Source organism: Gobio gobio (genome assembly GCF_949357685.1).
Source record: "Gobio gobio genome assembly, chromosome: 15".
NCBI classification, from domain to species: domain Eukaryota; kingdom Metazoa; phylum Chordata; class Actinopteri; order Cypriniformes; family Gobionidae; genus Gobio; species Gobio gobio.
This window is the reverse complement of record NC_137108.1, coordinates 17,557,901-17,618,848: the sequence shown is the minus strand read 5'-3', so window position 1 is coordinate 17,618,848 and position 60,948 is coordinate 17,557,901. Positions and strand designations below refer to the sequence as shown.

At 40.4% G+C, this 60,948-nt stretch overlaps 3 protein-coding genes across 3 annotated transcripts; 2 read left to right on the top strand and 1 right to left on the bottom strand.

The window, feature by feature from the left end:
* Positions 1 to 10,266: 10,266 nt before the first annotated feature.
* LOC307138467 (angiopoietin-1-like) lies at positions 10,267 to 35,215 on the top strand. The gene is made up of 9 exons (XM_079836782.1): positions 10,267 to 11,002; positions 24,249 to 24,401; positions 24,598 to 24,719; positions 24,809 to 25,041; positions 26,043 to 26,170; positions 27,859 to 27,960; positions 29,075 to 29,241; positions 33,282 to 33,412; positions 34,340 to 35,215. Exons 1-9 carry the CDS (start codon positions 10,679 to 10,681, stop codon positions 34,498 to 34,500), a joined length of 1,521 nt encoding a protein of 506 aa, XP_079692908.1. The 5' UTR covers positions 10,267 to 10,678; the 3' UTR covers positions 34,501 to 35,215.
* Positions 35,216 to 42,224: 7,009 nt separating this feature from the next.
* LOC307139194 (paraneoplastic antigen Ma1 homolog) lies at positions 42,225 to 43,067 on the bottom strand (the record flags this gene model as incomplete). Its single annotated transcript, XM_079838084.1, has 1 exon — positions 42,225 to 43,067. The coding sequence occupies one exon, from the start codon at positions 43,065 to 43,067 to the stop codon at positions 42,225 to 42,227; it is 843 nt and encodes a 280-aa protein (XP_079694210.1).
* Positions 43,068 to 47,855: 4,788 nt separating this feature from the next.
* LOC307139028 (zymogen granule membrane protein 16-like) lies at positions 47,856 to 49,534 on the top strand. Its single transcript, XM_079837805.1, has 4 exons — positions 47,856 to 47,912; positions 48,315 to 48,408; positions 48,673 to 48,799; positions 48,995 to 49,534. The coding sequence occupies exons 2-4, from the start codon at positions 48,354 to 48,356 to the stop codon at positions 49,302 to 49,304; spliced, it is 492 nt and encodes a 163-aa protein (XP_079693931.1). The 5' UTR covers positions 47,856 to 47,912; positions 48,315 to 48,353; the 3' UTR covers positions 49,305 to 49,534.
* Positions 49,535 to 60,948: the final 11,414 nt, after the last annotated feature.

The window sequence follows — 60,948 nt, the reverse complement described above, 5'->3', positions numbered from 1 at the left end:
ACCGTCATGTAAATGATGCTCCTGGGATTGTGGTAAGTGATGCAGCTGGAATGATGGAGTGAATGATGGAGTTTCCATCTATTCATCCATGACCCAAACTGCTCATGTTTAAAAACCTTTAGAGTTTATGTAAAATATAACAAGAAGAGGAAAGTTCACCCAAACCAACCAAATTCTGTCATCCTCATTTTTCCTCTTCCATGAAAAGGACGTTTAGCAGAATGCTGATGCTGCTTTTTTTCTCACACAATTTCATGATGAGCTGTCAAGCTCCAAAAAAAGTACTCCAAATAACTCAGTATGTCACTATATTCCACGTGTTCTAAAGCAAAAATACATTTATGAGCTGGAAGAGGCTTACATTTTAGTTGATATTCATTAAAAACAACAACAGCTCTCAAGTCTCATTTACACTTCGACATATTCAAACGTGGCATGTTGCAACTGTGTAAAAAAAGTACACTTTGGCATACTTTTAAAAACAGTTTTAGTACAGAAATAATATTAAAATATATACTTAAAGACCCCCTGTGGTGAAAATCAAGTTTTTAATGTTGTGGTGTTTTTAATATGCTATTAGACAAACCATGTGCAAAGTCATAAGTCAACTCCAGGTATTTTCTTAAAACTCCAGTGAACCAAAGACAGTCTCAAATACACTGTGTTTCTGACGTCACAAACTACTTTGTAATCAATCACATCAATGTGTACATTTAGCAATATAGTGGGTAAATTATGTATATTACAATGTTATGATGAACTGTATGCCTTTCTCTACTGATGGTCAAAGGATTTCTAAGGATGCTGATTTTTAGAAGGCAGACTGAGATGGCAAATGGGAACATGGTTTGTGTAACATTAGCAACACATTATTAGCTGTTTAGTCAAGCAAAAGGCTAATCATATTAATTATATGAATTATGTGTCTTTACGTTGTAAAGAGCGGTACCATTGTGCAGCGTTTACTACAGTAATTTGAGTAAAGTTGACCAAGTGGATCTCTGAGCTGGTGTGAGTGGAGACGGGGCTAATTTGCATATTAATGGATCCGCATATACTAAATGAAACGAGTGTAGAGTTACATTCAAGCTATTTTAAGGCATGAACCATTTTTTTCCACAGGAGAAAAAATTTAATATGTAATTTTGACGATCAAAGATTAAATTGCAAATAAAGTGAAAGCCATATCATTCAAATTTCTGTTAAATACAATTAGCTGATCTTCAGAGTGCTATTTTGACCCACATGAGTAGGAAGTACATTTTTATATGTAATTTCATAACTTCTATTGTCTATAAAAAATGTAATGTAATTTCTACTGAAACTTGTATGCCATATTTAAATATATTTGTAATAACACATCTGAAATGATGACGTTGCAATTTAGTACATTTAAAATATATTAACTTCAGCTAATATCAAATAACACACTAGAGTTAAACTTCTAATCAAGCACTTTACATCTGTTTTGTATGTGTGTACCAAAGCACATGTCCTTTTAAAGTTAAGAAATGGGTTTCATGTTCATCAAAAGGTTGTCTATCAGCTCTGTATAATATTCAGTGTGTTAGAAGGAAATGTGTTTGCTTGATGTAAAAACTTGTGTTTTGAGGATTTTGATTTATGATCAGACTTGGTGTAGATGTAAAGAGGCCTGGTGTAACAGTCCATTATGTAATACTTATAAAAAAAATCTGATGGATCCTATACAGCCAAGCTACGCCAGAAGCTGCAAGATCAGCTCTGTGTGTGAACAACAAATTAAAGAAAAATGTGGGGTAAAGAAAAGGCTAAAAGAGAAAAGAGTGAATTGCAGCAAACTATGAATACAAATGAACACTTTAGGAACGGCCGCAAGTGATGGATAGCTCACTATTTCCGGAGGTTTGATGATTGCATTACAGTAATGCATAATTTCCAGGCCAGGCAGAAACATGGCCTGGGCACCTCAGACATTGTATAAAAACTTTTGTGAGCATTGAAATATATGCCATGCTTTTATGAATTCATGATATGTTTACCTCCCAGCCTGGCTTTGCTGAGACAAGCTGTATTTTCTGAATGCAGATGTTTAGTATTTACATTTCAAAACACTTCCAGGAGTGTATGATTCACATTGTAGGCTACCACGCTCAATGTACATGCAACATCTTTCATGCGCAATTATGTTCTTCTCTAAACAATCTCTAAACAAGAACAGTCCGATGTTTCTGTCGGTATGAAACGTCTGTTACCTGTATTTCACCCTGTAGAATGTAAAGTTGAAGCTGCCTTGCACAGACTGTCTGTTTCATTCAGCCAGTCTCCTTCTGGGCTGATGAGTGGGCGGCATGCTGTGGATTTTCCGCTTCTGTTGTTGATGCTGCAGATCCTATCAGTCTCTGGAACGGGAAACATTATTCCAGTGTTTCATTGAGCAAAAATGCATAAATATTTATGGTGTGTTTCTTGCAAATCCCTTAATATCCAAATATGGCAAATCAAGTATTCATCATAGTTTGGTATCGCATCATCACTTCTGTATGACTAAAAAGGTTTGTGTGCCAACAGTAACTGATTTCCCCAGCCACAAGGTTATTTTCTTTCTCTGAAGACACGCTTCGGGACCCTTTGAAACAATTAAAGAGAGAAATGGCATTGGGTGAAATGGTGTAGAAACCTTAGAATAAAGTGTTTGAACATTGTAGATGATATTAAAAATGGTGTGCATGTGCAATCAAGGCCGTAACCTCCATATAGCTACATTGATTCAATATTCAAGTTTATTGATCCACCAATATAGGTTTTCAATGGCAGATTCTTTAACATCCCATGGAAAGATTGAAGGTATTTTTTATTACAATGCATGCTGTTGATTTGTGCTTGTACACTGTCACCATCCACACAAGTGGGCTCTTCTAAAAAAAACCTCCTACTGAGAGTACAAGGATTTTCTTTTCATTTCAAAACATTTCATGCATGGGATGCAGGTTGATTGACTTGAATAGCATATGCCATGAATGTTTCCTTAAATATAAAAAGGCTTTATTAAAAAAAAAAAAACACGGATGAATTGTACAGCCAAATCAAGCTGGAGGCAGGTGAATAATGGCCCTGTCACCATGTTACTTTCGTTTTTCGGAAACATCTTCTCGTGTTACCCTCCATTCCCTTCAACCGCCTGTCAGCTTCATGCAAATAATCTCTCAGACCTTTCGCGGGAGGCTTTTTATATGTAAATCTACTCTGAATCATCTGCCTTTTCCTTTGTAAACATGTTTTATTTGTTGATTCATCAGTTTATAAAGATCCCTGTATAGAATCGTCTCATTATGCGGTAGTGTGAAACACTGCATGTTGTGGTTATTTGAGATATGCTGCAATGGACTTTTGAGGGAACTGATTTCCAAGACGGAGTAAATTAGAGCAGCGTTTGATTTTAATCCAGCTTAGGGCGACACCTAGTGAATGAGTTAGTCAACAACAGGTCATTTTTACATGAAAAAGAGTGAGCCTAAATGTTTGCAAGATTGCAGATCTTAGGCTACATTATATTGTTTAATAAATTAATACATTTGAATATACATTGAGACATTTTTTTTAACACTACACAGTGTTTAACAGGTTTGAACACACTGACACACATCAAACATTGCTACAAATACTTGATTTAGCCTACTTTATGTTTATGGTTGTAATGAGCACATGAAGACAGGTAAAGAGTCTTTTAATAATAATCTTCAAGAGGGAACATGCAGGACAACAGAATAACAACCACATTATACAAAGACTACACAGAAAAAACTGGAAACTGAGGGTATGTTTATACAACTAAAAACAGATGACAATGTTGTCAAAATTATGCCTGTTCACACATCTTCAAAAATGACTAAAAAAAGCTGTATTATGCATGCCAGGCCAGTAGTTTGAGATGTTGCTTGGTCAAGAAACACCCCACGAACATTCTTATTGATTCTTATTAAAGTTACTTATGTTATTCAGTGAAGAGAAATGAATTATTCTCTCACTTTTTTTTGTTGAAAAATAAACTTTAAGACCAAATGCACAGACCTAATACACTGACAAGCATTCGATTACTTTCCCAGGTATCTATGATCACCAAAGACATAACTGAATGCCTTTAAGTTAAAAAGTTCCCAAGACGGACATTTTGACATATTTTTTGCGTGTATTTGTCCGTTTAAGTGCACACCCGAAGCCCAAAGTAGCATGTGCTTGTCCTTGGTCGCATGGACAGAAAGCTGCCTTTTGAACAGCGTCTATTTCACAGCTCAATAAGCTTTTACATGTGATGTTACATGATTCAACTGATTTGGATATTACTTATGGTGACAGTGCACCATTTTAAAGGAAAAGAACTGAAAGCGGCATCATGTTTTCATAATCATTGGAAGCCACACCAAAAACTAAACTAAAACAGCCCTAAATCATTCCTGAGAGCAAGAGCCCTGAAACCTGGTGGTTTGGGGGCCATACTCAACTTGCATACTTTGTGCATAGGGAGAACTGGCACTGCCCAGACCGCAGGACTAAGGCCCATGGTGGAGTCAAAGGAGGGAGAAGCCATGGTGGAGATTTAGCAGGTTTAACCCTTACAGGTCTGCACAGTTTTGGGGCCCTTCAGAACATTTGTGCCTTTTTCAGTAGCTTATAAACATACCAATAGCAAAAATGTCATTAAACTGTATTCAGCACAAACTGGACCATAATATGTGAGCAACATGTATGTACATGCTTGTATTTTTGAGAGAATAACGTTTATGCGTGGCTTTTGAAAAAACTAAACATTAAAGACATTGAAATAAGGCCAAAAAACACACAATAGATATGTATCCACAAGACTTTTGACTAGTGGGTGTTGTTGCCTAGAGTTTTTGCTTCAAACTGATGTCAGAATCATTGTGCCTACTCATTTACATAAAACAATATATTGATTTAAGTTTTGTAAGATACTTTTTCTTTACAAAGCCCATATGCGAAGAGGTGTGAACAATCATGAATAATGCTGTGATTTACACCTGAGGAGACAAAGAACCGCATAATGAATGAGCCTTTGAGTCAGGTATGACTGAGAGGGGAACTCTTTACAAAATCTACAAAATAAATATATTTTTTGTAGTTTATTTAGAACATAGTTAACAGTATAAAGTGAGAGCCAAAGGCACATTACAAAGGTCTACTATATTTTAAATTATCAAAAGATTTGACATTTGATGATTTTTAATGTTTTTGAAGAAGTCTCATGCTAAAAAAAACAGTAATATTGTGACATTGAACACTATCCAGTATTCAGTAAATACAAATAACTGAATAATTGGTAATGATGAATGTTATAAGGAGAATATTTAGGGTTTAAACAACATAATGCAATGCAATTATGATTTCAAAGAGTATAGTATTTATTAAAATACTATTTATTCAATACAGGCAATTAGCTGATGAAACATTAATTAAAATTAAGATACAATTTATACAAAACAAAATTCACTTTGAAATTTGAAAGAAAGGCTTTCAAAACAAAATTTAATGAAGTGGTCAAAATCATGTCTGACCCACTCCATGTCTTCTGACATATTACGCATCTTGTGATGTGTCCTATCTTACACATGCTGTTCCCTTTTCATGATCAACATAGAAGAAATTAAAAAATAACATTAGGCTACAAAATGAAACAAAATACGTTTTAATGGCTACAAGATGTATTGTACACAAAATGTTTGACTGGTAGCCTACTGTATTTATAGCATCTGAGCAGAAATTTGCGAACAAAAACTTTATTGATGTGACACTAGGCTATTTTAAAGTAAACACTTCATAATCTGTCCAAAACAGGCCAAAGAAATCTTGTCTAAAACAGTCTTATGTCTATGACATTTTATGTTGTCAGCAGGATTCACATTTAAACAGACTTAATATTCACAGACACTAACAGAATAAAATTACCCCACAATCCTCAAATAAACAGCTTTTCTTCTGAAATAAATTATTCCAGGATTATTCCTCACCTCGTCGTAAACGATGTAAAGTACATGCACTAAACTAGATGTGTTTATTCGAGTTGATGTGGGCGGGGATATACTCGCATGGGTCGCGCCAGTATTTGACTTTCAAAAGAATGCGCACTCTGTTGGCGTGGCCACATTAGTGGATAACGAGACACTCACGAACCACTGACATGAATGTTTGAATGTTTGTTTTCGATTTTACATGATTTAAAACCTGACATTTCAACGTTTCTTTAGACATATGTATCATGTTTGTGTGACAAGTATTCACTAAGTTACAGTTCATTTTCTGAAGAGTATCAGATTGGACTTCATAGACAGAGAGGCTGCATATTGTGCATCATGTTTGTTTTCTTTTCTTTTGCAAAAAGCACAACATTTAGTTTTTATTGTGAGTGTACACAAATAAAAGTAGAAACTTAACAGATTATAATGATGTATAACACTTGCCCAAATTACTAAAATTGGTGGAGTATTTTGAGTCTCTTTCGCAAGACCAGAAGACCAGAAGAGGTGGAGTAATGAAGCACAGCTGAAGGCCCGGGAGTCCATGGCACAGACAGAGCCATGACTAACCATTGCAAAGCCGGAGGGATGAGGGAGCCTGGTTAAGGCGCAAGGCCGATGGTCCCACGTGGAGCCAAGGTGGACCTGACTGGTCGACAAGCCAAACATGCTCAGCGGCTGGAGGTGGAGCCAGAGGATCCTCTTGGGCCAATGATTGCCTCAATGTTTATCTCTGGCTCTTGCATCGTGAAACGTTCGGGCTCTCTGTCTGCAGTGGACTCTGGTGTTTGCACCGTGCAGTGTGGGAGGCTGTGTAGTATGTGTTTAAGGGTTAGTAAATTAATACATTGACATAAAACAGTTTCTTGCTCAAAGTGGTTAGAACAGAACTTGATGCTGACATTTCTACAAATACTCACTTTTTATTTATTTACATTATATTGTTACAAAATCATTATACTGTAAAATTGAAATTTTAAGGCTGTATAATGATACAAAGCAAGAAAACAAGATAATATACAATAATGCAGAAAACAGAACTTGTCCTTGAAGAGTTCACTTGAAATTATGATAATGTCATTATGACTCACAATAATATGTTTTGCCACCTTAAATATATTTTTTATATAAACAAAAAAGGGCAAAATGCTATTTGTTGTTTTTTTATTTTCAAAAAAAGACATCATTGTGATATTGACAGAAAATGAAAAACAAAAAAAATAAAGTATGTGAGTTTAAGAGTATAAGAGTTATATACTCGAAATATAAGTATAAGAGACATCACAATGCACGTATAGGGGGACACATGGCAAACAAATCATGCATGTACAAACAAAATGTATATAATGTATGTAAATGTATATAATTTGTTGGTTGCTGTATGTTAGAAATGCAGGAATTAGCTCTTTTAGATTGCACACAAATCTTAGTTAAAAAGCTCTGTAGTTTACCGTGCTATTCATTAGATTTTCATGACAAGCGAGTAAAATAGTAATGTTCTTTATATCTCTGATAGAGGGCAGTGTAGATTACATGTGTGACAGCTGACAACAACATAAGAATTGGTTTGCATTATCTGCATACTGATGTTTTTCTGCGTACTGTTTTTCAGTGGAATATTATTTTAAAACGTTTAAAAATATTAACCAATATTTGGCACAAGGTTCAAATATGGAGATTGCACAATCTGAAATTCTAGAGAGACTTAACAGTGGGCCAGTAGCTATTATTTTCTTAACCTGATTTAAAACACATATGATAGACATCTGAAAAACACTTCATGTCACATTTAGATAAAAAGGGATATCCTTTACACAACATTTAATCAATAGCCGAGATATTATTTTCATGTCTAATCTTAAAGGGATAATTCACCCCAAAATGAACAGTTTGTCATCACTTACCCTCAAGTTGTTCCAAACCTGTATACGTTTCTTTATTCTGTTGAACACAACAAGACAACCAGACAGTTGACAGTAGCAATTGACTTCCATAGTATTTTTTTTACTACTAAGGAAGTCAATGGCTACCAGCAACTGTTTGATTTCCAAAATTTTGGGGTGAACTATGCCTTTAAGGAAGTTATATCTACTTGTCATAGTCTTTCAGATTTAGGGCCCTATCATACACCCGACACAAGTGTTTTTTGTTTGTTTCAGCCCGACACAGTTATCAATTTCACGTCCAGTGCCACATTGTTTAAATAGCAAATGAACTGAAAACGAGGTGTGTCCAGGTGCATTGTTGGAGTGTTGCTATTTTGAGGTAACTGAAAACAACTGCATCATTGACCAACAAAAACCTGGTCTAAAGTCAATAGCGCAGTATTTTTCTTGTTATTTAAAGGGCGCGTTAGTAATATGCGGCTATAGGCGGGTGCACAACATGCGTACACTCTGCTTGATACACACAGGGACGCGCAACAGCACGCATAGATTGTTAAATATTCCTCTCTGGTGAAGCGTTCAGTCTTTCCACTCGCAAATTCTGCCATGTAAATAGTGAATCCGCCATTGTCTAAGCGCAACTGGCTTTTAAAGGGAATGGGAGATGAGACTCTGATTGGTTTATTGCACGTTACGCCCATTACACACCCATGACTCATTAAGAGAATAGGTACAACCCTTTTGGACCATGTGCCTGACGCACTGACCGTTTTTTTCATCGTTAAACTAGCAAAAGTGGATTTGGACACGCCAAGGTTTAGGTTTTTTCCACCTATATTTGAAGACAATGTGACCATATTTCAGAAATGTACGTTCGTATGCTGATGTTGTTGTACTCTTTTTTTAATGCAAAAAAAAAGTATAGGCACATTTCCTATGAGCAAACATCTGTAGTGTTACCGAACAGAATGACTATTAAAATTCTTCAGTCCTTTAGACTTTCCATTTTTTCCAGGAAACTAGATCATAGTGTTTTGACAGTTATTATAACACAGATAGAAGATGTAGGCCTGTCAAATGGCCTCTGAGACAGGATGAAGTGCAGACAACAGACTGTCCTCTGTGACCATCAGGAAGAAGTATAAAGCATTAAAAAAGCGTATCCCTCCGAGTTAAGCTAATTTGACAGCTAACCCAGAAAACTCCATCTGACCCTGAGAATTCAGGGGATTGAATGAAAAGAAAGCAGGGAATAGCTCATAGTAGTTTAGTATGGTTGTGGTTTGCTATTGGTGGATCTCATGTGAGTGACAGGTTGCCCTGATGTGTACGGATAATTTATTACAAATACTGTAATATTCGGTAACACTTTATTTTACAGTGTCCTTGTTACATATGTTTCATGTACTTACCATAGTAATAACAGTAAATTATGCATAATTATACGCAACTAACCCCCAACCAAACCCTAATATTACCCTAACCCTATACATGTACATGTAGTTACTAAATATTACTCAGTACTTAAATATATAATTACACTGTTACAATGACACCATAAAATAAAGGCTAACCCAAGATTCAATAAGTGAAGTTATTAAACGTAATTTCGGGAGGAGTACGCCCATCTAATCTTTCAATTAATACCAAGGTATAAAACCAGCAGTTGTTAGTTCTTGCAGCATACCTCCTCCCCTGCTCCTCCTTTTTGTACAATGTTGCCTGTTATAGGGGGGCAATCGGAGCTCGGGTAGATTATCCTCTCCGAGCCCCTCTAAAGTAGACAGCAAGCCAAATCTGTTTACCACCTTCACCAAGATTATTTGGGCACACAAAATAAAAAAAACATGGTGACTTTAAATGCTTGCACATAAATACCTTGACAAAAAAACAAGGACACACTTCACATTTGCCCTCATGGCAGTGAGTAAATCGACTGAAATTGTAAGTAAAACTAATGAACAATATGTATTTAATATGTAATTATCTTGAGGACAGGTATTTCACATTTTTGATGCCATAGGCGAAGGACCCCTGTCTAAACTTTACAGGCAACCATATATTTTGATTATCCTTGAGTATTGATATATATAAAGTATGGTATACCTAAACCACACACACACACACACACACACACACACACACACACACACACACACACACACACACACACACACACACACACACACACACACACACACACACACACACACACACACACACACACACACACACACACACACACACACACACACACACACACGCGCGCGCGCGCTCTCTCTCTCACTCACTCACATTCTTTCACAGTCTGCCAGCAGTTTACTCTTACAACACTCAGACTCCTTTAAAACACACACGCACACACACACACACACACACACACACACACACACACACACACACACACACACACACACACACACACACACACACACACACACACACACACACACACACACACACACACACACACACACACACACACACAGAGCGGCCATCTGTAGATACTTTTCTAAACACACAGTCTACAAAACCCACTGTTAACGCTCACACACACATACCTGTGGAGACAGAGGTGGCAATCACTTGTTCTATGGTACTGGAGCCGGACAGAGGACTGGTGTCTTTATGGTCAACTCATTCACAGGAATGATAGTGTCTGGAAAAATTTTCTTCTTTGTATGCTAAGATGGACCTTTCCTAAATGCATTTATTTAGAGATGATCGTTCACTTAATCCATAAAAGGAGATTTGGCAGTCTCTACCTGCTTTGCCATAAAGATGAAGATCACTGTTCTTCTGCATCTGACTCTATTGCTGGTGAGGACATCAAGCCTTGAAGATTCACCTGTGGACAAATTAACAGATGTTTCTGGTGGCAGAAGTCAACATCTAAACTCTGTTCAGCATGGAGAATGTAGTTACAACTTCATACTGCCAGAACCTGAGGAGAGCAGGACTGGTTGCTGGTCAGAAGAACATGATGATAATTATGAAGGTAACAGTGTCCAGAAAGAATATCCACAGGGGAAGCAAAGCCACTTAAACCAGCGGATCCAACACCTGGAGCTTGCAATGGAAAATTACACCCACTGGATTCAAAAGGTAGGTCAACATGTAATTTAATGTACTGTTGTTGACCAAAGCACTGCGAGTGGAGAGTGAACGGATCACACACACACTCTTAAAAAAAAACATTCATTATTAGCATCTATTGTTTCATGAAGAACCTTTTATGTAATCTTTCGGTCAGTGGGAAAACCTGGAAAGATAAGGATAAAACTCTTATAACAATAACCAAATCCTGAAGATGACTGGTGTCAGACAATACAAATAGATATCCATTTCATTTAGGCACATTTAATGCACCAATAAATTGTGGAATATTGTGGAATGAGTTTATCTTAGCTACATATGAGTTCATTGTAAAGTGGGTTTTAATCGCAGAGCTCACATAAATAAGAATGAAGCACTTTAGACTCAGTTCCAGATCCATAATTTCTGTGCCTGTTCAGTCTCTCAGTATCAGGCATTACTTTGGGGAACAGCTTTACAGTCAATGATTTGATTAGCCTCATTTTATGCTCTTCATGTTACCGTCTATTGCAACACACACCCATGAAAATTATTTACTGTACAAAAGTAATATTGGTTATTGGTTAACAGCAAATTCCCTTACTCTATATAGTAAAAAATGTGTGTGGGGGGGAGGGAATTCAAGTAATTTTACAGTAAAATGTTGTTAAATGTACAGTTTTATGTAAAAAGAACAAGTAATCTTATAATTTCAGTGTAAAAAATAATTGAATTTATTTGGTAGATTAACATTATTTATGTCAATGTAATATATATGTTATGATATTTTATGATAATTTAAGTTCAATCTGTACAATTTATAATGTTTCTACCGTATTTTTTTTTTACTGTGAAGTTCTGGCAAGCACAGCAGCTAGTTTTATTTTTTTACTGTTAATGTCAAATATACAGTGTATTTCATGCGTTGGTGGATTCACATGAATTTGTTTAATCTCATTCATAAATTTTTTCATACATACTATCTGTATCAATAAAGCACACAGAGGAGTAAGGAAGCAAAAACATTCTTTATTATAACTTCAATAATGGGAATATGCAGGATAATCTCACGAAATATAACTCACAACCAAACATTAATGATACCAGACAAAGGAACAGAATGAAACTTAGAACATAAATACACAGTGAACGAGTTCAAGATGAACAGAAACAGGTGTGTGGAAACTAATTAACAGACGTGGAAACTAGGAACTCAGGCAGGCAACACAGAAGCTGCGTCCCAATTCAGAGGCTGCATCCTTCGAAGAACTTGGAAAGAGCACTGTTAAATGGGACCGTCTAACCTACAGGGGATTGTTCTTGTTGCCTAGCATTTGTGACAGCTGCTGTTGACAAGCGGCAGTAATGTTTGTACTGGACTTTTTAAACAAACTAGGGTTCACAAATTGTCTAAATATGTTCACCATGGTCCATTTCTGTATATAATAAAGAGCATAAACGATATATAATTGCATCTTCTTAAGATATAAGTCAACATTTGAACCACTTTAAAGTTTATTTTTATTTTTACATTTGTAACATTAGATATTTGAGTAAGTTGAAACCCAATAATTATGTTTAAAAGTATAATTTGGCAATTTCTCTCAAAAAAATCCTGCCGTCATTGGCATGAAATTAATTCTGGGGTAGGCAAGGCTGCGAAGGATCCATCTGTTGTATCCTTCAGGGAGGAGCCAGGGAGGAACTAGGAGCAGGAGTAGCCAGGCGGGGACCCAAAGCGCATCCAGGACAATGGTCACGGTGGAGTTGAGGGAGGGAGGAGCCATAGTGGAGACTTGGCTGACGACTCTAGGGGAATGCCTGACAGAGATGAGGCTGATGGAAGTGGAGCCCTTGGCACAGAAGAAGAACCAGCAAAACAGGGCAACACCGATGATCCTGGAGGCACAGGCAGAGCCGCAGTGTTGAGCGTCCGAGGTGAAGCTAGGGTGCCAGAGGACTGAGGTGGAGTCAGTATGACTGAGAACCAAGGTGAAGCCGGAGCTCGATGGAGCTGAACGACAAGTGTAGCAGAGGTCCCGTAAGTCTATGGTGCAGGCAGAGTAACTGACCAAGGTGAAGCTGGAAGTACGAGGGAGTCTGGTGGAGCAGTAAGTATGAGGGTCCCAGGTGGAGCCGACAGGTTGACAGGCCGAGTTAGAATTATGGGATCAACAGCTGGAGGCAGAGTCAGGGGATCCTCTTGAGGAGACTTTGAGCTGGACGACTTTGACACAGGAGACTTTGAGCTGGACGTAACCAGTGGTGGCACTGGAGACTTTGAGATGAGTGGGACCAGCGGGGACAGAAGTATCAGGAAAATATCCTAAAAATTTGCAGAGGCAAGCTGCAGCTCACCCTAAATGGTGGGAATGTGGGTAGGGCTTTCCTCAATGCCCTTGTGTTCCACAAGTACTTCCATGGCATCATACGATGTAGCCGGCTCACACACCTGGTCAGACCATCCATTGGGCTCTGGCTCTGGGACGATCCTTGGTTCAGTCCTGACTGCTGGCTCTGTGATCGTGGCAGGCTCTAGCTCTCCATCTGCGGTGGGCTCTAGCGTCATGTCCGTGATGGCTGGTTGGGTGCTGGGTCTGGAGTGGGGCTGATGATGTCCTCCACTGGAAAGATGGTGAAATCAGATCCGTTGTTCACCAGCACCCACTCAACAAACAAGGCAAAATCATCTATAGACCTTTCCCTTGAATTGGCATGGCAAATTCAAAAAATCTCTGGTGTGGTCTTCCAGGGAATAGTCTTTCTGCTCGAGGTAGAGCAGTTAGATGGTGGGTTTAGGTACATATGTGAGGGGGGAGAGGGGGAAAAAGAAAGAAAAAAGCAGCAAAATTCCTTTCTGCGCTCCGGTATTCTGTCATGAGTGGCTGTAATAAAGTGCACGAAGAAGGATTAGAGAAACAAAAACAGTCTTTAATGATAAGTCCAAAAAGTGAACATGCAGGAGAATCTCACAAAATATAACAACCAAACATTGACGATACTGAACAAATGAACATAATGAAACTCAGAGCTTAAATACATGGGGCTAGTAATCATGGTGAAGAGAAACAGGTGTGTGGAAACTAATTAACAGCCAGGGAAACTAGGAACTCAGGCAGGCAAAACAGGGTTAGAACACAGTAAAAAAGAAACCAAACACATTACAATATTTCAATTTGCCATAAATGCATTGCCATACATTTACTTTCCATAGACATAATGATTTTTAATACTGTACAAAATGCACTGTACAAAATAATCTCTTAACCCTAACAATATCCGTAAACCCCATCACAGAAAACGTTCAAAATATGTTAACTGTTACAAACAGAGGTGACACGGAGAGCAGATGGCAGATGTAAACAGGGTTTATTAGACAGAACCAGGAAGTGAGCAGATGTGGTGAGTATGAGAAGTGGAAGTCCAGTAGAATGGTGATGACAATGGGTAATACTATACGGTCTTGATTGTAGGTCGACAGGACAATGGAGACAGGGAGCCAGGAGACGAGACGAGGAGACACTCAGGAGTCTTGGGAGAACAGGTAGGTAATTCAGGTGATTCCGTGGAAGCAAGCATCAGCGTGAGCATGTGCAAACGATAGCGCACAGTGACTGAGTGCGTGCGTGAGGCTTAAGTGCAGGTGGTGATTGCAGTGATGATGACGTGCAGGTGTGTGATCAGTACTCGGGGGACTGTGATCGTTGTGTCTGGGAGAGGGTGGAGCCTGGCATGCTTATGAACTTAACAGGACACCCCCCCCTCCACGGCATCTCCTGAGGGCCAAGGACCCCGATGCTGTGGTGGTCGACCTCTACTCGAGACGCCTGTCTGTCTGGGCGAGAAGCATGGAAGGTTTCAAGTAGGTTCGGGTCTAGGATGTCGTGCCTGGGTACCCATGATCGCTCCTCTGGGCTGTACCCCTCCCAGTCGACTAGGTATTGGAGTAGACCACCACGACGCCGGGAGTCCAAGATCTCCTGGACCTGGTATGCCGCGCCGTCGTCTAGGAGAAGCGGAGGAGGGGGCTTCGGGGTAACGCCACGCTCTGGGGAAACAGAACCAGTGGGGTGATGTGGTTTCAGGCGTGACACATGGAATGTGGGGTGAATCCGGTACTGAGGTGGGAGTTGGAGTTTATACGTGACGGGGTTGATCTGCTGCAGGATGGTGAAGGGGCCAACGAATCTGGGACTCAACTTCTTGCACTGCAGATGCAGTCTGATGTCCTGGGTCGACAGCCAGACCTTCTGCCCAACCTGGAATGTAGGAGCTTCTGAGCGGCGAAGGTCGGCTGTCATCCTGTGTCTGCGAAGGGCCCGCTGAAGTTAATGTTAGGCTGAGTCCCAGACCCTCTTGCTCTCCCGGAACCAGTAATCAACCACAGGGACATCAGAGGGTTCCCCCTGACCATGGGAAGAGGGGAGGTTGATAGCCGAGCACGCACTGAAACGGGGTAAGACCGGTGGTAGGCTGACGGAGTGAGTTCTGTGCATACTCCGCCAATCCTAGGAACTGGTTCCAGGTGTCCTGGTGGCCGTGACAGAAGGTAGGAGGAAACGGCCAATCTCCTGGATCTTACGTTCCGTCTGCCCGTTCGTTTGGGGATGGTATCCTGACGAGAGGCTGACGGTCACATCTAGGTGGGAGAAAAAGGCCTTCCATACCTTGGAGATGAACTGGGGACCGCTGTCCGATACTATGTCTACGGGGATACCATAATAGCGGAAGATGTGATTGAACATCAACTCGGCAGTTTCCAGGGCAGTGGGTAATCCAATTTACAATTGTACCTGCGTCCTCGTAGTGGTGGACCGGTTCTCCAAGTCCTGCCGTCTCCTCCCACTACGAGGACGCAGGTACAATTGTCTGAGACTGGGAGATCCGTGATAAAATCCACCCCTAGGTGTGACCAAGGGCGGTTGGGAACGGGCAGAGGATGGAGCTTTCCAGCTGGCAGGTGACGTGGACTTTTTGACATGGCACATTCCCTACATCCCTGCACGTACCTTCTGACATCTGCTGACATATGGGGCCACCAGAAGCATTGACGTAGCAGTGAGAGGGTTTCATTGATCCCAGGGTGACCAGTGCCCAGTGACGTGGGGGAGGAGTGGATGATAGGGGTGCGTCGTGCTCGAGGGATGAATTGCAAGCCCGAAGGACAACCCGGCGGCACGTTGGTGGAGGCATTGGCAGAGGGCAGGGTCTCCTCCGACCAGGAGATAGGACCAAGGAATAACTGGGTAGGGATGATGGGCTCAGTCTCTTCTGACTTCTCCTCAGGGCTGTGGATGTGGGAAAGGGCGTCCGCCTTGATGTTCTTGGCGCCTGGTCGATAGGAGATGTTGAAGTTAAACCGTGTAAAGAATAGAGCCCATCTAGCTTGGCGTGGATTAAGACGTTTTGCCTCTCGGAGATACCCCAGGTTCTTGTGGTCAGTAAGTACTAGTAAGGGGTGTTTGACGCCCTCTAGCCAGTGCCTCCACTCCTCCAGTACGAGCTTGATGGCGAGGAGTTCGCGGTTCCCGATGTCGTAGTTCACCTCCGCCGGGTTGAGCTTGCGGGAGAAGAAGGCACATGGGTGGAGACGACTGGGGTTCCCCTGCTGCTGAGAAAGGACCGCTCCCACTTCGGTGGTGGAGGCGACGACGACGGGCAGATCTGGGTCTGGGTGGACTAGGAGGGGAGTTGTGAAGGTGGTCTTCAGGGTCTGGAAGGCTTCGGTTGCAGATGGGGTCCAGGACAGAGACTTGGGCTTGTTGCGTAGAAGACTGGTGAGTGGACTGGCGATGGAACTGTACAGATGGATGAAGCGACGATAGAAGTTGGCAAAGCCAAGGAATCTTTGGAATTCTTTGACTGTGGAGGGGCTTGGCCAGGATCGGATGGCTTCCACCTTGCCCTCGTCCATCCAGATGCCACTGCGGTCGATGTTGATGCCGAGAAACTGCACTGAGGGCTGATGGAATGAACATTTCTCGGCTTTGAGGTAGAGCTGGAAGTTCCTCAGGCGTTGGAGGACCTCCGCAACGTGATGGCGATGTTCGGCCAGGCTCCGGGAGTAGATCAGGATGTCGTCGATGTAGACCAGCACAAACTTGTGGAGACACTCCCGGAGCACCTCGTGGATGAAATCCTGGAATACGGAGGGGGCGTTGGCGAGTCCATAGAGCATCACCAGGTATTCGTAGTGGCCGGTGGGCGTGACAAAGGCGGTCTTCCACTCGTCCCCCTCACGTATTCGGATGAGGTTGTACGCGCTGCGGAGGTCCAACTTCGTGAACACAGTGGCACCACGGAGATGTTCCAGGGCAGCTGGGACGAGAGGAAGGGGATATCTGAACTTAACTGTTATGTTGTTGAGTGCTCGGTAGTCGATGCAGGGCCGCAAGCCTCCGTCCTTCTTTGCCACAAAGAAAAAACTCGAAGTAGCAGGGGAAGTAGATGGACAGATGTAACCTTGCTCCAGTGCCTCCTTGATGTAATCCTCCATTGCCTTCTCCTCCGGGACTGAGAGGGGATAGATTTTACCTTTGGGCACTGGTTCACCTGGCAGCAGATCGATGGCACAGTCCCATGGCCGATGGGGAGGCAGCTTGGAAGCCCGTTGGGGACAGAAGACATCACTAAAGGGGGCTTAGCAGGAGGGAACATCCACCGAACGTCTCTCTACTGGACTCTCGATGGACGTGGCGCAGACAGGGAGATCTTGGGAATGAGGAGAGGGACGTATCGGTGGAGATGGGAAGCAGTCCAGGAAACAGCTGCCGCCCCACTTCAGGACTTCTCCTGTATTCCAGGAGATGACTGGGTTATGCTGCTCTAACCATGGGCGCCCTAAGATGATGTCAGCGGTGGATTCCTCCAGAACCAGCAGATGTAGCCGCTCCATGTGGAGGATTCCCACTTGCACTCTGATGGGGCCCACGGAGCGACTAACCTGCCTCCGACTGAGGGGTTTCCCGGTTATCGACTGGATCTGGTAGATGGTCGGAGTAGCAGTCGTGTGGAGCTTGAGCTGGCGGCAGAGGGTGCCCGAGAATGAAGTTCCCGGCTGACCCAGAGTCGAGGAGGGCAGTAACTGGAAGGGAGATACCAGCAGCAGTAAGGTTTACAGTAGTGGTGAGTGGCTTCATCGTATTAAGTGAAGGAATGATTGCACTCACCATGGGACGCGGAGGACGGACTGGGCATTCTGAGATGTAATGCCCAGGAAGACCACAGCATAAACAGAGATTTTGGGTCAGCCGCCTCTGCCGCTCAGCCGCTGTCAGACGGGAATTTTCCAGTTGCATAGCTTCGTGGGCAGGTTCTGGAGGGCTGACACCATCTGGTCGGTGGAGGAAAGAAGAAAATGACGGCTGGCCCTGGTGTTCTTCGATACAAGACTGCATATGAGTGGCGAAGCGAATGGAGAGTTGGATGAAACGTTCAAGCCCGATGGTGTCCTCGTATGCGGGGAGATGCAGCCGCATCCAAGGATCCAGACCCTGTCGGTAGGTTGTGATCAGGGATTGCTCGTTCCACCCACTGGCAGCAGTGAGGGTCCGAAACTGGAGGGCATACTCATTGACAGAAAATGTACCTTGTTTCAGGTGGTAGAGTTGTTCACCGATCGACGAATCCCAAGACGGTTTTCCAAAGACCTCCTTAAAGTGTGTGAAGACTGTCGTTGGACCACAGAGATTCCGCCTATTGGAGCGCTTTACCAGATAGCTGCGAGGTGATGAACGCCACTTTGGCGCGATCATGTGGGTACAGGTGCGGCTGCATCTCCAGGACCAGCGAACATTGAAGCAGGAATCCGTTGCAATCCTCCGCCGAACCAGAGAAGGGTGCCGGTCTGGCCATGGGACTGGCGCACCCGGGGGGCGAAGAAGCAGTGGTGTTGTTCCCGGAAGTGCTCGCTGGTGAAGGTGCAGGTGTGCTGTTGGGAAGAGCTCGCCAAACAGCGTCGACGAGCTCCTTGAAGGGATCCGGGGTGCTCATCCTGGTGCTGTGCGGTGTTGGTCCGGTATTCTGTTACAAACAGAGGTGACACGGAGAGCAGATGGCAGATGTAAACAGGGTTTATTAGACAGAACCAGGAAATGAGCAGATGTGGTGAGTATCAGAAGTGGAAGTCTGATACTGATGTGGAAGTAGAATGGTGATGACAATGGGTAATACTATACGTTCTTGATTGTAGGTCGACAGGACAATGGAGCGATGGAGACAGGGAGCCAGGAGACGAGACGAGGAGACACTCAGGAGACTTGGGAGAACAGGTAGGTAATTCAGGTGAGTCCGTGGAAGCAAGCATTAGCGTGAGCATGTGTAAACGATAACCCGACAGTGACTGAGTGCGTGCGTGAGGCTTCAGTGCAGGTGGTGATTGCAGTGATGATGACGTGCAGGTGTGTGTGATCAGTACTCGGGGGACTGTGATCGTTGTGTCTGGGAGAGGGTGGAGCCTGGCGTGCTTGTGACATTAACTTGTTAACTAAAAATTAAAAAAAATCTAAACAAACGAACAAACCATCATTTAGTATGATTTATAAACCAAAAAATGTCTCCATCAAAAATGCCAGGTATTACTATCTTTGTAAATAGGGAATACGCAAAACCACATACACAAATTTCAGCATATTTCAAATCTTACAATGATGTAATTACGTGGGTCAAAAAAGCACTCTCAAGTTAAATTAATTGCATTAATATAATTTTAAACTATAATACATTTTCATTTATTTGTAAATTAAATGAAAATAAGTGTCCAAAAACATTTCGCCTACATTCAGTTCACAACTAAGTATATTCTTTTAAAGTATATTATTTCCACAATAAGTACTTAGAATTTACAATTTATTCTTTAGCGTTTGAAAACCTGTAACTATTTTTGTGTAGATCTGCTTTGTACTCTGTACAGCACTTTGGATCAATCCATATTGTGTACAGCACTTTGGATCAATCCATATTGTGTTTAAATTATAAATAAATGTTGTTGTTGTTGTTGTACAAGGGATTACAATACGTATTGATTACAAGAGCTTGCAATGACCAATGAGACCAATGAGAATGTGCTTCTCATCTTTGTATGCACAACTGGACTGCTGTATTCCCTCTTGATTTCAAACGGACACGGCTCTTTCCTCACCTTCAAAATTGATTTTATGCATTCCTAAGTGCTTCGTCTGAGCTTTCTCTAGTGAGTAGGCAACCCAGTTGGAAGGGTTGTGTGTTTCTTAACTGACGGGGGAGACATGATCTGTCACTAAGAAAACACACTCTGTCCCCAATTCCCAAACTTCAAATCCCAGTGAGTCAAACCAGCTAGCAGTGAGTGCTATGTGAGCTTTCAGCCATCCCTTAGGGAGCATGTTCTATGTAAAATCAGAGGACTGAAGATTGAAAAACCACAGCAAATGCCCAATTTTATAACAAAAATGGACATAGTTCTCTTCAGATTAATGACTGATTATTAATGAAAAAAAATTAAATAAACATTCATACTTCCAATGTATGTGTATACTATAAAAAAAAGTTGCTGCCATAAATTTTTAAGTACAATCAACTTGGATATTTAAGTCATTTCAACTTGAATTGCATTAAACTGACTTTAAAAAATGAGTTGAATCTTGTATAACTTATCAAACTTAACTTATAAGTTGTAACATTTATTAACTTAGTTTTATGAGTTAAAGCAATGTAAAAACATATGTTAATAAAATTTAATATTCAATATAACATTGATCATATAATTTATTTCTAACATATTTTCGGTCTGAAAAAATCCAAAACCAAATCCACCTGACATGCAATAGGTTTTTTTCTTTTGGGATTCTTCAATCAATGTACATAATTGCAGTTTGATGCGTTTTGTTCTGGTTGTCTCTTAATTTTTAGTAGTTGATTTTTATTAAACTAAGAGATTTTTTTTCCCATTCTTTTTGTTATATGATGATTGCATTAAAACTTAATTTTTGGATACATTAATTTAGTTTTTGATTCTTTTCAAATGCCCTTTATTTCTAAATTTTAGTGTTTTACCTTTGTCTGAAACCTAGACTTTTAACCATAATCCATGAAAACCCACTATAAAAGTATGAATTAGTGTTAATTAGTATTAATTATTGTTTAATAATCTAAACCATTTCAAAATTTGCATAAAATATTATAAATAAATAAATACATTTAAAACAAAACGGTCTTTAAGTCATGGCATCATTTCAAACAAAACCAATTTAAATTCAAATTTAATTTCTCAGCATTATTGCACTTGTTTTTCTAAGGAGACAACAGCATTGAAGAGCATGTTTGAGATGAAATATAAGATATAAATATGACTTGTTATATTTTTATCCCAGTGTCAATTTACACCAAGTGCAAATAGACTGCCTTATTGGCAGAGGCTATTTACACTAACTCTACCCACCATTTCTGATTAAGCATGACAACATTACAAAAACTGCCTTTTACTGAACCCATTCTTCTCCCTTTTAACCATTACATATCAGCTTGGAGTTGCGAAGCAAATATTCTAAAAGTGGAAATAAAGTGCGTAATGGGCATTTAATAGTAGGAATAAAGTGTTTAATGGGTGGGGTTAAGAGTAAGCATAGTACAAGTAAAGTAAACACTAATGCTTCTGAGTCTGCATCTTGACCCATTGAAAAGTCTTCTTGTCCTCATCGTTTGCTCTGAAAGAAGATTGTGACCTGTTTAATCTCTGCCTGTGGCTATTTGGTCCATAGAACAATCTTACTAGGATGCAGTGCACTAGATAAACACATCCTGTTACAACACTTCAGCTGAGTGTTATACACTCCAGGCCCAGAGGACATACAGCTATCACTTCAATGCAGTGAGTATTTATACATCTTGGACTCCATCTCACTGAGAGCAGCTGAAAATATCTCTTCCTGTAAACACTGTATAAAGTGCTGATAAGGAACCCAGAGATTGTGCCAGTACTGTAGCTGTACTCTGTGGGATGTGCTCAAATTATCTTTGTGATGGAAGACTAAGAATAAGCAGAAGTGTCATAATATCATTACATTTGTAAATATGTTCAATAATCTTTGACTGTATGAACTGAACTATGATGAATCAATGATGTGTAAAAGAGTGATCACTTTTAAAGTCTATTTTAAAATCTTTTAAAAACCTAATCTAAACACACGTGTAACAGTGCTGTGTTAAGAAGATGAAGGTACAGTATAAACAGGGATCTCTGCAGCAGCATTTAATCCAACAAATGAGAAAATCAGACAAGAGAACACCACCAACACAAGCTAAACAGCTTTGCATAACCAAAGGCAATAACCGACCATGAACTGATGCAAGTGAGGGGTATAAATACATAGGGTGACAATTAACTAAACAAGACACAGGTGAAGAACCAAATGAGGGCATAGCCTACTAAAAAACCATGGAAACAAAGGAAACAGGAAATAAACAGGGAACAGGAAAACAGAAATCAAAAGCTGTGTCAAAGCTTCAGAGGCTGAATCCTTTGAAGGACGCAGACTTCAAAAGCCACGCCCTCGAAGTCTGCAAAGGACGAACCAATGCTGCGTCCAAATTTGTATACTATCCATCCTAAATACTTAGATACTTAAAATAGATACTTTGTTCACCATGGTCCATTTATGTACACAATAAAAATCTATATAATTGAGAGCCCTATTTTAACGATCTGAGCACATGGTCTGAAGCGCATGCCGCAGGTGCACTTAGGGGGAATTTTGCTAGTTTAACGATGGAAAAAATGGTAGACACGCCAGGCGCATGGTCTAAAAGGGTTGTACCTAGTCTCTTAATGAGTCATGGGTGTGTTTTTGGCCAAATCTACTACAATAAACCATTTAGAGTCTCATCTCCCTTTCCCTTTAAAAGCCAGTTGCGCTTGCACCATGGTAGATTGCTGTTTACATGGCGGAATTTGCGAGCGGAAAGACTGAATGCTTCTCAGAGAGGTATTTTAAGTTATTTTTAATATTTTAAAATGTTTGTGTGCTGTTGAGTGTCCCTGTGTGTGTAATAAGCAGAGGGAACGCACATTGTGCACCCGCCTAAAGGTGCATATTACTAATACGCCCTTTAAATAACACAAAAAATACTGTGTTAATGGCGCAGTCGATTTCAGTTGCCTCAAAATAGCATCGCGCCAACAATGCGCCTGAGCACACCTCATTTTCAGACCAGCATGCCCATGGACGAACACAACAGATGGGCGCGAGTGCATTTGCTGTTTAAACAACATGGCGCTGGACGTGAAAATGATAACTGCGTCAGGCTAAACTAGCAAAAAACACTTGCGTCGCGCCTGCCATTGCATTGCGCTGGGTGTATGATAGGGCCCTGAATCTTGGTAAGATGTAAGTGAACATTTGAACAGCTTTAAAGTCTTTATCTATTTTTGTATATATCGTTAGATATTTCAGTAAGATGAAACCAAATAATTACGTTTTTCGCAATTTGTCTTGGGATAGGTTAGGCTGTGAAGGATCCACTTGTTCTATCCTTCGCGGCCCAGGGAAAGAAGGATGCATTTGTAGGCCCAATTCAAAGGAGCCTTCAAATTGTGATAGCTGTGATGCATTCTGCCTTCGATTTAAGCATTCGAAGCATGCAGCCTCTGAATTCTCAGATCAAAAATGATTCAACTTAGCCATGATAACATGTGAAAATGTCTTAGAAGTGTATTCATGTTGGTTTCATTTGGTTTTTGAAAAGCCTTACCATTTTCCAATTTATTAACTCACAACTGCACACAGCTTAGTTTTCATGTATGAGGTTGCCAGAGCTAACAAACCCATCTATATTTTATCACCAACATGGGATTGCAAATAGACTTTGTCTCGCAGCTGTTTTGTTATTTTAACTGGAGTTTACAGATAAATATTCATTCTTCAATGGAGTATTTATCCCCATTCCCTCTCAAAAAGGAGGTAGTGGGCCTCAAATTTAAAAAAATATTTCACAAAAAGACATTACTAATGATACTCTGGGTGTTTGAGGATTTATGATTAGGATTCCTCATTGTTTTTTCTATTTGGTTCCCAGACTTTAAACTGAAAAAAATTGACAGTAAAATATAATAAATACAGTCTTATTCAGAGTGTATAGCTGCTCAAGACTAAGCTGATTCAATATCATACAGTTGCAATCTCCACAAAAGTACAGCTGCAAGTATTTAGATATATTGTATGTGACCATATGTATAAGACCACAATGAATAATGTATGCTCCTATTCATTCTTTCTCTTTGCCTATGTGTGTTTGCATATAGATTGAGGTCTTTGTAAAGGAGAGTCTGACAAAAGACACAACACACCTGCGGAATAGTGTTCTACATGAAATGACAGCCATGCTGGATCTTGGCAGCAAACTGCTTTCCCAGTCCACCCAACACATCAGGAGACTAATAGACATGGAGACACAGGTGTGAATGCATATCCAAAATGTCCAAAAACATTCCTCATAAAATGCTAATATTGGCTTATAAGTATTCTTGGAAAACCACAAGCTTATAATAAGAAACACCCTATTTTACAGTGCGTTGATGGCACTGTTTGAAACTGAAACGTCTCTAATTTGTCATTAAAACACAACAAATACTGTATGTCATTATATAACAGGTTTTCAATCAGACTTCTAGACTTGAGATTCAGTCACTGGAAAACTCTCTGTCCTCCAATAAACTTGAGAACAAACTGATCTGGCAAACCACTGAGATCAACCAAATATGGGACAAAACAGGGTATCTTTCACTGACACTTTTCAACTTTTTGGTTTTCTGGTAATTGTAGGAGACAACTCTGTCCTAATCATTTTTGTGTCTGTGTTCAGTACACTAGAGCAGCGTATGCATAACATGGAGGCACGTCACCATGCAGAACTGGGTTGGATAAAGGGTGAGCGGACAGAGCTTCAGAGACTCCTGGCATCCCAAAGCTCTTCAATACAGAGCCTGGAGCTCAATCTAGAGCAGGTCGTCACAAACAACAGCGCCCTCTACCGAGAACAACTACAAATGCATAGTACCATCAAAGATCTGTTTAAACTGTACTACAAGAACAAAGGTACACACGTTGGAGAAGTTAAGTTTTTACAGAGTATTATATCTATTATACAGAGTACTGCACATGACATTCAGGGGAAATAAACAAGATATCATGGCCATTAATTAAGAATATGTTCCCTCATTTTAATTTAGCTACATTGTGGCCACGTGGCCAAAGGAGCTAAAAGTAGGGAACAAATTAGTACAACATGGCTAAGATTGAACTAAAACAAGGGAATGAATTAGTACAACATGGCCACAAATTAATAAATCCTGTGAATGAATTATTAGTTCATGGCCACAATATCTATTTTTATTTTCTGCATGTCATGTGCAAGGTTCCATGCTATCATTTAAAGATATTCTACCAAATATGCTACCAAATGAATGTATACTCATGTACGTACGTTAACATCTTTAAAAATCTGGCTTGTCAATAGTTAATTTCCACTGTGTCATTGTCATTTTTCATTTACTATCTATTGGACTTTTATATAGACCACCATACCCTGATCAGATATCAGCATCGGCACCATTGAAAAACTAGTATGAATTAACCCCTAATCCATAGCGTTTTTTAAGAGTCACATCTCATAATTAATTTCTTGAAATTTTTCTGCTTTTACATCATGTAGACTTCAAATCTGACTGGCCGACATCAGGGTTCTTGCAGACCATAAATAACCTCTTTTGCTGCCAAGTTTTACTTGGATCTGAAACACTGTGTGAAAAGTCACAGAGTCGCACACTTCTCACGTCCCTCTTTCAACCTCCACGTACTGATATAGGAGGCTTAGCACTTAAAGCAAAACATATATTAGAGATGGGTTCATTCACTTAAGACTTTTAGGATTCAGTTGGTACACTGAACTGAGCAAACATCATATTTTTATATCCAAAAGACTATGGCGACAAGTATTTGTGGTTAGTTAGCTCGCCTATTTATAAATCCTTTTGTTTTCTCTCTCTGCAAAATTTTAACACAGTCTTTACTTTTTTATCCATGCTTGTTTGAAGCAGCGAGTCCAAATGTTTTCAAACAAATGGATGATCAGATAAAATACAGAGACTGTGCTGAACTCTTCCGGGCTGGATTTAACACGAGTGGAATTTACACCATCTACATTAGCATGCAAGACATGCATAAGGTCAGTCTCAACAGGATCTGATAACACAGCTACAGTTGTCAGGCCAATAGTGTTGCATTTATCATGTGTTATGGTGGATGTGTACCTATATATCACACTTTATAAACTGCTATTTTTTTTTGTTTTAAAATAACTTCTCCTACCTTAATGTGTAGAGACACCTAAATAAGCCATTTGCTGTTGTCATTCCATTTAGAATCTGAACACTTTTTCTGTGGTACAGTTCGCGAATTGGTGGCGAATTCATATGAATCTCATTCATACATTTTCGCAGGATCTGCTTGCACCATGAGTGTTAAGTTTAGGATTTAGGGCTTGACCACCATGCTTTAAAAAAAAAACTATATTGTTTGAATTCATACGAAATCACCAACTCCTAAAATCACTTTTCTTATGAGTTTAGGTTTGGCATTTAATAGAAACATGTACATATAATATTTTTGATTGACCAATGACAGGTGGGGGCGTTTTGTGCAACTTGTTTTTAATGTAGTTTTAAAGTGTAAGTGGTTACACTTTATTTCAAGGTGCCCATGTTACAGTGCAATTATACAAGAGTAATATGAATTTGCATTACATAATTAGGGTCAGGCTTAGGGTTTGGTTTAGGGTTAGTTGCTTGTAATTGTGCATAATTTACTGTTATTAGTATAGTAAGTACAAGATGTATAACAAGGACACTGTAAGATAAAGTGCTGCCAGTATGTTTTAGTTTGCTATATTTCTTAAATTTAAAAGCATTTTTTTTCAGTATACAGTATGACAAGTTATGGCAAGTTTTAATGGTTACACTTTACTTTAAGGTGTCCTTGTTACAGTGTAATTAAACATTTAAGTAATGAGTAATATTAATTAATTACATGTACTTACTATAGGGTTAGGGTTAGGATTCAGGTTTGGTTTAGGGTTAGTTGCATGTAAATATGCATAATTTATAGTTATTATATAGTAACTACATGTAACATAAAGTGTTACCGTTTTAATTAATAGGCCATATAGACACAGTAATGTCTGTTGAGTTCACTTTTGAAATGTAGAACATACACAAAATAATACATGGGTGACACACTAAATAAAGTCATGGCCGTGCACATAAACCAGAAATGTTGTGCTTGTTTTTTTCTGGAGTAATCAGCCTACAGTATATCTGTGCCAGAGTACTTTACTGTATTGGGTATTGACTAGCTCAGGAAGGGCAAAAGCTGGAAATACTCTTGGCTGAACTCTCAGAGTAACAGCTGGGTGACTGCTGCACTCCAGAACTTACACTGCCTGCACTGGCCTCGTAACTTATTTCTGAGTTCTAGTTCTGTCAGTGGCATGCCCATTATTACATTTGACCTGGTCAGTGCTAATATTAGTGAAAGAGTGATGTTCTATATAAAAAGAGAAAATCTACCAGCGAAAATCCACATTTAAGTTCATTCAAAATTGTCTGTAGTAGTAATTTCAATGCATTTTTGACCACTTAAAATCGCAATTACTTATGAAGTAAATCATCACAAGTCATTGAGTGGTTTTAAAATGATTTGTTTACATTGTAAGTGCACAAATGATCATTTTCCACTAAAAGCACAATCTTCCTTCCTTAATAAGCGCTGTTGAAAATTATGGAGATTAAATCTCTGAATTTAAGGAGTATAATGCCAGAAGCCGCAATCTTATCCTGTTAATTCTCCTCCTACTAGGTTTATTGCAACATGGAAAGTGCTGGTGGGGGCTGGACCATCATACAGTCGAGGAAAGATGGAACGCTGGACTTCCACAAGACCTGGAAAGAGTATAAGATGGTAAAATGCAGACCTAAGGAGTGAAACAAATCATTTATTAAGAAACATCTGAAATGGCAATACATATTCTAGGATTCGATGTTTATTACTCCACTGAATGAAATTACGAACAAGGTCTTATTAAAGATATAAAGGAATATTATTTTTTTAACAAAGCAAGCCAGCAGTGCAGTTCAGCATGTACAAAGGGTATTGAAAGGACAAATCACTAGTTTGGTTTGTACTTATTAGCAGTGCTGATCGAGGCCTGGCATAACTCCCAGAAGTGACAGGTCTGGCACACGCAAAGATTGATTTGGCTCATCAAGAGGACATGACTTGCCTGTAGTATGGACAAGCCAATTTTCACTATTCTGATCCTGTTATGGGTAATATCCCTGTTATACAGTGCAGCAGCCATCACAAAACAAATCCTATTAAGTCTTTTTGAAATATATATATATATTTTTTTTTTGTCAAACACCAACTAAATATTCTAAGAATTATGAAACTGAGTAACTACAGAGCACCGCACATGACATGCGGGAAGAAAAAACAAAACAAGATATTGTGGACACAAATTAAGAATTTGTATGAAGAAAGTTATGGAGAATTTGTTAAACACCAAGTAAATGTTCTATTGAGTACCGGTAACATTGTTTTGAATGTCCCCACAAGGGTTGTAACACATGAAATTACCTAAACCGTTGGGACCAGCCAACACTTTTTTTTTAAACTCATAAATTATAATATGACAGAAATATATATTTTTCTTAATTTCAATCTTGGTATGGTTTAGGATTTGAATAAGTGGTTGGACTTCCGTTTCAGTTATGATTTCTTATGATATAATTTCATACGTATTGTGATGCCAACCCACCAATTGGCCAATCACCATTAACCATGCCCATTATACACTGCACCTACATCTCATCAAAATAAAGCACTTTGGTTTCAGTTGTAGTCCTTTGTGAATGTGCCATACTGAGTTTGTACCAAACTTGGATTCCTGGGTTTTGATTTTACAAATTGATACAGATTATCCATCATTTTTCTGAATTGTATAATATTTTTCTGAATTGTCGTGATAGTGTGTTTAAACCATCAAACAAATGTGTGTGTTTGTGTATTTCAGGGCTTTGGGAGTCTGACTGGAGAACATTGGTTGGGAAATGATTTGGTGTTCCAGTTGACCAATCAGAGGCCGTATACTCTTAGACTGGAGTTGAGAGACTGGGATGGCAAACTGGCCTTCTCCCAGTACGACAAGTTTTACCTTGGTAGTGAGAAGCAAAACTACAGGTAGAGAGATACATTTATTAAAACTCAAAGTCATGATGAACTCTAATGCATGCTAGAGAGCTCCCATTGTTCTTTTTGCAGATAATATTGCAACTCCATACCAAATGCATAGATTTGCAACACTCAACCCAACATTGTTTGATGGTATATGTGTTGTAAAAACAGTCAAACGCTAGACATAAGGCAAAGGAATGTGTATCCAGACGCATTTTTAAAAGTTGTGGACCGTTTACAAAAGACTCGTTTTCACAATTTTTCTACATCAGTCAGACATCTTCATGTATCGTTTTTTAGCAGCTCAACATGACCACCTTTTTGAAGATACTTTTTGAGTCACCTTCTATTCTATTGATTGTGCTCCACTGAACTATTTTAGTTTAACCCATAAACTTGACATGGTTTTTAACTTGACATACTGTCTTATAATGGTGCTGTTTGTGGTCAATTTGTGCATTAGGTATCATGAACTAACAAATTACTGAGACTGACAGCATTTAATAAATTAATAGCATAACATAATAAACTAGAATGTACATTTCCGGAAGAAAATGTGAGTGGGGCTTGCAGTGGCAAAACTGGGCAGATGCTACAGTGTTGTGCACGATTGCAAGAGAGCCAACCACCATGTCTGTACAATTTTGTGGAGCTGAAATATGTCTTCTTTATTTTGCAATATGAATGGTAGGGTGCTCTAAACTGTTGCTAGGGTGTGGCTACACAGTTACAATGGTGATATTTACAGGCTGGTTTCTCAAGAGCCAACCGCCATGTCTGTACAATGTTCTGGTGCTGAGATACGGCTTATTCATGTGTTTGTATGGTTGCTAAGGTACTCTAAATGGTTGCTAGGGAGAGATTATACAGTTTATGGGATTATATTTAAAGACTATTTGCCAGTCAAAAAAGCCAAACTCTGTGTTTCTTCAATATTCTAGTACAGACTTGAAATATTTTAGTAAAATATATATTACAATTATAGATTATAAATTAACATTAGCTAAGCATTAACCAATCATTGTTCATGGTTTGTTCATGATACCATAATGTTAATGATTTTAACCCTATTGTAAAGTGTAACAATAAACAAACAAACAAACAATAAATAAAGAAACAGGATGCAGTAATGCTTTCTATTATTGTCACAATCCCCAGTGTTTCTTTTGTTCTTTGTCTAGTGTTGTCCAATGTGAATGTAGTGTGTGTGTGTGTGCTTGTTTTAGTTGGTGTTGTTTAGATTAACTTGTTCTGGCCTGGATCTACTTCTATTGTCTTGTTTAAATAAACCTTCAGCTGCATTTGAATTCAATGTCCTGTTTTTACTAAAACAGCCACCATTACAAAAGAATACCAGACCAAATATGGATCCAGCAGTGAGACTTGTCCGACGTTGCCAAGGAACTCAAGGACCACATCAAGCTCCTGTGGCCGTGGAGCTTGGCCCACCATGGATTCCAGCGCTCCCAAGTCTTGTGGTCTCAAGTCCAGTGTTTTCAGTGCTTTCAAGTCTATTAGTCCCAGTGCTTCCAAGTTCAGTGGTCCCAAGTCCTGAGTCTCTAGCCATCAGGGCCACCTTGCCAGAGTCTCCAGGCGTCATGACCACCCTGCCAGAGTCTCTACCCGTCATGGCCACCATACCAGACTAATACAAAGGCTGTCTAGAGGCGTTTGGGGCTGGCATCCAAGGCAGCGGACCCTCCAATGATATCAGTCGATGTGGCAATTAAAATGTTACCTGTGGTCCCAATGCACCCTAGTCCGGTGGTCCCAAGGCCGGGGGTCTCAGAGGTCTTCCCACCTTTATCTGCACTTCCTGTGATGGCAGTTGCCATCTTGTGTTTTTGGGCCGAACACACTTCTCCTGTTCCCCCCAGAAGCGGTGGCGACTGCTACAGAGCATCCCAAGGCAGCGGTGTCCATTTCCAAGCTCCCTGTCTGCCCTGACACGACCAGAGAGGTTTTCCATGAACTCTCTTTGTGCCCTGACATGACCACTGAGGTCGTCCCTGAACTTATGAATGCTCTGTCATGGCCACAGAGGCCATTTCTAACCTCTCTGTGTTATCTTTAGCCATGTTTCCACCGCAGGAACTTTCCCCAGGAACTAGGAACTTTGGGGTGGTACTCGGTACTCAAATGCAGGGACCAGGGTCTAAATGAAGTTCCTTTTTGCTCCGCTGAGATGGTCTTCATTCCCGTCAGCTCTGTCTTGGCCACCTACCCTGCCTGCTCCACCCTGGTACTCCACTATAGCTGCTCTGCCTTGGCTCCCCAATCTGCCCCAGTTTCCAGTCATGCTTCCACGGTCTCTGTCACGATCCCAACCTGTTTTCCTGTCTTATGTGGACTTCCTGTTCCTGTTCTGCACCATGTTTTGTAGTCAGTTGTAGTTTTTCTTGTTGATTAGTTCTCTTATTGTTCCCATGTGTTTGATTTGCCAATCACCGCTTGTGTATAAACTCCAGTGTTTCTCTTGTTCTTTGTCTGGTGTTGTCCAATGTGGATGTACTGTGTGTGTGTGTGTGTGTGTGTGTGTGTGTGTGTGTGGACTGGTAATCCCTACGTTATGGGGACAAAATGTCCCCACAAAAATGGCAATATCCGAAATCCTCTTCCTTGTGGGGACATTTGCTGGTCCCCATGAGGAAAACATCTTATAAATCAGACTAATGTGGCGTTCGCGAAGGTGGACGCGTGTACATTTTCAGTTTACTCGCGCGAATCGCGCGTGACATTCACTGCACAACAGACGCGAATTCGCGTCATGGGCAGGGCTTCCGCCAGCAGCTCGTCTCGTTGAGAAATGGCTGACATGGGCTGTGTTTACATGTCTTTTTTTTGTTAAAATCTACTGTTAATGTGTGACAAAACGTAGTTTTAAGACTTTTTCAGTCGATAATGTAGTTGTTTAAAGCTCAAATCTGTGGTTTATTTATATAAAGAGTGCCTATTTGAACATTTTATCTGCCGTTGTCGGAGTTGTGAGCTTCAGCGGACAGCGGCGCTCAGCGCACGTCAAAGCCGGCGAGGGCAACCTTTCCTCGGCCAGTCCTTCTGCCATCTGCCGCTGGCTCTGATGTCTCTGTGGTGTGTCTCGAGCTATTATTCGTCTTGTAACGGCCGATCTTTGGTCTCATGGATCTATAATTTGTTCCCTGGCAAATCGTTTAGGCTGAGGGCAAAGATAAGTTTCATTACTTTATATTTTTAGGCTATAACTGTACGTTGCAGTTGTAACATTAGCCTACTAGCACTGACTTTGAATGTTTGACTGCATTGTTTGCTTTATTTCATGTATAGCTTGTTATACATTACTTATACTTTTGTATTATTGATCAAACATAAACTTGCATTTAACAAAAAGAGACTGGGTTGTGTTTCATGTCATTTAATGTTATCACAGTGATAATCATATTGTCTGAACCAGATATTAATATACAGATTTTCTCCTCATTGTTGTCACTACTAGAGCAAGCTCCTGATTGGTTAACGTGGCGCGAAATATCCGCCAAAGTTCAGATTTTTCAACTTGAGCGATTCCCGCGAATCACGCGTTCAAAACGCTCAATTCGCGTCCTTCACGCCGCCTCAATCGCGCGAATCGCGCAGCAGAATGCCATTTCGCGTCTCTGCATTGACTTAACATGTAAATCACTCGCGCGAATCGCACAAACCGCGTCCGGTGTGAACGCACCATTAGTGATGTTTTTGGAAAATGTAAAAATGCAGAATGTCTCCTGTGATGGGTAGGTTTAGGGGCAGGGGCAGTGTAGGGGGATAGAATATACAGTTTATACAGTATAAAAACCATTATGCCTATGGAAAGTCCCCATAAAACATGAAAACCCAACATGTGTGTGTGTGCGCGTGTTTGTTTTAGTTCTTTTTGTTTAGATTATTTTGTTTTGACCTGAATTTACTTCTATTGTCTTTTTTAAATCAACCTTCAGCTGCATTTGGATCCAATGTGCTGGGGGGTTTTTTACAGGCACTAACGGCCACTAACAATTAGACTCTCTTATTCTCTATCTGTCTTATGTTAGGTTATTCCTGAAGAGCTACAGTGGTACAGCTGGCAGGCAGAGCAGTTTGGTGATAAATGGTGCCGACTTTAGCACAAAAGACATGGATAACGACAACTGCATCTGCAAGTGTGCACTCATGCTCACAGGCGGTAAGTAGCACAAAAGCAGTGGTGTAGGGAGCATCTATGGAGCAAACAGTACTTGCCAGAAAGAGCTGCAACTCTTTTAATGTTGCTGTAATCCTCTTGGCAGCCTCCCTAACCAGTTTTCTTTGTCTTCTCATTAATTTTGGAGGAACACCCTGTTCTTTAGAATCCCTGCCGTGCCATATTTTCTCCACCTGTTGATGATTGTGTTAACTGTGTCCCATGGTATTTCTAATGCTTTTGACATTTTTTTAACCCTCACCTGAGCAACCCCTTTCAACAATGAGATCCTGTTGATGCTTTGCAAACTCTTTGTGGTCCATAGCTCCTGTAGTGCCATTTAACCAAGAAGAGGTCAGAAAACCTTACGAGAACAGCTGATATTTATTTGGAGTTAATGAGCCACAGATGTGCACTCTTTCACATGATGTTTGGTTAATTCTGAACACAGTTCAGTATACAATACAATTATAAAAGGGTGTGCACACTTATGCAGTTAGGTTATTTTAAGGTTTTATTTTAATCTTTTTTTCTCTAAAATGTGTCACTAGTTTTCAGTGCCATTGCACAGGTTGAGATTTTTACATTAAAAGTGCAAAAGTTCTGATAGGATTTATATTTGTTTAATTTTTACATCGCAAAAAACAAACAAACAAAAAACAGCTGTTTTAACAGGGGTTATTAGAATATTAGAATATAGACTTCTTTGTCCCCCTATCCTAGTTTTAATCTTGCAGATGGAAACATACATCCGTGTCCGAATTCTTTGAAGTGCTCTAAAACCTAAAAGTAGCAAGACTCATAGGCCTACTGCCAAGCAGGTTTGACCTGTAAGAAATAATGTGAATGTCTGAAGATCACTCAATCCATCCATCCATCCATCCATCCATCCATCCATGACATGTCTCTAATTTCTTTGTTCTTCTGAAGGCTGGTGGTTTGATGCTTGTGGCCCATCAAACCTCAACGGCAGGTACTACACCTCTGGACTAAATTCTGGCAAACTTGATGGCATCAAGTGGCACTACTTCAAAGGCCCCAACTACTCTTTACGTGCCACCACCATGATGATCCGCCCATTAAACTTTTGAGAAAATAATCATATGTCATCATTACATCTCAGATTTCTTCAGGTGTTTTCCTACATTGAATGAGCTTATATGCTGTGTAACCAGTTAAATATTTTAATCTCGTCTGTGCTGGAAATCAAACTGACAACTCCTCTTTGTTTCTCGTTTTTCCTCATTTTTTACATTGTGTTCTTTGTCTCTGTTGGTTGCTAGAACTATCCACTGTGAACATGACTTAACAGTGTCATCAACTTTTAGCAAATGTATTAATTGGTTTCTAAAGTACATTTTTATTATGCCACAATCAGACAAGAAAAAAGCACAAGCATTACTGAAAGAAAAACAATCTATGGAATATGCATGATAATATTTATTTATTATTGCATGGCTTTGTGGTAAATGTTGTTTCTGGAATAATTTCTGAGGTTGAATTGTATAGCCTTGATGGCCGTTGTTTAATATAAAATTAGAAAAAAGAAATTGCATAATATTTTTACATGTCTAACAAAAGAAAATGTTACATTTTGTGTATGGGTAAGTGGGAAAAAATACCTGTATGTTGCATTGCTAGAAGCAGAATATTACAGGATGATCTGTGTGCAGTAAAAGTTGCTGTAAAGTTGTTGTGAAACATCAGATCTTGCTGCGAAAGATCTGATGTATCATTTGTATCTTTCAATTCCAGAATTACAAATTACAAATATGATTTGAATAAATGTGTAACGGCCATCTGTTTAATACTGTTCATGAAATTAATGTTGATGTGCCTTTAAGACGGGTTCTTCTATGGCGTACGTTAAGGCCCTGTTTAAAACTTTTAAGATGCGTTTTGGTCTATTGGATCACTAGTGGACGACCCTAAATACAGGTGTAAATGGGGTCTAAAAAGTTTTGAGCTCGTCCAATTTCGACCAATTTCAATCACTTCCAGAGGTAGTCAAAATGCATTTGACCGCGTTGTAAATGCTGAGTGTAAATGTTCATGTGGTAAATGTGTTCAAACAGCCACTAAAGACCTCCCACTCTCCTCCTACTGACCAAACGAATAAACATTATGGGAATCACGCTAACCAGACGGGATTTAAACTTTCACGGCTGAAGACCCAAGTTTGGTTTGAAGAATAAAAACATACCAGGCACAGTGTTCTCTCACCATTCCTGATTTCTAATGCACTCACCGAGTTAGGCATGGTCTTGTGACAGTCAGAGAAGAAACAAAAGCTGCTTATATATAAAAGCTTATTTTGTTATATATTCATTATGTAGCGCCCCCTAGCGTGTCTAGCTAGTAGTGTGGAGTGCGCTCCCCGAATTCCTGTTTATTGAGAAATTAATGCTCTAAATGTAATTCTCTAATTATTACCTACTTGTAACCGTTTACCTAAATAACTACTTTTAATTGAATGAAAAGTGGCAATACAATGTCTTTATTGCTAAATTAGAGGATAACACTAATTGTAGGGAATTATTTCAAGTGCTCGGTTAATCAAATGTCAACACTATAGTTACAGTAATATTTCACCCCTTTTAAATGACTATCAATACTTTTAGTCAATATGAATCACTTTACAGGTCACTTATCTAAATCAGAATTATCAAACACTTTAACTTTCAATCAGGATACTGTAAACTTATATATTACCTTGCCTTAAGTATTAAAATCCTCCAATATCATAAACACAATGTAATACAAAGCTACCACAGAAATACGTTTGAACTATTTACTTTAAGAAAAATAGTATGTACATATATACAGATCAAATATACAACAGTACATTCAAATGAAACACAATCCAGTTCCCAAAATTTAAACTAAGCCGGCAAATATGAATAAATGGCCACTCAATGAAATAAAATAAATACCCCTGAGACAGTCAGATGAGGATACGTTGCAGGCCTGTAATGTTGCTTGCGAGCGGTGAGACCAGAAACACAATGGCCGTTTCGCGCCGTGGCGCAGAAAACAAAACTCACTGCGGCTGTACTGCTGATCAGAGCGTCGTCATTCACGCCTCGGCAACGCGATGCTTGTGACTGAGGGCGCCGTCTGACAGCTAGCTAGGCAATAGCTGTGGAGATGAGTGCTTCTCCAGGCGATGCACAAAAGGGCAACCGAGCAGGCTACACACTCGCAATGTCCTTGTAACTAAGTCGTGCTGACAAGCCGTTCACTCTTCCTCCTCGTGAAAAACTCTAACCGAGTGCTTCACAACAAAACACTATTACACTGGAAACTTAGTGAAATGTCCGTAACTCACACTTAGTGTAGATTACCAGTACATTTACTATCCCACACGCATTAATTTGGTGTTTTACCAAGTTATAAACGTGTCTGTCCCCGCGTGGTTCTCACTCATGTCTCGCTCGTGTCTCTCTCATCTCGTTCTTTCCACAACATCCCCTCGTTCCTCTGTGACCTCTCACACTCACTCCTGATTGGATCTTTCCTCCGGGTACATGAATTTTAACTAACTTAATTTTTTAACCCACATAAACATTATTTAAACATTTTTTAACATTATGAAATGTACATTTTAAATAAAATAAACAAAAATAAAAATAGTGTTTCTTAGCAAATACCCAAAATTACTATAGGGCTACATCCTCCCCTCACTAAATGTCTAAATGTCCTCATAAGACATAAAACATAATCCCCACCTTCAACCATGAACTTAATGAACTTTTTTTTTCTGTTTTCTTATTTTTAGAACTATGAGCTCCTAATTATTAACTAAGTGGAAACCTAGTGTTTCCCTAGTTTAATAATTACTCCCCTATGAACTATGGTAAGAGGGTGCTCACTGGCCTTTCCAGGTTCATCATAGGTAAATCTCAACACTCGTTTTATTTGTCTTTTCTCAGTTAGTCTTGGTCTACTTTCTCTATTAACTTTTGTTTTAGAGCTCAGTTTTTCTTTAGATGTGTAGACAGAATTTCTTCCAGCATCCAGGTCTGTTTCCGAATCATAAGGATCTGAATCTGTCACTGCTTGAACTTCTTCGTCATCTATGTTAGACTCTAGCTCTCCAGCTAAATGCACAGGATTTGGTTCTTTGGCGTCTTCATACTGTGAACGCACTGAGACTCCATCGGACTCTTTTCTCCTCTTTAGTAGACGTTCCATATACTCCAGGTATGGTGTACTGGTATGATCACACTCCACCTCAGATGAGGAATCCGTCATCTCTGGGACTTCTCTTTTACTCATGATCAGTTGTTTTTGTCTTGTTCGGGTTGAACGCGTTCTGGGTCTCACAGGGATTTCTTCACAGGCTTGCTCCACTGGAATCCTCACCAATTGTCCAATAGGTAAGATGTGGTCACGATGGAGGGTTCTTACTCCGCCTCTGCCTCCCTCAGGTCTCACATGGAATACAGGTAAGTTTGGCATCTTTCCCACCACTACATGGGGTATGGAACTCCATCGGCTTTCCAGTTTGTGTTTCCCTTTGAGTCCTAGATTCTTTAGAAGAACACGGTCTCCTTCCTGTATGTTCTGATAACTGACCTTTTGATCATAGGCTCTCTTGTTCCTCAAGTGAGTCTTGTCAGCAGCTTGACTTGCCAGTTGATAGGCTCTCTGCAGATCACGTTTCAGGCTTTCAACGTACTGGAAATGGTTCCTCTCCTCAGTTCCATCTTTTGACGTTTCAAAGCACAGGTCTACAGGTAGTCTAGCTTCCCTACCAAACATTAAGTAGTAAGGAGAGTATCCCGTCGCATCACTTTTTGTGCTATTGTACGCGTGCACCAATGAGGCAACATGCTGACTCCAGGATCTCTTCTTCTCTTGGCTTAACGTAGCCAGCATAGAAAGCAGCGTACGGTTAAACCGCTCCGGCTGGGGGTCCCCTTGTGGGTGATACGGAGTCGTTCGTGATTTCTGTATGCCCAAGGTTGTCAGCAGTTCTCTTATCAGTCTCGACTCAAAATCTCTTCCCTGATCAAAATGAATCCTAATAGGCAGGCCATAGTGAACGAAATACTTTTCGACTAGGATCTTCGCTACTGTCAGGGCTTTCTGATTCTTTGCAGGAAAAGCTTGTGCATATCGGGTATAGTGATCGTCACAACCAGGATGTTGCTAATGCCTCTGGAATCAGGTTCCATCGACAAAAAGTCAATACACACAAGGTCCATAGGACCACTGCTGGTGATTTGGTGTAGAGAAGCAGCTTTCTTGGCAGGTGTTTTACGCGTGATGCACAGTCCGCAATTCCGCACATATCCCTCTGTATCATGAGCCATTTTGGGCCAGTAGAATCTTGCTCTTAGGAGTTGAGTTACCCTCTCCACTCCTAAGTGGCCCATGTCGTCATGAAGAGAGTGCAACACCACTTCTCTGAACTCAGCAGGCAGCACCAGCTGTAGTGCCTCCTCTGCAGCTTTCTTGCTTGCTCTGTACAGAAGTCCATCTCTTATCACAAGTCTGCCAACTTCCCTCTTCATCAGTAGCATCTCTGGGTCTAAGTCTTTGTTGCTAGGCCAGACTCCCTTTTTCAATGCCTCAATCACGCGTCTGATCACATCATCCCCCTTCTGGGCAGTCATCAAGTCCGCTTTTGATAGTTGCTCCAGTGAGCTGAGGTGTAATTGAGATGGAAAGGCATACACTTCCGGAATACAGGCTGGCGAAGCTCCTAATTGTTCCACATATCTGGGAGACGAATTTGGGGATAGATCCACTTCCACCCGCCGACATATGGACTTCACTACATTCTGAGACATGCCATCCCAGTCCCCGTATTCGGGTAAGTTGCGAGACAGCAAGTCAGCGTCAATGTTTGCCTTCCCAGGCCTATACTTTATGTCGAAGTCATAGGTGGCCAGGGCTGCAAGCCAACGATGACCTGTCGCATTCAGTTTGGCTGTGGTAAGCACGTAAGTCAACGGGTTATTGTCGGTGCGTACGGTGAACTTGGCTCCATAGAGGTAGTCGTGAAATTTATCAACGACAGCCCATTTCAACGCAAGGAACTCTAGCTGATGTACAGGGTATCTCTGTTCAGGAGAGCTCAACTTTCTGCTGGCAAACGCCACTGGCCTTAACCCTTCTGGATGTTCCTGGTAGAGTACGGCACCGAGCCCTTTGAAACTTGCGTCTGTGTGTAAGACATATGGCTTATTGGCATCAGCAAATGCCAGTACAGGCGCGTTGAGCAGACACTGAATGATACGCTGGAATGCGTCTGTGCAGGACTGATCCCATCGATCACTGAATTGTTCTGAGTCCTTAAAATACGTCTTGATCTTGTCTGGGGCTTGCTTCCTACCATGCTGAGTGGGTGCATAGCCCTTTGTCAGTTCTGTGAGGGGCCTAACGATCGCAGAGTAGTTTGCTATAAAGCGGCGATAATACCCACAGAAACCTAAAAAAGACCGCAGTGACTTAAGGTCTGTGGGCTTAGGCCACCTGGCGACTGCCTCTAGCTTTTCAGGGTCAGTGGCAACACCATCAGCGGACACTATGTGACCTACATACTTAACCCTGGGTTGACAAAATTGGCACTTGTCAAGGGAGAGTTTTAGCCCTACCTCTTCCAGCCTATCTAACACTCGCAGGAGGCGTTCCTCGTGTTCTTCTAATGAACGTCCAAAGACTATGAGATCATCCAAATAGACTAACACCTGAAGGAGATTCATATCGCCGACAGCTTTCTCCATTAGTCTTTGGAACGTTGCAGGCGCTCCTGTTATGCCTTGGGGCATCCTTTCAAATTGGAAAAATCCAAGGGGACAAATAAAGGCGGTTTTTTCTTTGTCCTCCTCTGCCATGGCGATCTGATAGTAGCCGCTACGTAAATCAAGGACAGAAAACCATTTGCTCCCAGCTAAGCAATCTAACGCATCGTCTATGCGATGAGTCGTGTACTGGTCTGGAACTGTACGCCTATTAAGGGTCCTATAGTCAATGCACATTCTAATACGCCCAGTTTTCTTTCTGGCTATCACAATTGGTGATTCATACTGGCTACGTGACTCCTTAATTATACCAGCCTTTAACAACTCTTGCAAGTGCTGACGAACATCGTCGATATCTGCTGGAGCTAAACGCCTTGAACGTTCTCTAAATGGCTTTGCATCAGTCATCCTGATATGGTGCTCCACATCCTTTGCCAGGCCGACATCCCATTCATGCAATGAGAATACATTTGCTCGCTCACATAACTTTTGACGGAGTCGTGTTTTCCATTGCGGTGGTATGGGCGAGTTGCCAAACTGAATGAGTTGAGGGTCTAACTCTGTTGGTACAGTCACAGCCTCGGTTTTGACTTTCAGAGATGGAATGACTGGATCAGCGTGACACAGCTGGCCTACTACAGTTCCAACTGGGATGACGGTGTCTTTCATGGACTCATTTTGGATAAGGACTGTGAGGTGATCATCCATTGCAATACCATGCAAGACCATAGGCTGCAACAGTACTCCGGATGGTAATGGAGCGGTGGGTGATGCCTCAACCATCAACATGTCTTTACCCAGAGGCCTCTTCGCCACCACTTCACAGATGGCCCAGCATTCACCACCAGGAGGTAAGGTTAGTGAGCCTGGACCCATCCACTTTACACATGCAACTTCATCCTCTTCACCCTCAGTGGTTGGTTGGTCTGTGTGAACAATGGAATTCTTTGCCTTTATGTCAAGGGTCTGGGCAATGTCCACTCCTGTGGTCTCTCGGCAGAGCATGGACAGTCTCTGGAACAGGTTTGCATTTGTGCCAAGGATCACAGGGGTCTTTTCAGGACTTTGAGGACTTGGGCAGATAAGAGCAAGGACGGAAAGTGTCTCGGTTGCACCTGTGACCTTCTCTGAAAATTCCATCTCCACTACGACATATCCCAGGTAGGGGTAACTGGTGTCGCTTAAACCCCATATTGCCAACCCTGACACCGGCTGGATTGGGACATCAGGTAAGTGGTGTTTGTACCAGGTCTCAAATATGATGGTGATTTGAGAGCCGCTATCAAGAAGTGCATCACAGTGCTGGCCATTTATCTTCACTGGAATGATTGAACAGGGACCGATCAATCCTTGAGGAATGCCTCTTTCAAGGGTGGTTACTTCACTTTTCTTTGCTGAGCACACTGTGGGACTACCGCCTGATGCTTGAGAAGATGTATCACCCTGTTTAGCTTTCTTTAGAGCGTGTATCAGCTTTTGAATCACTTTGGCTTGATTCTCTGCATTCTGGCATTTGGCAGAGTAATGGCCGTTTTCACCACAGCGATAACAAAAGTTCCCATCTGAGTTGTTAGATGGTTGCTTTCTATTATCATTATGGCTTGTCTTGATGGCTCTACTCGAAGAACTGAAGTAGGGGATTCAGAGACTTTAAGCTTATGGCCTGCCATTTGCTTTTGCAGGTTTTTCACTTGTTTTCTTAAAACAGCTACTTCACTATCGCCACCTGTCTCTGGGGTGGGCATCTTTGTCATTGACACAGGTCTTTTGCTGTCTGCTACCACCTGGCTAGGCAAAGTACTCAGGGCAGTGTACATTGACTTGAGTTCTTGGATTTCTGTTCTCAAACGCTCAACCTCATCCTGCCTACAGTCTGTAGCCGGGTTTGTGTGAACTCTCTGGACAGAGGTGTTCAGCTTCATCCTTGATGACTCGTACTCTTCTTCACTTCTGATCTCACTCAGCAGTTCCAAGAATGATGGAGGGTTTTCCTTCCTTTCCCTGAGTTTGAACTGGACAAGCATCATATCAGAGTGGACAGCACCTCTCAGCAGCTGCTCCACTCAAGCACGGTCAGCACGGCCAGTAGGGAGACCTCCGCGGCGAACTACCTTGGTCAACGACAACTCTACGCGCCTCAGAAAGTCAGACAACTTTTTCTTTGGCTGCTGCTGTAGCAATCTAAAGGCAAAATACAGGTCTTCGCCTGTCTCGGCAGACCCAAAAGCACTCTCAATGGCTTCTAAGCACAGAGCAGGACTAACCTCTGGATCAGTAGTCCGCACAGCCTTTACAACAGCTAATGCAGGACCTTTCAGACTTTCCATGATACGTCGTCGTTTCTCCTTAGTGGAACACTCACTCTCCTCGACCATCAGGCGTGCATGTTCTAACCAATGCTCAAGAGACTCTTCTCCAACTGGAGTTGGCAACGTACCAGAGAACACTCTCAGGCGACGGTAACTGCTGTTCTCACCTGATGGTTTCCCCATCTTATCCAACAAATCACCTACCGCACGAATAATAGACTCTGCCGAGCCACCCTCTGGCGGTTCTTCCAACAAACTCTTTAACGGGCTCGGAGGAGCAGGACTTTCCGAAACAGCAACAATCGTCCATTTTTTCGTCTTGCCCTCTGGCACCAGTTCAGGAGGGACTTTGGTGGGGTCCACTGTCTCTTTACACTCACATAGCACTCTGTGACTATCCAGCTTCAGACTAACTGTCCTTCCTCTCACTCGCACTCGCCCTAAGGCTTTGATAGCTTCTAGGGCTTCTTCAATCTGGGCATTAGCAACGTCTTCTGGAATCAGTACCATGAGGGAATGGGCATCATCCAACTCTTCTCTTCTGCACCAGTCTTTGAGCTCTTGAACTAATTCTGCAGCGCTACACTTAGCCTCCATTTTCTTCTAGGTTTTTATCTTAAATAAGCTATTTGACTTACTCTCTTTGAGAAACTACCAAAAATTTAACGTCTACTGCTAACGACTATTAGCATCGGATTACAAATGAATTGCATTAATTATCCCGGACGAGCCCCCATTTTATGTAGCGCCCCCCAGCGTGTCTAGCTAGTAGTGTGGAGTGCGCTCCCCGAATTCCTGTTTATTGAGAAATTAATGTTCTAAATGTAATTCTCTAATTATTACCTACTTGTAACCGTTTACCTAAATAACTACTTTTAATTGAATGAAAAGTGGCAATACAATGTCTTTATTGCTAAATTAGAGGATAACACTAATTGTAGGGAATTATTTCAAGTGCTCGGTTAATCAAATGTCAACACTATAGTTACAGTAATATTTCACCCCTTTTAAATGACTATCAATACTTTTAGTCAATATGAATCACTTTACAGGTCACTTATCTAAATCAGAATTATCAAACACTTTAACTTTCAATCAGGATACTGTAAACTTATATATTACCTTGCCTTAAGTATTAAAATCCTCCAATATCATAAACACAATGTAATACAAAGCTACCACAGAAATACGTTTGAACTATTTACTTTAAGAAAAATAGTATGTACATATATACAGATCAAATATACAACAGTACATTCAAATGAAACACAATCCAGTTCCCAAAATTTAAACTAAGCCGGCAAATATGAATAAATGGCCACTCAATGAAATAAAATAAATACCCCTGAGACAGTCAGATGAGGATACGTTGCAGGCCTGTAATGTTGCTTGCGAGCGGTGAGACCAGAAACACAATGGCCGCTTCGCGCCGTGGCGCAGAAAACAAAACTCACTGCGGCTGTACTGCTGATCAGAGCGTCGTCATTCACGCCTCGGCAACGCGATGCTTGTGACTGAGGGCACCGTCTGACAGCTAGCTAGGCAATAGCTGTGGAGATGAGTGCTTCTCCAGGCGATGCACAAAAGGGCAACCGAGCAGGCTACACACTCGCAATGTCCTTGTAACTAAGTCGTGCTGACAAGCCGTTCACTCTTCCTCCTCGTGGAAAACTCTAACCGAGTGCTTCACAACAAAACACTATTACACTGGAAACTTAGTGAAATGTCCGTAACTCACACTTAGTGTAGATTACCAGTACATTTACTATCCCACACGCATTAATTTGGTGTTTTACCAAGTTATAAACGTGTCTGTCCCCGCGTGGTTCTCACTCATGTCTCTCTCGTGTCTCTCTCATCTCGTTCTTTCCACAACATCCCCTCGTTCCTCTGTGACCTCTCACACTCACTCCTGATTGGATCTTTCCTCCGGGTACATGAATTTTAACTAACTTAATTTTTTAACCCACATAAACATTATTTAAACATTTTTTAACATTATGAAATGTACATTTTAAATAAAATAAACAAAAATAAAAATAGTGTTTCTTAGCAAATACCCAAAATTACTATAGGGCTACAATTATATTCTACTTAACCTGTTAGTGATGTCTTGCTTATTTAATGTATGAAAATGACAGCCACTGTGTATAAATTATTATATTTCAACAACAGAGTTAAAACATAATTTTATAATTAGATTTAGAAGTTAATGCAACAAACTGCCTAATGTGAAGTTTACATGTTTGCATACAATGTGTTATTTGAGTGTTAATTATCATATCTAAAAATACAGAGCAACTGAATTTAGGCTAATTTGAGTTCTGTTGTTATATTATAGTAATGTGCTCCCTATATAATTTACCCTTTACAGTATTAGCAGAGATAAAAAAAAAGATCTTTAAGAAACTTTTAGTTATAAGTGAATTAATTTAAGGACAGATACAATTTGTTCAGTAAACCACTGTTAAATAAAAAAAAGGCTATGTTATATTTAGTTTTCTCTCTCATGCTGTACCGAACCGTGACTTCAAAACCGAGATACGTACCGAACCATCAGTTTTGTGTACCGTTACACCCCTATGAAAGAAAGGAGACATTTAACCTAAAACATTTGTCCTTCTTTAAGAAAACTTTGAAAGCCAACAAATCTAGACCATATATAAATTAAAAATCAATGTATCCTGACTTACGGTTAGTAAATTTGTGACTAATCTTTTAAAATAAGTAATATAGCAAAAACTGTTAATATAGTAATTAATTAAGCAGATGCCTCTGATTAAGAAACCAGAACTTGACCAAACAAACACCAGACCACTAAATCCGCTCCTGTCTAAAATATTACAAAAGTTTGTGTCTGCTCTACGCTCTTTTTGCAGAAAAATGGTATCTATGAATCATTTTAGTCAGGTTTTAGGCCCCATCATTGCACAGAGACTGCACTTGTTAAAAGTACAAATGACTTGCTTCTAGCATCTGACCAAGGCTGTATTTCAATGCTAGCTTTACTTGACCTTAGTGCTGCGTTCGACATCATAGATCATGACATACTCCTGGATTAATTACATTGGTATTCAGGGACAGGCATTAAGATGGTTTAGAACTGGATGAACTGGGGGACTTAAAGGGATAGTTCACCCAAAAATTTAAATTCATGAAAATTCTATTTAAAAAGGAAAATTCAAGTAATTTATTCATCCTCAAGTTGTTCGAATACTGTATTATTTTTTCTTCTTCTGCTGAACACAAAAGAAGATATGAAGAATGTTGTAAACAGTTGATGGGACCCATGACAGAATTTCTTTTTTGGGTGAACTATCCCATTAAATACACAAGGATAATAAACTCAAATATACGACCAGGTGTGCTAATTAATAAAAAAAAACATATAACCTACAAAGAGCGGGAAAAATAATCAGTAAATGAAAAGAAAACACTCAAAGTTCGTGAAAATGAAATTAAAACACATCAATAGTGACACACATAACATGTACTATTCAGAGGTGGGTAGAGTAGCCAAAATCTGTACTCAAGTAAAAGTACAAGTACTTATGGAAATATTTACTCAAGTAAAAATAAAAGTAGCAATCGTAATATTTACTTGAGTAAGAGTAAAAAAGTATTCGATGAGAAAACTACTCAAGTAGTTAGTTACTAGTTACTTTCAATCTGATTGATAAGAAGCGAAAACCCTACTTGGAGAGCTTTCACACACCTCTCTGTAACACTTTACAATAAGGTTGTATTAGATAACATTAGTTAATGTATTATAAGATGAACTAACCATGAACAACACCTCTGTTCAGCATTAGTTAATATTTGTCAACGTTAGTTCATAAAAATCCAGCTGTTCATGGTTTATTCATGTTAGTTCACAGTGCATTGACTAATGTTAACAATATTTGAATAATGCATTAGTAAATGTTTAAATTAACATAAAGATAAATAAGTGCTTTATAAGTGCAGTTCATTATTAGTTCATGTTAACTAATGTAAGCAAATGAACCTTATATATATATATATATATATATATATATATATATATATATATATATATATATATATATATATATATGTGTGTGTGTGTGTGTGTGTGTGTGTGTGTGTGTGTGTGTGTGTGTGTGTGTGTGTGTGTGTGTGTGTGTGTGTGTGTGTGATTAATGGTTAAACAGTGTAAATTAATGGTGTGCTGGGCTAACTAGAGCTCTTCTTAAAACATACTTTGTTCTTATATTTTTATAGGCTATTCTTTAGGTAGGAATAAAATACAATACCGTTTTTATTTGTATGCATTTTCTACACTTCAGACAGGTGTCTGTCCGGATTTGTGTATAAATGCAAGACGTCACATTAGGCTGTTCAATTTGTTTCGTTTTGTGAAGAAAAGGATATGTAAATGTGAAGATGTGAACGTTTGTTCGTGGACGTGTGTTGTTTGGAGGATTCAAACGATTTGTCATTACTTACACGAGCGCATATGAGGAAAACACTGGGACAGTGTGTGAAATAGTATTATAATAAGGGAAAATTTCCCATAGTTACCAAATGACCGTTAATAGTGTTCAAATATAGGCATCATTGTGACACTTACCGCTACATGTTCTTTTCAGAGTGGAATTCTTGTATGCTGAGAGATGTCAGTTCGTTTTGGTGCACACAACATGCATCGCATTATGAAACTATTCTTTTTGACATCTTGGAGTGAAAACATAGACTGAACTTGAGGCCACGGGCAATCTGCCTCCCGTAGCTCACACACATCTTCCTCTGCTTCGGCCATCATCTTCCGACTAAACGCGCGCTAATTATAAGCGGGTGATGCGTAGCAACCTCTCGCGAAGCAGCCTCTCCAACGTTTCGCGAGACTTGCGAAAGTCATATGAACTTATTTTAATATATATATAATATAATTATTACCATTTGACAGTAACGGAGGAACGCCACCGAATGTAACTAAGTAAAAGTACAGTTTTTTCACAAAAAATGTACTTGAGTAAGAGTAAAAGTACCCATCTTTAAATCTACTCTAAAAGTACAAGTTACCCAAAATATTTACTCAAGTAAATGTAACGAAGTAAATGTAATTCGTTACTACCCACCTCTGGTACTATTTATAGCTGTATATTATTGCCATGCCATCATGATGATATATTCCTTTTTGGCTGACAACAGAATACTTCCTAAATTGTAACAGTGAAGCAAGCAATAAGTTAATATTAAGTAGGGTAAAATATGATTTAAAAAGTAATATCATTGTAAACGTTCTTTGTACATGGACCAAAACGTGTTATGCATTACAAAACATTCCTTCTGAGGTGTGTCATACAGTAATGAGACTTTGCCCAATAGAAGAGGTTTGACTAGTAGGAGAATATAAATACAGGTAGGTTTAACCAGCAGACCAGACTCCTCAAATATCAACCATATCAAGTGTAACTGCAGGTAATGAATTTCTATATTTCTAAAACAATGTAATTTAAATTCTAGTGATTGTCTTTACTCATCTTCAAGTCCTTAGAAAACACTGGGTTATACTTTATTATATGGTGTCATTTTTACAGTGTAATTATATATTTAAGTACAAAGTAATATTAATATTATTACTAAGTACTGTATATGTAACATATGTAACAAGGACACTATGAAATAAAGTGTTACCGATCACAATTAAGCATTTTAGTCAATATGTAATAGAGTTAGATGTTTGGAAACTGTTTGAGCTTTTCATCTGATGCAAAGCAAACTTCAATCCGCAGCTTCAGCTGAATACTGGCATGAAGTAGGAATTAAATTCTTTAAGTAATGTCCCATGATCACACACCTCATCTATTTTGTTTCTTTTAGATTATTGGTGTGTGCTGCTGGATAACAACTTTTTCCAAAATGTTGCATCTTATTCTGGTTTTGGCTGGAGCTTGTACAGTGGGCATGACCATGCGTGAGTATCATTCACCACTCATGAGATTGTCCAAACTTTTGAATTGTGGAACATCATCAAACATAAAAAATAAAAAAAAAGCCTGTTTGAAAATTTGAAATAAAATAAAGATCTGCTAAAAATTCTGGAACATGTAAAACTACACTATGTATATTAGTCACACAGTAAATACAGTGACTAGTTTACACAATAACTTATCTAGAACACATTTATGTTAAGCTATTATTTAACAGACAGACTTATAGGTGTTATTCTCTCTTTCAGCTTTACCTGATTTTTACTCGTACTCCCCTGCTGCTGGGGATGGCAGTGGGGTTGAATTTTCCACTGCACATGAGGGTCGCATCACTGGAATTAGAGTCTGGGAATACAGTGGCGCATACATTATTGGGTAAGTTAACCCATGCATCCAGACTGAAAGATCATCCATCCAGATCAAACGAGTGAAAAAGTTTATGATATACTTTAAAACATTATTGACTTAATGTTGAATCATTTAGGAAGTAATTTGCATTGTGTGTGTTTATTCTTTACATGTTATTCTGTGACTGATCTATTTGAACACTGACAACATATGTCTGTTTAGACTCCAGCTGAGTTACGATGGTAACTGGACAACGACGGTTAGTGGAAACTATGGCACTCCACAAGAGATGACACTCCTTGACAATGAATCCATCATTCAAGTCTCTGGAAAGTATTACAGTGGCTATATCTATGAGCTTATGTTTGTCACTAGTAATGGGCGCTCTCTTAAAGTGGGGCAGCCAAATGGAAACTCATTTAACTTCTATCCCACCCATGATGGAAGTGAGCTGCGTTTTCTCAGTGGGCGACAGAGTGGAAATAGCATCACCTCTATTGGGGCTCATTGGGCTGTTTATAGTGTGGCTTAAGACTGTATCAGCTCAGTTCAGTCTCATTTGACCTTTTTTCTGCCAACATTAAAGAAACGTATGATTGTTTTATCTGTACTAATTGTTATATACTAGATTCTGATGGCTTTCTTGATTTTGTTGTTTAATTAGCCTGTTCTGTGTTCTGTGGGTTGCCTTTTTTTTAATTAAATGTACACTTTGATGTACCATGGCCCATTGGTTTACTTTCAATAAAATTAATTGATTTCAACTATTTTCTGTCTGTTGTATGAAGATCACATTCAAATGTTTTATTGTACGGATCCAATATAAACTATTATTATATTTGATAATGACTATGATGTAAACAAAGAGTGACATAAATAAACAAAAACAATTGAAAATTATTTTATTAGTGCATAAAAAAGTGCATTTAAATGTTTTTAATGTGCATTTTGTGAGGAACGAGACTGAGGAATCTGATGCAAGTTAAACAAGTTTATTAATAGATGAGAACAGACAGCAGAGAGCTCAGGAGTAATTCCCATCCGCTTCTCAGGGTAAACAGTCACACGGTACAGTCCTCCACGATTCACAGATCAGCGGTAGAAAACTCGGATATGCGGCGTTCTCTGGAACACAATGAACGTTCAACCGGCTCCAGTCTAAAGGCAAGACACACCGATGAGCAACATAGAAAAAGAGTCAATTGTTCACAGGATGCACAGTACCAGAGGTGTCAAAAGTATTCGTATTCATTACTCGAGTAGAAGTATAGATACTAGGATTTAAAAAGACTTCTGTAGAAGTTGAAGTATCTACTCATGCTTTTTACTTAAGTAAAAGTGTAAAAGTACTGGTTTCAAAACTACTTAAAAGTATAAAAGTAAAAGTAACTAATGAAAAAAAAAGTCATTAAGGACAAAAGCTTAGGCCGCGCCACAGTGGCCTATAGTGCACTAACCCACCTCCTCAATGTTTTTTCTAAAGGCCACAATGACTATAATGTTATATTAAAATGTTAATGTTGAAAAATTTGGGATCTACTAGGCTACCTGTTTCAGCCGCATATATGCCCATTGAAAATGAACGCATTTTAGTACAATGCAAATACATTAAAGAACCATATGTGTGATTCGGAGCATGAATTTGTTTCATGGAGCGGAAGATAACTAGTTGCCTATAAGTATTGTAATGGTGCAAAGTCAAATTTCAGAGGCATTTTATCAATAACCTTTATTGGAATATAAAGGTACATCCAAGCTGAGGCAGGGAGTGCTGTATTAAGCTTAAGTGATAGCTGGCACACAGCTGGGAAGGACTTCAGTACGTCTATAGTGTCTCCTGGGCACCCCAGGTACGCATCCAACTGCTGGGTTGTTTCAGAAGGGCCAGTCTTCTTCAAGGAGGAAAAGAAGTCCTCTTCCTCAGATGATTGGGAGCCCTCCTCACTGATGGGATTCTCGGCCTGACATTCCAAATGGCTTCTGATATATTCAAAGCCTATGGTTAATAATAATTTTTTTTTTTTTAATTCAGAACAATTTAGACCATATGACAGTATTGTATTTGTGTATTGGATAGAGATATATATATATATATATCACACTGTGTGTCATTAAATGTCATTTTAAACTCATTTCACTGTCTCCAAAGAAATTACATGCATTAAGGGGAAGTTGAGAAGTGAGACACTTACCAAGTTTGAGGATATTTTCGTCACTTGTCCAGCAGGTCTTAAATTTGGGAACTAGAATGGCTGCGGCTATCAGCTCTGGATCTGCAAGCATCTCGCCGAAGCGTTTTTCAAGGCCTGAAAGTAGTGCAGCAATCAAAGGTTCACAGAACTTGGAGGTGACGTGAAGGTGCTGGAGCTTGGTCCTTAGTAGAGTTATGGTGGGGACCAACCATCCCATCTGCACACTGGTTTCTCCCTGAAGAACATCCAAGGCCATTGCAACTGGGCTCATTGTCTTTGCATATTCTGCAAGAAATGCAAGTTCCACTGGAGTAAACCTGTACAAAGAAAAGAAAAACATGGAACATTTAGCCTACTTGATGTAGCACCTTTAACTGGAGGAACTGATAATTCAATTTGTCATCTGACGCTTTTAGAAATGTAGTGGTGTTGCTACAAATCACATTCATAGTAAATATGGGGACTGCATATTGGCAGTGCGCATACATGTGTTCTACATTTTTCAAAGTATAAAACTATGACTTAATCTATTGTTAATCACGTAATTAACTGAAAGGCAGAAAAACAAGCACTTACTTTGGTGTATCTAGTTCACTGCAGACAGCTGCAAGGGCTGCTTCACCTTGTTCTCTTGTTATCCTCACTATTCTTTCTACGGCTGAGAAGAGTGAATTCCACCTGGTAGCAACAGGCCTTACGAGTTGTAGTTTGCAGTGGTCTTCGATTACTTCAGATGCGGTGGTGGATCTTGAACTTTTGTTCCACAGGCTAGAGCATTTGGCAAATGCGGACCTTGACACGCGTTTGTACAATGGGTTGGCCTCTGCTTTTGTTGCATCAACTGTGGACACTAAATTGAGGAGGTGGCAGGCACAGCGATGGTGCTTGGGTAGCTGGTATTCCAAGTAGTCATCTTCGTCCAACAGGGCTCCGGCATCAACAAATTCAACACCCTCAGTGCTTTCCTCTTCTTCACTGTAATCATCATTTTGACCATCATCCTCTTCTCCATCACCCTCTCCTACAGGTTCAGCATTGTTGTTCTCATCAGTCTGCCCAAAAACTCTGAAGGCTTTCAGGAAGTTAGATCCGTTGTCAGTTGTAGTACGAACGATTTTCTCTCTGATATTGAATTCTGTGTGAATATCATTTAGGGCACCAGCCAGGGCAGAAAATGTATGGGACCCTTTAAGTTGCTTGCATGCCAGGGCAGCACAGGATCTCTGCATGGTCTGGGGGTTAAACCAGTGTGCAGTGACACCAATGAAACCACGACGATGTGCCGTCCAGCAGTCTGTTGTTGTTGCTATGAACTCAATTTCACTAAGGGCAGCTTTCAGTTTTCTTTTCATTTCAACAGAGGCCTTTGTGACTTTGTTTACCACAGTATTGCGTGTCATGACATTTGTATTTGGCTGAAGATTTTTCACAAGATCAATGAAGCCCTGTTGCTGAACAATGTGTGGTGGGTGCAAGCCTTGGACAATGAATTTGAGGACTACTTTATCCACACTTGCCTGGGACACTCGTCGAGTCTCCCACAGCTTGGTTTGTTTGAAAGGTGGGGCCAAAGAACCTTCAGTGGATGACTTCCTTTTGAGGGCTGCTGAAGTAAGTTGCGTGTACCTCTCTAGATGAATGGGGTGTTTCTTCTGTGGAGAAAATAAATGCGCAGGCACAGATTGAGATTCAGATTATTTCTCTCAAACCACAAGCTCAGACTATCTAGGACTTCCATACTGTATTAAAAGTCATGCTTGAAGTTCATGAATGAAGGTCAAATTACAAGTTAGGGAGCAGTTTCACTGGTCTATGCAATCATGTTGAGCAGACCAGAATATTGCCACTTAAAGCTGTTTTAGGACCACAAGTAGCTGCTGGCATGACTGAAAAGTAGCATTATTGAGGAGATAGTCTGACTAAATTCATTTAAACAGCATTTGGCTAATAGTTGGGCCTATTACCTCTTTACAAGGAGCCATAGGGCCTGCCCCACACAGGCTCACACACAGACAGGATCATGCCTGTCCTTAGTACATGATTTATCGACCAGCAGTAGACTATAGCTTTGCACAATTAACTTACAAATATTGCATATAGTAATAATATAAGCTCAGTTTGACTAAAGTCGAATTTCAAATCTCACAGAGCCCACCAAACGAGTTAGCAACGTTGAATCATAGCCTACTGCTAGCAAGCAAACCATGGCATGTACTTAGTAGGGCTGCACGATTTGGGAAAAATATCTAATTGCGATTATTCTGGTTAAAATTGCAATTTGCGATTTAAAATGTTATTGTTTTTATTATTATTGCTAAAAAAATATTTAACAAAATAAGAAATACTACTATTACAATAACATTTTCATTATTAAAAATAGAGTATTTAAGGATAAATAATATAATATAATAGTAATAATAATAATAATTATTATTATTATTATTATTATTATATTTTACAGAAAACTAGTTTTACAAAAAACTGCTAGGTTACCTGTTAATATGCCGACTAAATTCATTAGAAAGGTCAGGATTTCATTTATTGTATAAAAAAAAAACCTCCTGTAGAAAAACATTGGATATGAAAAATATGGATTGTTATATACATTAATTTAGAGAGAAGTATTATTTCTTATTTTTCAAACAAGTTTCATTCATATTGGAAGCCAGAGGGCGCCCTCGAGCAGAAACTCCACATTTACCTCAGAGAAGTAATAGTTTTCAGGAAATCCCTAATGTGAAGCTAAGCTCCTGCTGTAGGCTGAATAAAAAGATAGAAACGCTTTGACTGATTAAACGACGACAATAAATATACAACTGCATCAATATATGGTGTATTTGAGTTCTTCAAGCCTTCTCGGGTGTTTTCATAATATTAAAGTATATTATAATGCAGTGCTGATTAACAAACTTTAATCACTGTTAATGCTATAAAATAAATGCATTGTCTTCATCATTCTGTGATAAGCCACATCAGCTCAAACACTCGATTGACTATATGAAGTGAGTTAAAACGTGTTAATAAACATTGTATTTTGTTGGACAGCAGGTTTATGAACACTTCACATTACTAGTTTGTGAAGATGTTTTACACGTGTTTTTTTTTTTTCAAACGTGATCACAGAGCCGCTCTTCACTGACACGCTGGGCATTTATTAATTTCATTAAAATCGCACATAAACCAAATCTCGATTGCGGTTCGATTTCAATTAATCGTGCAGCCCTAGTGCCATAGCAAACATTGAAAATGTAACATTACGTTCCCTTTAGGTTACTACAGTCAGTAATTGACTGACTGATAATAACAAACTTTCAGCTTACCTCAATATGCCTTTTCAAATTAGACGGGGAGTTTTTGAAAGCCATTAGCTCGTGGTACTTGGGTGCGCAGAGCTTGCAGCGCATTCGAAATGAGTTGTTTTTGCATCCACCCATTTAGAAAAATTCTTCCAGGTACGGCCAGGGATGTATAAGGGTTGGCTGGTCTTCCTGTCTACCAACCTCCTCGTTGGTGCTTGGTTGGCAAATTTCGCTCGAATTCTCTTCTTGAGTCTCTGCCACAGACATCATCATACTTGGCTACAGTACACACATATGTCCTTGCTTGAGTGATGAGTGTGACGTGATTTGCGTCATCATGTGCAGGTGCGATGGATCGCGTACAAGCCAATAGGGTGTCGGAATGTTGTATGTTTATACTTCTCATCCAACCACAATCAAATTCACTCTCTCCGGATGGCGCGATTTATCTGGATAGGTTTTTTTTTTTTTTCCTTGAACGATGAGAAGCCGGAATGAAAACAAGGCGAAATGAAATAGGAGTAACGAGGCAATTTTTAAAATGTAAGGAGTAGAAAGTACAGATAATTGCCTGAAAATTTAAGGAGTAGAAGTAAAAAGTAGGCAGTAAAATTATTACTCCAGTAAAGTATAGATACCCAAAATTTCTACTTAAGTAAGGTAACGAAGTATTTGTACTTCGTTACTTGACACCTCTGCACAGTACCGAGAGAAGATGAAGATGCCAGCTCCAGTCTAAAGGCGAGACACGCTGACCGCAGATAAGTCCAAAGTTCCACAGAGAGAATCTACTGGAGAGAGAGAGACCCACTGAGATATTCAAACAGAACAGGAGAGAGGAGAACCGGACCGAGGCAAACACAGTCTCAGCAAAGTCCTGGAGGCAAAACAAAAGGTGAATAACAAAAATAAACACGATCAAGACCAACACGAGCCGGACAACACACGGCAGCGATCACCCGGGAATAAACAACGAACTCGCAATGAACACAGAACATCAGGACATTAAATAGAGAGACGAACACAAGACAACAGTGGAAAACAATCAGGGATAACGAGGAGGGAGGAGACAGAGAGTGCACATGTGGAACACAGAAGGTAAACAAACAATTAGTGCAGTCGATCACACCGGAATCCTGACACATTTGTTGCATACTTTAAATCTTAAATGTAGGCCCATATTTAAAAATGTACTTGCAGATAATATAATAATATTAATAATTAAAAGATAAATAAATAAAGATAATATTAATGATATATAAGGCCACTTAAATGTACTTAAAAAGAGCACACTTTGATGATTATATTTCTTAAAACTTAAGAACACATTTAAAAAGTGCAATTTGTAAAAATGTCAAACTATAAGTACATTTTAAATATAGCACGTTTACATGCACACCAGTAAGCTGATAACGCAAGTAAACCGCGTTTACATGACTTTATTAATAAATCTGATTATTTCCTTGTAGTGACGTCAAAAATAATCATTTCCGTATCTGACTCCAAGTATTCCATTTGTTTTGTCAGTTGTGAGGTTAAATAAAGCTTACAACGTGTCAGCGAGAAACCTACGGCTCATATATTACTCTCTCACACAGTTACAGATCCAGCGTTTTGACTGAACCACTTCTACTGCACGAGAGATGAGAACACATTTTTACAATTTTCTGGGTCTTAAAAGAGTCTGCGTTTGTGATATATTTCCTTCTTTCTTTCATGCAAAACACTCGCTCTGTCTAGATGTGTTTAAATCTGCTCTAAGTATGCATTTCTGTCCCCTATCACACATGCGCATTTCATTAAGCCAAGCGAAAGCATTTACATGTTAATACGTTGACATGCCGCACGAAATCGGGGTAAGAGGCAAAAAACTGTTCCGACCGGTTTATGCCTAAGCCGTTTATGACCTTACTCCGATAAAAGAAAATGGGTTACCGCGTTTACATGACCATGTTCGTTGTCGGCTTATTAAGCATAATCGGCTTACGAACATGCATGTAAACGCACTTATAGTTATGTTTTAATAATCTTTTTTCATGCTTGAAAGAAGTACACATTCAGATGTGTTGACTATACTAAAGCATTTGTAAAGTAGCCTGCTTGATTATAATTTTATCTGTAGCTTGTTATTCGCTATTACATTTAAGTTATTAAATTTGAAAATACTGAATTATAACTTCATCATTACAAAAGTGCAATTACAAATATGTTTAAATACATTACATACAATTTTCAATAGAAATTACAATAAAGTATATTTGTAACAACAGATCTACTGTTGGCAAGCTTTATGAAGTCATGTGCAGTTTATTAAATCCAAAACGTGAACAGAAATCCAATAATCCAAAGTGAGCAAACAGAAACAATGACTTGACGAACATGAACATGAAACAGACCTGGGCCACGGGGCATGGGCGGACCTGGGCCGCGGATCAAGGGAGGACCTGGGCCGACGACCATGGGAGGACCTGGGCCATGGATCATTTCAGGGAGCCATGGTGGCTTAGGCAGTTCAGGAAGCCATGGCAGTACAGGCAGTTCAGGGGGCACTGTAATCCCCCCCGTCCCCCCCTCTTGGGCGGAGCTGAAGCCGTCTCTGGACGCTGGTCAGTAGCTGGAGCCATCTCTGGACGCTGATCAGTGGCTGGAGCAGTCTCTGGATGCTGGTCAGTGGCTGGAGCCATCTCTGGACGCTGGTCAGTGGCTGGAGCCGTCTCTGGACGCTGGTCAGGCCGCCGAGAGAGTCGGGCTCATGTGGAACCCTCCACCGTGTCCCGAACCCTCAAGGTTGGATGATTGGTTTCTCAGGGTGGCCCGTGCTGGTTCTCACCGCCCCACAGCGGTTTCTTCCCGGAGGTGCACGAGGAGCTAACTAGGTCGTGGATGGCACCTTTTACTGCCCAAAACCAGCCCAGTGGATCCTCCTCCTTCACCACCCACGATGGCGGACCTGCAAAAGGCCTACACGCAGGTTTCTCCCGTGGAACTGGCCGTTGCTATGCAACTGTGCCCTAACTCCACATATAGGGGGAACCCGTGTCTCCCCTCCCGGGCCTGTAGGTACTCATTCGATCTGATCGGAAAGGCCTACCAGTCTTGTGGAGAGGCAGGCTTGCACGAGGGTGGTCACGATCCCGCAGTTCTCCAAGAACTGAGAACCGCAACGAACGTGCGACGAAGGTTATGGCGTGGGCCGTGGGTCGTGCGATGTCCACTATGGTGGTCTAGGAACGCCATCTCTGGCTGTGTCTGGCGGACATGAGGGAGACCGATAAGATCAGGTTCCTTAACTCTCCCGTCTCCCAGAACGGCCTGTTCGGCGATGCCAAAACTTCGCCCAGCAGTTCTACAAGACAGGCTTACGCCTTGAAGTGGAACCTGTTCGTCAAGTGGTGTTCTTCTTGCTGAGAAGACCCCCGTAGATGTTTCGATCGCGTCTGTGCTTTCCTTCCTGCAACAAGGGTTGGAGCGTAGGCTGTCGCCCTCCACCCTCAAGGGGGGATAAATCCTCCTCGTCCCCCCTCCATACCCTCTTGGGATCTTGCTCTAGTGCTCTGAGCACTTCAGAATCATCAGCGGATCTACGTGGATAGAACTCAAAGCTTCAGAACCTCAGATCAGCTCTTTGTCTGTCACGGAGGCCAGCAGAAGGGAAAGGATGTCTCCAAGCAGAGGATGGCCCACTGGATAGTGGATGCCATCACCTTGGCTTACCAAGCACAAGGTGTGCCCTGTCTGCTCAGGGTGCAAGCACACTCTACTAGAAGTGTTGCATCCTCCTAGGTGCTGGCACGTGGCGCCTCGCTGTCAGACATCTGTAGAGCTGCGGGCTGGGCGACACCCAACACATTCGCTAGATTCTATAGCCTACGTGTAGAGCCGGTTTCCTCCTGTGTTCTCACTTCATATGGGTAGAAGCACTGAGATGCTCCGGCTCTTGTCGGCTTGCTGCACTCCGGCACTCTTATTCTCCAGAAGCAAACTCTGTGAGTCCTTCATCACCCTCGGTGCCGGACGTGGCGGAACGTCTGGCTTCAGGCCCCTTGCCGCTGAATCCATGAGAACCGGTATTGGGCTCTGGTTATATGAGTGACCCTGCGGGGATCCCAGGCCTGTGTCTTTCCCTTGGGAGAGCCTTCCCGTCAGTGGGACTGAGCCCCCTTCTCCATTGTGGGCTACGGCTCAGCTTTGTACTCCACATAACTCCTTGGGGGTACGATGTGGGCTCCGCAGCATCCCCTTCTCTAGGACACGCTTTCCCAGTGTTATCCGATAATCACTGAGCGGGTCATGCGGAACAGCAGTGATGGACTTCCCGGTGTGAGCCCCGTCTCATCAGGTAAGAGAGATCAGGTGGCTCCCCCACTAGATAAGAATCACAAGCTGAAGTGTTGTAAAATACATGAAGAAGGTTTTTTTATAGGCTTTATGGACAGATAGGTTGAGAGTGACTCTTGAAGGACCAGCACCACATCCTCTAGTACCACTGTTTGAAGAATTCATCTTCCAGAATCTAGCAGTACGTTTTGGGAGTTCATTTTTAGTCCATCTCTGCAAAACGGACTTCAGGATGGACTAAAATGAACTCCCAAAACGTACTGCCAGATTCTGGAAGATGAATTCTTCAAGGGTCCTTCAAGAGTCACTCTCAACCTATCTGTCCATAAAGCCTATAAAAAAACCTTCTTCATGTATTTTACAACACTTCAGCTTGTGATTCTTATCTAGTGGGGGTCATTTTTTAGGATTCTTTACCTAACTGAAGTCTCTGAGATCCTGACACCTTGCACTTCTGGAGACTCCAGGTAGGTTGCAGCTTTGGAAAATGGTGGCGCTGGAGACTAAAGGGTTCCTGATGGTTTCACCCTTAATTCTTCACCTTAATTCTTAATTCTTTTGCAGTTAACAGGTGTCTTTTCTTCACCACCTGTTTTTGTCAGATCCTGCTGACCCAACGAGCATTTCACTGTCCAATGGTCATGTCTTAACTGCAATGTCTAGTATTGCATTAGTATTGCATCCTTCTCATGGGCATTTAATACTTTTTGACTTTTCAGTCTGAGTTAAATCTCTTTTTTGGCTCAATTTATCTGTAAAAGAAAACATGCCTAATAATTCTGCACACCTGAATATAAGGTGATTTTCATTTCCAGCCTTCATGAACAATTATATATCACTTATACATTATTAAATACTAAATCAATAGTAGTTATTAGGATTACTGTGGTTTGGAATTGGTCAAATGTGCCTGGAAAAAATATGATCAGAAAATCAACGTGCCTAATAATTCTGCACTCCCTGTATTTAGTGCTGTCCTGAATAAGATATTTTACATAAAAAATGTTTACATATAGTCCACAAGACAAAAAAAAAAGCTGAATTTATTAAAATCTCAATACTGTGTGTCGTTCCCTGGATGATCCACGGCTGTTTTTTTTTTTTTTTTGTGATGGTTGTTCTTTGTTCTTGAGTGTCTTGTTTATCTTGAGAAAAACTGCCCAATGTTCTTCAGAAAAATCCTCCAGGTCCTGTACATTCTTCAGTTTTCCAGCATCTTTTGCATATTTGAACCCTGTCCAGCAGGGACTGTACGATTTTGAGATCCATCTGTTCACACTGAGGACAACTGAGGGACTCAAACACAACTAAAAAAGGTTGAAACATTCACTGATGCTCCAGAAGGAAACACAATGCATTAAGAGCTGGGGGTGAAAACTTATTGAATTTGAAGATCCTGGGAAACACGCAATATCTTCTGTTGCTTCTGAAGGGCAGTACTAAACTAATATATATTTTAATCAAAATAAGAAACATTTTCATCCTGTTCAAAAGTTTTCACCCCCAGCTCTTAAAGGGTTAGTTCACCCAAAAATGAAAATTCTGTCATTAATTACTCACCCTCATGTCGTTCGACACCCGTAAGACCTCCGTTCATCTTCGGAACACAAATGAAGATGTTTTAGTGGAAATCCAATGCCTCAGAAAGGCCTCCATTGGCACAATGAACTGTACACTCTCAAGACCCATAAAAGGTACTAAAGACGTCGTTACAAAGTCCATCTCACTACAGTGGTTCTACAATAACTTTATAAAGCGACGAGAAAAGTTTTTGTGTGCAAAAAAAAACTAAATAACAACTTATATAGTGATGACCGATTTCAAAACACAGCATCATGAAGCTTCAAAGCGTTCTGAATCAGCGAGTTGAATCAGCGGTTTGGATCACCAAAGTCACGTGATTTCAGCAGTTTGGCGGTTTGACACGCGACCCGAATCATGATTCGACTGACTGATTCATAACGCTTCGAAGCTTCATGATGCTGTGTTTTGAAATCGGTCATCACTATATAAGTCGTTATTTAGGGTTTTTTTGCGCACAAAAACTATTCTCGTCGCTTTATAAAGTTATTGTAGAACCACTGTAGTGAGATGGATTTTGTAACGACATCTTAAGTACCTTTTATGGGTCTTGAGAGTGTAAAGTGCATTGTGCCAATGGAGGCCTTTCAGAGCCATCGGATTTCAACTAAAATATCTTCATTTGTGTTCTGAAGATGAACGGAGGTCTGACGGGTGTCGAACGACATGAGGGTAAGTAATTAATGACAGAATTTTCATTTTTGGGTGAACTAACCCTTTAATGTGTTGTGTTGCCTTCTGGAGCATCAGTGAATGTTTCAACCTT

Excerpts from the sequence above, each read along its gene's own strand:
- LOC307138467 (XM_079836782.1), top strand. The coding sequence starts at position 10,679 with ATGAAGATCACTGTTCTTCTGCATCTGACTCTATTGCTGGTGAGGACA. Across the intron at positions 11,003-24,248 it reads ACACCCACTGGATTCAAAAG|ATTGAGGTCTTTGTAAAGGA; the intron begins GTAGGTCAACAT and ends GTTTGCATATAG. Across the intron at positions 25,042-26,042 it reads ACTGTACTACAAGAACAAAG|CGAGTCCAAATGTTTTCAAA; the intron begins GTACACACGTTG and ends TGTTTGAAGCAG.
- LOC307139028 (XM_079837805.1), top strand. The coding sequence starts at position 48,354 with ATGTTGCATCTTATTCTGGTTTTGGCTGGAGCTTGTACAGTGGGCATG. Across the intron at positions 48,409-48,672 it reads TACAGTGGGCATGACCATGC|CTTTACCTGATTTTTACTCG; the intron begins GTGAGTATCATT and ends TCTCTCTTTCAG. Across the intron at positions 48,800-48,994 it reads AGTGGCGCATACATTATTGG|ACTCCAGCTGAGTTACGATG; the intron begins GTAAGTTAACCC and ends ATGTCTGTTTAG.